General features: G+C 35.9%; 6 protein-coding genes across 7 annotated transcripts; 3 read left to right on the forward strand and 3 right to left on the reverse strand.

The window, feature by feature from the left end:
• Positions 1 to 6,322: 6,322 nt before the first annotated feature.
• On the forward strand, positions 6,323 to 9,722 carry LOC133817055 (protein NUCLEAR FUSION DEFECTIVE 4). Its single transcript, XM_062249441.1, has 3 exons — positions 6,323 to 7,229; positions 7,878 to 8,809; positions 8,910 to 9,722. Exons 1-3 carry the CDS (start codon positions 6,894 to 6,896, stop codon positions 9,427 to 9,429), a joined length of 1,788 nt encoding a protein of 595 aa, XP_062105425.1. The 5' UTR covers positions 6,323 to 6,893; the 3' UTR covers positions 9,430 to 9,722.
• Positions 9,723 to 10,650: 928 nt separating this feature from the next.
• On the reverse strand, positions 10,651 to 12,546 carry LOC133817056 (peroxidase 55). The gene is made up of 3 exons (XM_062249442.1): positions 12,212 to 12,546; positions 11,539 to 11,730; positions 10,651 to 11,449 (listed from the first exon to the last, which is right to left on the reverse strand). Exons 1-3 carry the CDS (start codon positions 12,425 to 12,427, stop codon positions 10,874 to 10,876), a joined length of 984 nt encoding a protein of 327 aa, XP_062105426.1. The 5' UTR covers positions 12,428 to 12,546; the 3' UTR covers positions 10,651 to 10,873.
• A 3,739-nt stretch (positions 12,547 to 16,285) lies between these two features.
• Positions 16,286 to 18,314, forward strand: LOC133817057 (uncharacterized). Of its 2 annotated transcripts, none has more exons than XM_062249443.1 (4): positions 16,286 to 16,469; positions 16,734 to 16,798; positions 17,230 to 17,428; positions 17,555 to 18,314. In XM_062249443.1, the coding sequence occupies exons 1-4, from the start codon at positions 16,344 to 16,346 to the stop codon at positions 17,921 to 17,923; spliced, it is 759 nt and encodes a 252-aa protein (XP_062105427.1). In that variant the 5' UTR covers positions 16,286 to 16,343; the 3' UTR covers positions 17,924 to 18,314. The 2 variants fall into 2 exon arrangements, with proteins under 2 accessions (XP_062105427.1, XP_062105428.1); XM_062249444.1 differs by having other exon boundaries at positions 17,233 to 17,428.
• Positions 18,315 to 19,506: 1,192 nt separating this feature from the next.
• LOC133817060 (protein transport protein Sec61 subunit gamma-like) lies at positions 19,507 to 20,692 on the forward strand. The gene is made up of 3 exons (XM_062249446.1): positions 19,507 to 19,666; positions 19,753 to 19,868; positions 20,450 to 20,692. The coding sequence occupies exons 1-2, from the start codon at positions 19,573 to 19,575 to the stop codon at positions 19,866 to 19,868; spliced, it is 210 nt and encodes a 69-aa protein (XP_062105430.1). The 5' UTR covers positions 19,507 to 19,572; the 3' UTR covers positions 20,450 to 20,692.
• A 299-nt stretch (positions 20,693 to 20,991) lies between these two features.
• On the reverse strand, positions 20,992 to 22,644 carry LOC133817059 (large ribosomal subunit protein bL27c). Its single transcript, XM_062249445.1, has 3 exons — positions 22,206 to 22,644; positions 21,485 to 21,586; positions 20,992 to 21,381 (listed from the first exon to the last, which is right to left on the reverse strand). The coding sequence occupies exons 1-3, from the start codon at positions 22,497 to 22,499 to the stop codon at positions 21,199 to 21,201; spliced, it is 579 nt and encodes a 192-aa protein (XP_062105429.1). The 5' UTR covers positions 22,500 to 22,644; the 3' UTR covers positions 20,992 to 21,198.
• Positions 22,645 to 34,059: 11,415 nt separating this feature from the next.
• On the reverse strand, positions 34,060 to 35,431 carry LOC133817061 (large ribosomal subunit protein eL27). Its single transcript, XM_062249447.1, has 2 exons — positions 35,276 to 35,431; positions 34,060 to 34,690 (listed from the first exon to the last, which is right to left on the reverse strand). The coding sequence occupies exon 2, from the start codon at positions 34,664 to 34,666 to the stop codon at positions 34,259 to 34,261; it is 408 nt and encodes a 135-aa protein (XP_062105431.1). The 5' UTR covers positions 34,667 to 34,690; positions 35,276 to 35,431; the 3' UTR covers positions 34,060 to 34,258.
• Positions 35,432 to 63,796: the final 28,365 nt, after the last annotated feature.

Here is a 63,796-nt window from a genome sequence, read left to right on the forward strand (position 1 = left end):
TGAGTCCCATGAGATGTAGAGTCAAGGGCCTCTTGAATGTACAGTTGAGGAAGGTCAGAAAGGGCCTCACAACGATTCGACATGAGAAGATACGGAATGAGCCTACAGACCAAGAAGAGTTAGAGTACGGATACGGTGTCCACGCCAGACAGGTAGTGGCAGTACAAGAATGGTACATGGTCAGAACTCCCTCAGAACGCTTATGAGGTCCGTACCTGACAAGTAGTGGAAGCATAATATGGTGCCAAGACAGGAGTACTTTTACAAATCCCTGACACGTACTAGAGCAAACCACCACTCTTCCAACACCACTACCTCCTGCGCTACTACCCTGACAGTGTACTCGTGTACTATTTTGTCCCGAGGGACCACCATGTATAAGGGACCATTAAAGCCCAGCTATGAATAGACCTTGACCCCTCAGAATAAGGGGTTGGAAAATTCATTGTACACTCAAGCTATTAAGCAATATACAAAGGTTCACTCCATTATTGATATGTGTTTACCTTTCCTTAAGTTTATTCTGAGTTCTTATCTAAATATCTCCATACTTACCTTTGAGTTTTCCGATCTAATTTCTTTGACGAGATATCATTGTCAACAGTTTGGCACTGTCTGTGGGAAGAACAAGCATCAAGCCAATGTTATTTCATCACTTCCAAAAAAGAAAGATGCCAAGGCGTTCACAACGTTTGCGGCAACTACAAGGTGTTAAGGTTCACCTGGACGGAGAACGAATGAGGGCTTCCAGGAAAGACCCTCCTCTGCCTAGGCATGGAGATATGCCGAAGGAATGTCCTCCCCCGAGGGAGGAGAAGGAAGCATTGTCCCTGGCAGTCCGGCCTGACGGAGGTCACTCAGAGCCACTAGTGTACCCGCATCCCCAGTCCCCGGTGGCACCATGCTCAGGCTGCCAAGACCCAAGTCCCTCAATGCACAGGCCAGGCAAGAGTCCCCGAGTACACTCGGTGGGTTCCAGCTCAAGGGCTTGCTTCTACAAGGTGAGATTCGCAAGTTACATAAAAAGACTCGAAGGCTGGAAACCACGCTAGGGAACATGTAGGAGGTTTAAACGACCTCCTGCAAGGAAGGTCGAGCATACCCCTTCCTAAACGTAAAGAGAAGGAGCGTGAAAAAGGAGAAAACACTGTCCTCATAGACGATGGGATAACCCGACTTTCTGCCAGTAAAACTCCCCAGACAAAGTACCATGAGGGACTTAGGCTGACGAGATACCCCCAGGAGCAAAGGCAGAGGGACGACGATGGTCGTAAGAATGAAGCAGAAGTCACCTCAAAAGGGGTGCCCCCTGGCCTAAGATAAAAGCTCCATGGGAAGAGATCAGAAGTAAGAAACACACCCCCTGCGGCTCCCCCGAGGGACGCAACCAAGGCAAGGGATTAGTCTGAGAACCCGCAAGACTCCTTAATCAAAAAGAGGAGGGGACTAGACATCAAAAGGCAACACCCTCAAGGCAAGATTATCACCGCACCTGGGGGGCACAGAGATAATGAAGAATTCGACCATGATTCACCCTTCACAAGGGAGATCCAGGCTGAGCAAATCCCCGCCAACCTCAGAGAGCCTCGCATGACTCCATACGAGGGCACTACAGACCCAAAGTATCACTTAGACTATTTCAATAACTTGATGAGGTTAAGAGGGGTCAACAACAGAGCAAAATTCCATTTATTTGTTGTTGCACTTAAAGGTGTTGCGTACAAGTGGTTCAAGAGGTTAAGACCAGGAACAATCAAATCATGGTAGTAATTCTCTGGCGAATTTCTTCAGCAACACCATGCGGTCTGTGATTACGTTATGCCAATTACTAGCCTCGCTAACATAAAGCAAGGCGAAAATGAAATTCTGAAGAACTATATCCATAGGTTCAATATGGAAGCAACAAAGGTGGGAAGTTTGACCAAAGTGGAATTCAAGATGACTATTACAGCCTGAGTTCGTCCAGGAAGCAAGTTATGGGGTAACATGCTCAAAAGAGAAGTTTCGAATTTAGATGATTTATTCAAAAGAGCATAGAAGTACATACGTGTGGAAGAGGGCCATAAGAACTCTCATGTTGAGGGAAGCAAACCTTCCTCTAGTCGCCCTACTACCAATACGTCTGAAGATTCCCTATAGAAGAGAACACCATGCTAGAGGGTTGCTGACCAAGTTTAAAATTCGACGAGGACCATCTAGCCATAAAGGTCTCGACCCGAGGGGAGATCACCTCAAAAATCGTAAAAGGGTCTCAAAGTAGACGCTTGCAAAAATTGTCTCAAAGAAGGCGCTTGCAAAAAGGGTCTCAAAGTAGATGCTTGCAAAAAGGGTCTCAAAGAAGGCGCTTGCAAAAAGGGTCTCAAAGTAGACGCTTGCCAAAAAGGGTCTCAAAGAAGACGCTTGCAAAAAGGGTCTCAAAGAAGACACTTGCAAAAAGGGTCTCAAAGAAGACACTTGCAAAAATAGTACTATGCCTAATGACGAGAAAGACGCTTCTCGCAAGAAATAATAAGCGCGCGCAAAAGTATATAAAAGGATAACTAGAACCCAAGGAGTCAACATATCCTCATAGATACAATCAAGGTGCACCAAAGAGAGACCTATCAAACCCCTCTTCGCATGGGCTCAAAAGGACCTCGAGCATAATAATAATAATAAAAATGAAAAATAAAAAGAAAGAGAAAAGTCTACAAGAACACCGAAAGGCCTCTTTATAGACTGGGGGGCAAGTGTGGATACCAAAAATCCACCAAGAAAAAAAAAAGTTTCTAGTCCCTTATTGAAGTGAGCGGCTAAGGGGCACTGAAGGCGCCAAGTACGCTATAGAGTCAGAAGCTCATCACGTGCCACCAAGAGGCCACATATTTGCAAGACCCTAGGCCTCACAAAGTCACTTCATGCCAAATGAGGGACGAGGATTCCACACCGGTAAAAAGTCCCAAGCAATCAAGTCCAAACTCCCGTAAGGCTCACTCGCATTGCAAGACCCTCACACAAGGCATCAAGCAACTCGCGCCTAGGTCTGGTGAAGGTGCCTCGGCCATGCCCAGTGCCTCGCGCCCTGGGACTCGTGAAGGTGCCTCGGCCTCGCGCACCTAGTAGGCCCTCGTCAGGAGCCTCACGTTCCAGCACCTCGGGCGCCTAGTAGGTAAGCCTCACGCGCTTTGCCTCACGACACCACTATGAGACAAGCGTCTCACGGCCCCCAAGACACCCCAAGACGTCTCGCGCACCAGCCACGCCAAGGCTATCGCGGCCTTGCCCCGTGCACCAGCCGCGCCGTGGGCCTCGTGGTGGCCTCGTCTCGCGCACCAGCCACATCCTTAGGGGTCTCGTGATAGACGACCTCACCACAACCCATCATCTGGCACGCCTACTCCAGATGGCCTCGCGCCTCGCGAGAGGAGGCTTCTCGCGTGCCTGTCCCAGATGGCCTCGCGCCTCGCGAGAGGAGGCATCTTGTGCGCCTGCCTCAGATGACCTCGCGCCTTGCGAGAGGAGGCATCTCGCGCGCCTGCCCCAGATGGCCTCTCGCGCCCAGGAGGGGTGCGCCCTGCATAGCCTTGTGCCAAGAGCCCCATCTCGCACTTCACCACGCCTTGCCATGCCCCTCACCCACAAGCGTCTCGCGTCAAGGGTCCAAGAGCCCCATCTCGTGCCAACGCACCACGAGGCTTGCGACATGGATCTCGCGCCAAGCACCCCTTGGCCTTGCACCAAAGGCCTTGCGGCATGGGTCTTGCGCCAAGCATCCCTTGCCCTCTCACCAAAGGCCTCACGACATGGGTCTCGCACCAAGCATTCCTTGCCCATGCACGAAGAGCCTCACGACATGGGCCTCGCACATGAAGGCTGCAAAGCGATGGTCTCACAAGATGAGATCCTAATCTCATACGAAGGCATCATGCCTCACCGCACACGTAGTAGGCCTCGTTGAAGAGGCCTTGCCTCTCATCCTGAGGTAAGTGCCACCAACGGGGCACCACTTTCCCTGTGAGTCCCATGAGACGTAGAGTTAAGGGCCTCTTTATCGTATAGTTAAGGAAGGTTAGAAAGGGCCTCACAACGATTCGACATGAAAAGGGATACGGAATGAGCCTACAGACCAAGAAGAGTTAGAGTACGGATACGGTGTCCACGCCAGACAGGTAGTGGCAGTACAAGACTGGTACATGGTCATAACTCCCTCAGCACGCTTATGAGGTCCGTACCCAACAAGTAGTGGAGGCATAATATGGTGCCAAGACAGGAGTACTTTTATAGACCCCTGACACGTACTAGAGCAGACCACCACTCTTCCAACACCACTACCTCCTGCGCTACTACCCTGACAGTGTACTCATGTACTATTTTGTCCCGAGGGACCACCATATATAAGAGGCCATTAAAGCCCAATTATAAATAGACCTTGATCCCTCAGAATAAAGGGTTGAAAAATTCATTGTACGCTCAAGCTATTAAGCAATATACAAATGCTCACTCCATTGTTAATCTGTGTTTACCTTTCCTTAAGTTTATTCTGAGTTCTTATCTAAATATCTCCACACTTACCTTTGAGTTTTCCGATCTAATTTCGTTGACGAGATTTCATCGTCAACAATAGTATATATGTATAAACTATTTTTAGTTTCTAATGTATCTAGCAATGTCCGTTGATGAATTTAAGGAAGAAAAATAGTTATAAAAAATGATAGGCGTGACTTTATTATTTTTAAATAAATATGATTTAATTATTTAAATTATTATAAAATATCTTAAAAATATCATATTTTAATTAATTAATTTTTTTTAATAAGTTTATGTTTGTTATAGTTTTTGAATTTGGCAATAACAAGAAGAGATTATATATTATATGTTTAATATAATATTAATATTATACAAGGATTTTAAATATAAGTTTGTTGCTAGTTTTTTTTAAAAAGAAGTTTGTTTCTAGTTGATAGTAGATTATATTATGTTATATGTTTAATATAATATTATTTTAATACATGAAGTTTAAGTTTAATTAAATTTTATTTAAGTTATAAAAAACATAGTTTTATTATTTTTAAATAATTATTATTGTAAAATATCTCAAAAATATTTTGTTTTAATTTATTTAGTTATTTATTTTTTTAATTTGATTTAAGTTTAAATCATATTTATAATCTACCCTTATATATAAAAATATTTTGTTATATATACAAATTTTCCTTGTCTACAATTTATTATATAAAAGAGATAATGCTTATTGGTTTAACCGTTTTTCATTTTTCCTTAGCTTTGACACTTTTAATTAACTTTAAAGGTTTGTTGATTTTTTTATTATTTAAATTAGCTTAAAAAATATCTCATTTAAAACAAAATTGTAATTAATTAGAATTTATATAATAACTAAATATGTATACAATTTGGTTTTTTTATATTATTTTTTGAATTATCTTATTTAAAACAGAATTTTATCAATTAGAATTTATACAATAACTAAATATTACGAGATGCAATATAAATAAATAAAAACATATTACTAAATGTTATTATTTGCTTATTTACTAAATTTTGGCATCAATAATGTTTAACATTATGAATTTGGTGCACAGTTTAATCCTTAGTAGTCAACTCTGATTAGAGATCAACATATAGCCATGTAACATCAATTGATTGCCCCCAATCATTTTTATTTTAATAAAATATTAAAAAATTTAGTAGCTATTAATTAAATTATAAAACGTGTACTTTTATAACTATTTTAATTAACAAATGAAATACAGTTAGTCAATATATTTGGTGGGTTTTGGGTGTTCACTTTTTTTCCTTCAAACAAATAAAAATCCAAGAGATAATTTACCGAATTGAACGGGAACGACCTTAGAGATATGATATAAGATATTTTATAATTATTTATTATAATTATTATTATTTTAAATGGGATATTTTATATTTATTATTAGTATTAATAATAGTAGTACAAAAGTAATAATTTCCAACACAAGAAAATATGATGATGATGTGATTTGTCAGCTCACATTTTTAGTATGCCAAAAAACAATATATGAAAAGCTGAGGTGGAACCATAATCTCCTCACATTTTTTTTGACGAATAATAGTCCATCTTTTATCTTTATCTTTATATATTAATATTATACTAAATATAAAAAAAATGAAAAATTTAATCAGGTCCAACTTGACCCAATTGTGATATAATTTTACGTGGAAACGCCTAAGCTAAATTCATCAAAACAGGGTGTCACAACAACTCACGACCACACCACACCTATCATCATCAGCATCATCTTTTATCTCTCTTACTTTTTTACCAAACAAAATCCCATTTTTTTTATTAAAAACAGAAGACATGTTCATAATAACTCATTATTTGTCTCAGCTAAGGTGGAAGTAGTGTACTGATTTGTTACGTTGTTGTTGTTGTTGTTGTTTCACTGTTCTTCTTTCGTCGTCCTCTTCTTCCATTAGATTTGGGGTAACCTAATCAATCACTCAACAGTAATCTCAGACAACATATATATATACTATGATATTTTTATAATATATTATATAAAGCATCAAGCTTTTGCTCGCATGTGGCTTAACTCGATCTGGGAAAGTGGCAATTTCCGTAAATTTATCCATTGGCAGTTGCTTTCTTTATAGAGTGTTTTTGTTTTTAATCGGTTATATATTATTATATATTGCCAAAGAAAAAACCGGCCATCGGTGGCCTGAACCAGAACATATTCATTAGCGTCATCATCAAGTTCGCAACTTGACCTCATATACTCTCTTCTTCATTAAAAAAAGAGAAGAAAAAAAGAACCCATTTAAGGGTATACTATCACGAGAAAGTAGACAACAACATATTCCCAGAAGCCAAACAGAGGAATTGGAGAGAAAAGTTTTTATTTTTGGTGTTTTTGATGGGTCAGTTACAGGAGAAGTTGAGAGGTTTTGTGAACAACAGATGGCTCGTTTTTGTGGCCGCAATGTGGTTGCAGTCCACGGCTGGGATTGGATATTTGTTCGGCAGCATATCTCCGGTCATAAAAAGCTCTTTGAATTATAATCAAAGACAGCTAGCGAGGCTCGGTGTGGCTAAAGATCTTGGAGATTGTGTTGGGTTCTTTGCTGGAAGCTTGAGCGAGATTTTGCCCATGTGGGCTGCTCTGCTGGTCGGGGCTCTCAAGAATTTTTTTGGGTACGGTTGGGTTTGGCTGATTGTTACTGGAAGAGCTCCCGTTTTGCCTTTGTGGGCTGTAAGTATATCTATCAACTTGTCAATCTCTCTCTTTTGGGTTTTTCTTTTCATATTTGATTTTCTGTTACAATAGGGATCTAGTTTTCTCATGTTTACTTTCTGGGCATCTCTCTTTCTCACTCAGGATTCTTTTTGGATATAATAAGAATCATCCAAGAAGAATCTATTTCATCTTTTTTCTCAAAGTTTCCATCTTTTAATGCTCTTGGGTTTTTTCATAGGTTAAGGACCATCTAGATTTCCACGTGTAATTAGTATCCACTAGTGTTGATACAAGGAAGTTTGTAAAACCAGGTGGTTTTGCTTCTTCGTTATATGCCCACTTTAGTTTTAGTTGGAAGAATAGTCTCTCAGATCCAAACATAGTCTAAAGGTGTTTGGAAGTGAAATATGGGAATTGGATTTTGTTGTTTATTTATGTTTGGGAAATTTTGTCTTTGTAGCTTCTAGGGAAAGTATGAACGTTTTTCGTAGTTGTCTCAAAATTCTAATTAATACGAAGGAGTTATTTCAAGTCTATGTATACCACTCGTTTGCTTGGTTAAGCATCAATGTCTTATTAAGTATGGCAAAACAGTGGAAATAACTGATCTTATTAGGTTCTTGAACTTTGTCTAAACAATTGACACAAAACATCAATTTGCAGATCTGCGTTCTTATATTCGTGGGGACAAATGGTGAGACCTACTTCAATACAGCCTCTCTGGTTTCCTGTGTTCAAAACTTTCCAAAAAGTAGGGGTCCTGTGGTCGGTATTTTGAAGGGCTTTGCAGGCTTAAGTGGTGCGATTTTGACACAGATATACACAATGATCCACTCACCAGACAAAGCATCTATTGTTTTCATGGTTGCGGTTGCTCCAACCATGGTGACTATTGCTTTAATGTTTATTGTTAGACCTGTTGGAGGTCATAAACAGGTCCGATCATCGGATGGCATGAGCTTCACATTAATCTACAGTGTGTGCATACTATTGGCTGCTTATTTGTTGGGGGTCATGCTCGTTCAAGATTTAGTTGAAGTGAGCCATGATGTGATCGTAATCTTTACAGTGATCTTGTTCATCATTCTCCTAGCTCCTATTGTCATTCCTGTGTGGTTGAGTTTCTCTCCAGAATCAGGAGTTCCGGAAGAAGAGGCATTCCTAGCTCAGCCTAAGAAAGAGGAAATTGAGTCAGGTGCCTGTAGTGATAGTGAGGTGATATTGAGTGAACTTGAAGATGAGAAGCCTAAGGAAGTGGACTTGCTTCCTAGATCAGAAAGGAAAAAACGAATAGCCCAATTGCAAACAAAATTACTCCAAGCAGCTGCTGAAGGAGCGGTGAGGACCAAGAGGAGGAGAGGTCCACACAGGGGGGAAAACTTTACCTTGATGCAAGCTCTGATCAAAGCAGACTTTTGGCTTATTTTTGTGTCACTTATGTTAGGTTCTGGAACCGGTTTGACAGTGATCGACAACTTGGGTCAGTTGAGCCAGTCTCTTAGATATGATAATACACATATTTTTGTTTCCATGATCAGTATTTGGAACTTTTTAGGCCGTGTTGCGGGTGGTTACTTCTCTGAAATTGTAGTGAGGTACTAACTGATTTTCATGCTCTTAGGATGCTCATTTAATATTACATATCCATATTGGTTTTGTCTTACCATCAGTCACCGTGTGATCTCATTTTCACAGGGATTATGCTTATCCAAGACCAATCGTAATGGCTATTGCTCAATTTGCTATGGCATTTGGCCATCTCTATGTTGCTTTTGCATTGCCTGGGGCGCTTTATGTTGGAACTGTCGTGATTGGCACTGGTTATGGTTTTCACTGGGCAATTGTACCAGCTACTGCCTCTGAATTGTTTGGCTTGAAAAGCTTTGGAGCGTTGTACAATTTTCTCACAATGGCAAACCCTGCTGGATGTCTAATCTTCTCTAGCCTAATTGCTGGCCCTCTATATGACCGTGAAGCAGAGAAGCAAGCTCAAGGACGCCACCTCCAGCCGCAGTTTGCAGGATCAATCTTCTCAGGCATGCTTGGACCGAACGATCCACCAGCGTGTGAAGGTTCCATATGTTTCTTCACAACTTTGGTAATAATGTCTGGCTTCTGCATTCTTGGGGTTGTCTTAAGCTTGATTCTTGTGTATAGAACTAAGGCAGTATACACCCACCTCTATGGGAAGTCCCGTTCAGCGCCAGTTTCATAATCAGTGTATTTTTTCATAATTATTTGTCTGCGATTTGTCTAGAGTATGTTTCAATGTGTTTGTTAAGACTATATCAGAAAAATGATGTTCAGGGGAGATATAGTTTTAAAAAGTTTTCCTCTAGAATGGGAGCCAAAAACCAATATAGTTTTTGCACTTTTGTCTATTTTGTTCAGTGATTTTTTTTTTGTATTCTTTCCAGTTCAAATTTGGGCTCTCAAGCTCATATGATAGCTGTATCCACTATATATTTAATGAGTGAATAAAAAGATTGATATTTTCATTGTTTTTCTCATATTTTTTGTCTTTTCATATTTGTAGTTCTCACAGTGAATTAATGCTCATATCTGCTTACCCTTCTGTTAGTGAAATGTTACACTTGACTTAAACCAACAAAAACATGTGCTTGTTGTATATTATTCTAAAAGCATTCTATAATATCATTAAAGCATTCTGTCTGTAAAATTGTACTTTTTAAAGCTTGGACTTTATGTTGAAACATCATACAAATTTTCACTTTATGTTTAAAGCAAAGCGACCTATGTTGAACCAACATCATTAAAGCTTTCACTTTTTTCTCAGTTTTTTAGGGTGAGTGACTGATATTGTGCATTAAAAATTTATGGTAGGAGTATTGGTAGGATTATTATTTCTTAAATGAGTTGAGGGAAATGTTGTTCTTTTAATATTAGCATATCAGTATCAGATCCTCTTTTTCAAACTTTCACTGCAGTGAGGGATCCTATAAAATACACTAGATGACAAAGATGGACATGAGTTGGGTGAAGTTGAAGACTTTAGAAGGTAATTTTAAGTTAACAAGTCTTTTTTATACATATATATACACAACATGTGGAAAATTAAACAATTAAATCACCATCAACCCACTTGAAACAGTGACATCTTCTTCTTATATTTTGCTTAAGACTAGTATTAAACAATTACTCAAAGAACTAATAGTATTCCTTGTGAGACCTTTTCCTCTATAGTTATTGTTTGGTAGAGAGTCATTGTCTTGTCAAACTCAAAGCTGTCACCCCTATTTTGCAACATCCCTTGTTTTGTTGTGTGAATGACTTCAAAACATAATTGAGCTTATCTCTTTCATTAATAATTGACAATTATATCAGCTTAATTCCACACCCTAATTGTCTCAGCCACAGATTAAGTTCATTAATTTGTAATTTAATACATTATAGGCTACAAAAAAACAAAAGCAAAGGCAAACAAAACGCTGTTTATTGTTATTCATAGTTTAATGTAAACAGAATCTGACACCTGTATTTGTAAACTATTTTCACATGGAAAGTATACATTTACATTGAATTGGAAAAAGAAAGAAAAAAACAATCATATTTGCAGGTGTTCTTGCTTGCATCCATTATTATATTTTATTAATCTTTTTAAAATGGTTTGTTAAAACTGTTACTGAATTATTTGATATTTATGAATTGAAGGCAGTGCAGTCTCTCCTGATCTCACCAGCACTACCAGTCTTGACACCAACTCGACCGAGCTTTCTCATGGCGTTGCCAAAGGCTGCATTAAACGCGCCAGGGTTGTTGGCGAAATCAAGAACCGTGGGCTGGGATTGAGAGTCTGTGAAAAGATCCTGATCCGAAGTAAAAAGCCCCTTATTGGCAACCAAGTTCTGGTAGTACACATTGTCGAAGGTCTTAGGAGTTGTGGGGTCCATGTCGATGGCTATGGAGGGATCAACGTCTCGAGGGCAAGAAGCCATCAACTGCTGGGCGTATGCAGAGTCCAAAGTAGGGTCAACTGGGTTCGAAGGTGTGAATGAGTAGATGCGGTTGGCCACACGGTTGCAGTGTGAGAACCCAACTGTGTGAGCACCAGAGAGTGCTATCATGTCCAATTGAGTCAGGTTGTTTCTGCTAAACATGGAGTTGAGTTCGTCTAGATGAGCTGTTGGTTCTGGCAGGTTTCCTTTGACTCGTGATGCTTGTGATATCAGTCCATCACGACGCCCCATCTCCACGTTGAATGCTGAGCCTCCCGCCTACACATTGAGTCAGACAATGAATAACAATATAGAGTTCGACTTAGAAACAAACAATATGGTATCAGAGTCGGGTTAAATTTTGTTACCAAAACAACGACATCTCTGGCAGCAAGAGCCAAAATGTCAGCACAGGAGACAATGCCAGGGCATTGAGCTTCGACCGCTTGCTTGGCCTTGATGACAGTGTCAAAGCCATCTCCGGCTAAGGAGATGTTGTCGTCGGCGTCTTTCTCTGCGTCCCCATTTGGTGATGCAATCAGTACTGAGGCATCGCAACCCTGCCACACAACACAAACAGATTAGGCTGCTAGAAAAAGTTGAAAATCAAACGAAAAGTACTCATGTAACGGTCGTGGGAGCATAGTGTAGGAATTTTCGTTTGTTTGCCAAGTTACTTTATATTATGGTGCGCATATTATATCATTTTATTGTTGTAGTGGCTCATCTCATCATGATGTGTATGTATATTTCCTAGGTTGGCTGCTGACTAAACTTCCAAATACAACAGCCTCCACTTGCGACTCCGTCTACTTTTTAACAGAAAAAGTAAAAACCATCGTATTGAACAAATGAAAAGAAGATAGCCATAATTTGACACCAATTAATTTTTTGCTAAACTTGATGAAAACTCTCACTTTCTCTATTCAAACCTCAGACTAAGATATAGCTAATCAACAAACACACTCATTAGTCATTACAGAATTTCAACCAAAATTGAAACATATTTGTATGTGTTTAAGTAAATATATGTTGTCTTACCTCAACGAAACAATCATGGAAAAACAAACGAAGAGTAGCCGGAACAGTGACAAAGGTCTGAGCAAACTTAGTAGACACAACCTGCTGAACTATGGATTCAACATTAGGACAAGTGCCACTATAGAAGTTTTCTACCAACTGGGCCTCTCCCCTTCCCATATTCACACCAATCAAAACCATTAATACCAACAATCCCTTCATATTTCCCATCTCCATCTCTTCTCTCTCTCTCTCTCTTACAAAAAAACCAGTAGAGAATAATATACGGAAGAGAATGGTGGTAACCCTTTTATACAAATATATAGTAGCTTCTTTGTATATATTTATTTATTTATTTATATGAACTTGGTCTAAGAGCGTTTGTTCTAGTAACATATATAGGTCATTTTCGTGGAAACCCGTTTCATATATATTGGTGTACTGTACACTAAATCCCAGTTGTGACCAAGAAATTTGTATCAATATGGTCTAGGTGAGCTGCCTTATAAGGCTCATGTTATTGTACCACTTATAATCTTATTCGACGGCTGAGATAACACAAATATTAATTTGTTGATGATCAAACTTCGCAATAGTCAAACACATAGAAAAATAATTGTAACTACTGCTACTATATCTATATATATTTATGGGTTATGCGTATAGGTCTTAACTTGGTGGGTTTTTAATATTAAAATATATATATATAGACATATACATACCTATATATGATTGAATTGGTATATATGATAATGTTTCTACATGTATTAGTTGTGTAATATAAGCGTGCATGAACGGGTCATGCACTGCAAATGAAAATGAAAATGAAATGAAAATAAATTAGTTGCAAGTGTTGGATGAAAATGATAAACCAACAAATCCGAGAGTATATACGCGCTGTTTACGTACCAAAGTTTCCACAAGTCTCTAATGGAGGCCCTTTCATTTACCAGTCAGACTTTGAAATTTATACCCATGACGTATCAGAACAAAATACTAGTATTATAAGTATAGAAAGATATGATATGATATGAATTGTTTGTGTGTGTGTATATATATATTTATATTTATGTTTCACATGAGGGGTGGTATATAGATAGAGTAGACAATGCATTAATATATATATGTATATCTTTTTAAAATTAGTATATAGTAGGGTTTATATTGTGTGATGTCGAATTTTAATAAATTATTTTTTAGATGTATTTTGTAAAATAATTCTAAATAACAAAAAATTAAATATAATAATATAATTGTTAGGAAGATTGATTGTGATTTTATTCTGAGGGATTAGTTTGGTAAATAAATTGTAATTTTAGTTTATAGAACTTTGATTAAAATCAGATTTAGATGTTTATTTGAACTATTTTATAATATTCAAAGTTTAATAAATAATTTATTAAAAACAAAATTCAAACAAACAAATAATAAGACAAAATAAATTACAAAACAATGTAGTCCCTTTATAGTATCTAATATCTTTGCCACGCTATAGTAAATTAAATCTACACAGAATGATATTATTAAGGCTCATTATATATATATATATATAACAATTAAATATACTTAATTACTACCAGTATAACTATAAACAATTACGATACAAGAGTTTTTTTAATAATTAAATGATGCCACGAAGAGAAAAAGTACTTATTGAAATAACTCTCTAGAAGTCTAATGTTAATTGACTTTTAAACAAAAGGTGGCTACCATAATTAAACAATTTGGAGTAGTTATTTAGTCCTTTCCTCATGTTTTCATCTTCCAATTTTATCAAACACCGTGTTGGCGACTATTTCAATATATATAAATATAATATATATATATAATATATATATACTTAATATTTTTAAAATATTGCACTTTTATATCTAATTTTATTTTATAGTAAATATAATCAATGTCTTCAAAATGTTACATTTTTATACTAAAATTTTTTTAGCGGTAAATATACCTAATATTTTTAAAATATTGTACTTTTATACTTATTTTTTAAAATTATTTTGAGAAATAATAAGAAAGTGAAGGAAAAATATATAATTTTAATTATTTTTAAAATTTAAATTATTTTCACTTTCAAAATAATAAAAAAAAATTAAGATTAGTAAAAATAATCAAAATTAGATTAGTAAATGCAACATTTTGAACACATCAAGTATATTTATTGCAAAAAAAAATAGTATAAAAGTGAAATATACACCCATGCACCCAAAATCAAAATTTGTATAATTTAAGAAGAAATATTTTATGTGTGTGATGTGAGTCTTTTATAAAATGTGCAATTTTTGCTTTATAATAGTTTCTCTTGTATTGTCACTATTTCCATTATAATGATTATATTTTTGGTAACTTAATGTGTATGATTTCAACTACCTGGCCCCAAAGTAAGTGTTTTTGAATTAGAGTAGAGCTATTTTTAGTCATAATGATTTCAAATTGTCCATGCATAAATGCAACAAGGAAATTGTACACCTTCATTTGTAAACTATTAATTTAGTTTTAGAAGTAATTGTTAAAAAAAGAAAAAGAGCATAGATGCTAATTGAAAAAATTCATCTAATTAATTGAAACAATTGTACTTAAGTTTGTTGCCAAACTCATCTAATTAATTGAAAAAAAAAACTCAAACTCTCCATGGAAGAGATATCTCTCTCACTAAAAAACCCTCAAAATTAAAATATATATTTATAATATCATTTTATATAAACTAAAAAAATATCATATGTCATATTGAGGAGGTTGACGTTGACCCTATGTAGCTCTCATTTATGTGTAAATTATGAATTTTATTCTATATGTGATTTTAAATTTCAAATTTTTTGTTTTTTCTTTATAGATTGGTGACCTCTTTCATAGGGTGATTATTGTGTTTCTTTATTGGTTGAGTACACTATATTCCAAGGATGGTGTGGATATGATTTGGGCTCTTTATTTTGCGTTTCCTATAAAGGTAAGATGAAATTTTTTTATTTTATTTGGATTTTTTTTTAATAATAGAATTTTTATGTAATTTTTTTTTTTTGCTACTTGTCATATTTTATTATTTTTTTCTTGCAGATAAAATATGGAAGTCCTCTTGTTGTGGTTAGTTCAAGAAATTTAAGTTTATTTTCACAATTTCATTTGAAGCAAAGATAAATCAAGGACAAAGTAAAAGAAATTACATTTAGAGTTTATATAATTTTGGACCATGTGTTTTGACAAATTATTTTTTAGACTATGCGTTTTGTAAAATGGTTCAAGTAGACCCATAAACTCGATTTTGATGAACAAAAAATTAAATATAACAACACAATTGTTAGGCATATTGTGTTTTATTTTGAGTTGTTAGGTTGGTGAATTATTGCGATTTTAGTTCAATAAACTTTGATCAAAATTGAGTTTAAATATATATTTGAACCATTTTACAAAGAGATTTTTTGAAAACTACCCACTTTTATCCTTTATTAACTATAAATAGCCACATATTTTATTTTTATGATTAATAACCACACTTAGAAAGAGAATGACTAAAATACTATTGGATTACATTTTAGACTTGTGATTTAAATTTATGAATGTGTGATCTACATTTTTGGCCTATAGTTTACATTTCAAAGCCTAGAAATGATAAAATAGGTATTGTGATTAGAAAAGTGGGTATTAATTAACAATTTTAAAATTTTGGGTAAAAATAGTTAATTTGGGTACTATATGTAATTTCTTCTTTTACAAAGTACATGATCCAAAAAGGAAAGTAACAAAACACAAAATCCAAAAAAATATAAACCATTACATTTATTATATCTTTGGTATAAATATGTGATATAAATATTTAAATACATATTTTATATGCATGCTTATTGTTAGATCTAGAAACTGTATTTTTAAAAAATTCATTGCCATAAAGTGATTAAAACAATTTCAAGTTAATACATATGGAAAATTGATAAGGAAAATTAAATGTTGTTACTTTTGAAAAACTCCTTAAAAATTGGTATTAAACCTTATTCATGGACCACTAACAATCATTTGCCTCATGGGCCCAAGACTAGCCCAACTTTGCTCAATGTACTAAGCCCAACTATGCCAATTTTTCTTCCCGTTCCTTCTTCTGCTTCTTCGAAATTGACTGTAATTCAAATTCTCTACTCTAGCAAGCAACATTCAGGCCATGGCCATGGAAGTGGAACAATCACCGCTAGGCTTTCCCTACTGGAAACCTCTTCTTAGAAGATTCGATCCCGATTCTCCTTTCTTCGCCTCTGGGAACATCGAAAGGGAACTTCTCGCCAAACAGGTATTTCTCTCTCAATTCCAGTATTTTCGAACCCTAAAGATGTGATTTTTTTATACCTCATTTATTTGTGTTTTTTAAGGTTGATTTGAACCAAAATTTAAGATTTCTGTTTTGGGTGTTGTTTCATTTCCATGGTGGAACCAAATCAAGCTATAAGTTGTGTTTAGCTGAAGTTGTAGCTGACTTGTTTGTTTGTTTAACTTTTGTAATGGGTAGAGTTCATAATGCCATTCAATTGTTATGCTTACCATTCTAGTTTTGCAGGTTGCCGTCGATTTAACTGAAGATGAAAAGCATTACCTTCGGAATTGGATAGATGAAGATATCAGGTAAGAGCTTAGTATGTGAGTCTAATATTTGTGCATTGACAGAAAGACTCTTGTATGTTGAGTTTAATATGAATATGTTGATGAGGGTTGATTGAGGAGTAGATTTCTTGATCGAAGCAGCATTAGAAAGCTTAATCTTGGATGGTATTTGTGGAATTGAATCTTCGGATTCTTTCAAGTCTTTAGTGGTTGTTTACACTAAGAAATTGTTGTTGATTTTCTTTGCAACTTGGCAAGAATTTAGGAATCGAGACAAAATGTAAAATGTGCAAGTTCTTCGGTTGTGTTGGCTGCTGATACGTGTTTGATAAGACAATAGAATCTCTAAATGGCTACTTTTTTCGGTTTCTCTTGTTAATGTTTTTAGGAGCTTTCTATATGTTTGTATTGGCTTTTCCTAACTATAGAAGTCAAATCTAATGGATGCACAGTAGAGTTTCCTGTCCCATTGCTGGTTGTGGTGCACATCTGACCTCATTGGAGGATTTTGAAGATCATTATAATGCGCGGCATACTGCATCATGTTCAGTGTGCTCTAGAGTCTACCCAACATCACGACTTCTCAGCATACACATATCTGAAGCACATGACTCTTTCTTTCAGGCCAAAGTTGCACGAGGCTATGCCATGGTATATTTGTTTACGTTATCATGCTCTTTTGTTTGTGCTATTATTTGCTACAATTTCAAATGCGAAATGATCCACCACTTTGTGATCACATGCACTTGATTCTAAAGCTTTTTTTACTGGTGGTAGTATGAATGCCTGGTTGAAGGCTGCACTCTAAAGTTTAAAAACTACAAAAGTCGGCATCAGCATCTGGTGGACAAGCACAAGTTCCCCACCTCATTTGAGTTTTTCAAAAAGGCTCATGCATCCAAAAAGCTGAGGCAGAAACAGCAACGTAAACAAGTTATTCATAAGAAGGCAGACACTTCAAACATGGAAGTAGAAAGCGAAATGATTGATGGTCTTGTTTCTGCTGTCTCCAAATTAAGCACTTCAGATTCATCTCCTTCATCCATCAGTTTTGGCCGCCGCAATACTCGTGGTTTAACTTTTGTCCCTCGGGCTGTTCAACGAGACAAGAGACCAGACTCATCGTCAGCTGAAACAAAGACATAGCAGCCAGAAAGCATACATACTATTCCATTAATTTTGTATCCATTAGTGTCTTCTCCAAATCATCTCTGTTGACTGATCTTGGGTCTGTAGTTCATGATATTGTCCTCTGCTCTGTAGAAATCTTCAGATGAAGCAACTAAAGTAGAAAAGCTCGTTCTGGTATCAGCATTCTCATTCCATGCGCATAATATCTGTAGGATTAGCTGTGTATGACCTTGTAAAACAGTTTTTATGAGAAATTGAACTTGTTATACTTGAGTCAAAAAACATGGCTGGTTTTTTTTTCTTTTCTGCCTTGCAAGTACAGCATACTCGAAAGCATATTAGGTTGCTTTAATTGTATTATGGCATTTGATTTATTGAGACCGGAATTCATTTTGCCCTGACTAAACTTTACTCTGCAGATTTGACCCTGTTGTTAATCTACCATTTGTGTTGAAAGTTAAAAGAAAAAGGTACATTGAAGAACTATGAGAAGCCTTTTTTTTTGTTTTTTAAATGAACTATGAGAATGATTTTTCATTGTAAATGAAATTTATATTGGCACTCCTTGAAACCCTTTAAATTACACAAATAGTCATTTTTTATAGTTAGATTTTATTTTTGTCAATCAAATTCTATTTTATCTTAATTATTTTCTATTGAAACAATATTTCATCACTAAGTGCATCTCCAACTCATAACAGTATATATATGGTGTTATACCAATACCAAAACTAAAAAATTTTAGCACCATATATTTTTTTCTATTCCAACCATAATACCAAAATTTACACAAAAAATTATATTTTTTATTATTATATTATTTTATAAAAACATATAATTATAATATATATACATTTAACAAGTTTTATTAGTATTTTATTTAAACAGTAAAAAAATATATTAAATAATTTTTTGTCGTCATCTGCAGTACCACTTCAAATTTGAGGGGCTACTGTATATATCAGTATATACAGTGTATAATATGCCGTCTGATTGGAATGATATTTGGTGTAAAATTACTTCAAATTTGGTGTTATCAAGTTCGATTGGAGTTGGCCTAAAAAATGACATATAAATATAGATAATTAGTAAAAATTTGATTCTTTTTCCTTTGGCGTAAGAGTTGGTGATATTGGATAGGAATTTTGTATAATACATTACTAATTTAGTCTAGAGAAGTATTTTGAAAACTCCATTACATTTATTTTCAATTTTTTCAAAATATAATTAAAACTAACTTTAGAAATCTCTATTAATAATACAAATTAAAATTCAAAACAATATAATTATATTAAATAGAATAATTAATTTTTTAATTAAATAAATACATAATAATTATTTGAATTTAACTTATTATTTTTTTAAAGGGAAATTTAACTCATATTTATATCTTGTTATTTGTCAAATAAACATTGAATTTGCATAGTTGCTTGTTTAATCCCAATGAATATATTTTCTTCTTAGTTCTATTTTTTCTCTTTTCGGTTAATCCAAAAGAAAAGTCTCCTTTTGGTAAGTGGTCGAAATTGAGAAAAATAAAAAAAAAGCAGGGTCATATTTGTCAACAAAAAAATTTCTCAATATAAATTCGAGTAACTCCAGCTGATTAATCTTCATCTTCATTATTTTCAGAGATCTCATATTTTGTAGAGAGAGAGAGAGAAATGGATGCCATTGACTCAGTGTTCGATCCTCTGAGGGAGTTCTCCAAGGACAGCATCCGTCTAGTGAAGCGTTGCCACAAGCCCGATCGGAAAGGTAAATTCTTTCTCTTTTCGATTCATCATTTTCTCGTTCTGCGATTGTTTTTTCTCGTTTAATTAAATTAATTTTGGGAATTGCAGAATTCTCGAAGGTGGCTCTCCGTACGGCGATTGGGTTTGTGGTTATGGGATTCGTGGGCTTCTTTGTGAAGCTAATCTTCATCCCCATCAACAATATCATCGTCGGATCTGGTTAGGTGAGCTCTGCATGTCATTTTTTCTATCGCTTTTCCCTCTGAATTTCATTTTTATTTCCGCACAATTTTATTTATTTATTGGGGGAGGGTTGTTCACCGATTTTAAGATGGGAGAAACAAGTTACATTCTTTTTACTCGCTAAGCCCTTAAAAAAATGAGCCTGGTTGAATCTATGCTCCCATGATTTTGAAAAATAAGATTATAAGGTAGATTTCAGAATTATTTGTATTTTAGCTAATTAATTCATATTTATACAAACATGGTTAAGTGACTTATTTTTTTTTTTATATATATATATATATAGATATATATTAAAGCAATACATACATGGAGAAGAACTTTTACTTCTAGATTCCTCCTTTGGCATTGTGATACATAAATTTTTCATCTGTTCTTTGGTTCTTTGTGTTAGTGGAGAAGTTTTTATTGATATCAAATTTATATCTTTGAACACGTTATTTTAATTTAGTTTGATTCTTAATGTGTTTGATGCTTCATTCATGGTCGAGTCTTAATTGTTAGCTAGTGGGGTTAGTAACAAAAGCTAAATACTTTTTTTTTTTTTTTTGTTAAATCGCAGGTCATTTTGTTAGGTGCAAGAAAGAAAGGAAATGGTAAAAAAAAACACTACTACAATGGACAAAGATCTAGCCCTAGTACATTTTCGTGTTCACTGGTTAAACTAGTTGTTTTTTGTATGGCAGTCCTTTACTTTCTTTAAGAGAGTACTTGTTTTGTTTGGTGCTTTGTAATGTTAATTTGATTGTAATCCAGACACTAATCATTTGACATTAAACATAGGAGTTATTTTAACTTTGAGAAATCATTTCCTCCTTATTTTAAGTAAATTCGTTTGCAAAGTTGTAATTGGCAGATTCTATTTTGTCTTTTGAAAATCAGAATGATATCCCCTCCAAAGTGACAACAATAATAACAGTCCTGGGTTGGTTTAATCTTTATGTTCTCATGGAATTTGCTTAATTTGTTCAAAATTGGAACGATCAAGAAAATTAGAATGCATTGGATGGAACCTTGTGAATCTTATATATACTTGATTTAAGGGAATTACAATTGACATGCATTTGTTCAACTTACCAAAAAAATCATACCAAATTCCATCTCTAACGATAAGAAAAAGAACATCAGCTTGTGATGAACATAATTTTTGCTAACTTGATCCAGCAAGAGTTGAAAATATCTCAGTTGGGACTATAAGAATAAAAGAAAAACAAAGAAATTGAACCAACTGAACTCGCCCTATCTGCATGTTCTGATTACAATATGACACAAAAAGAGTTGGCAGTACTCAGTAGAATTAACTTCTGAGAATCAGCAGACTGGATTTTTATCTGTAGAATCATCGTTAGCAGAAGCAAGCACCAGCTGGGGTTGAGGAACATAGCCTTCCCTTCTGGCCTTCTTGCGTTCCCGTTGGAGCCTGAAGTTCTCTCTCTTTCTAGCTCTGTAGCTGTTTGGGTTCTCAGGCACCACTTCTCTTGGGTAGACACTCACCTATCGATCACAAAATACACACACACCATTGGCATCAGTTTAGAAATTTAATGCTTTGGCATACCAACTATAAGTAAAGATTCAGCAGTATTAAGATAAGAACCTTCTTCCTGTCAGGTCCAAACTTCTCAAATTTTACAAGCCCGTCAATCAATGAGAATATTGTATGGTCCTTGCCCAGTCCTACATTCTTTCCTGCATGGAACTGAATAACCAGAGCAATTTGGGTTACCATTTCAGACGAAATATAACATAACATAAAATAAGATCCTTATCATAAAAAATTTAGAATAAAAAACCTCAAGCAATGGCCTTCTTTTACAAATCATTATCATATGAGCATGTGAATTCCAACCATCAAGTTTCAAACTACAATGTCAGTGATGTTGTTGGCTGACCCCAACATTTCATTTCTAAATTGATTAAGATAAAAAAAGACACATGTAAATGAGTGGGAAAGAGCAAGAAAGGTGCATTATACTGGTTTTATATATTAATGATAATATGTGCCAAATTGAATTGAAAAGGCTTTGATATCTCCTTCACAGTGAATTATGAAATTCCATCAATTTGTTTCAAATCCCGTAAGGATAAACAATCCCTGTCACAACTTTTCACCTCAATTTTCTTCAACTTATCCAAAGTGGTACTAGTAGTAGCACATTCAAACTATTGAATAAGCAGTTATATAATCATTCTCAAATTCAGTACAAGTTCACTGATTAGCTTCTAAATTCTACTACAAACAAGTTGTACATTACATAATTGAATAAGTTCAAATACTAAAAACCCACAATTTAATCCGCAATTAAACTCGAACATACCTTGGTACCCCGCTGGCGAATTATAATGGCGCCTGGTTTGGCAACCTGATCGCCGTAAATCTTGACACCGAGCCTCTGGCCCTTGGAATCACGGCCGTTCTTGGTACTCCCGGCTCCCTTCTTGTGAGCATTTTCGATCGTCAAGGGGAACTTTTGCGGACAGGAGAACGATAGCTTGGGACCCACTTTAATGGAACCCAAATCCCCTTTGAAGAAAGACGACGAAGAGCTTGAGGTCATGGAGAGTCCTCTGAACGCTCCGACTAGGTTGAAACTCATAGATGCAGCTGCCATCTTTCTGAAATTGGAATGAAAACAGACTTGAATTTCAGATTTCTTCAAAGGTTGTGAGCATGAAGACGATGATTTCGGAAAATAGCAATTAGGGTTTTGAGATTATGTACTGTGTGTGTAGATAAAAAGAGCTGTGAGCTCGGTCTGTGTCTGGATAAGGAAGAAGATAACCAGAGGGGGCCAGAGCGCGTGTACTAAACGACGTCTTTCGGGTTGTGAATGAGGCCATGCCACGTTGCATTTGGGTGGTCCATGTCAGCACCATGTCCACATAATTGGTGTACGGCCCATTCGATGGCTTTCAATTTGGGCTTTTCATGGGCCGATTTGATTCCACTACTATTAGCTCCCTCATTTTCCGGTTTATAATTGAGGTGATTATTTAAATTACTATATATATTTTTAATTTAATTTTTTTTAATTTAGGGTTTTAGAATGATAATCCTATGACTTATACATGATTTAATCACGTATAATGGTCACAAATTCGTTAAATAGTAATGTACGCCTTAAAATTAAAATTTGTCTAATTGTAGGCGAAATTGATGATGTGGAGGTGCAAAAATATAAAATTTATCATCTCAATAAATTAAGAGTTCTATTATTTTTGCCCTAGGAGAGAAAAAAAAAAAGAATTTTCCTCTATAATTAGGCGCAACAATAAATTATATTCACACTTTATATTATAGATACAAGCGACGTGTAATATATTATCATATAAATTTTAATAAATAAATAATATTATATATAAAAGAATGACATAATCATATTAAATGAAAATTTAAACTAAACTATTGTTTATGATTTAAAAAAAATATATGTAATATATTGATAATTTTTTTAATAAAAGTTAAGATTACATATTATATACTATTATTATAATGATATTTTATAATATTTAAATTTATATTGATATAAGTATTATAAAATTTATTTTTGTATTAAATATTATTATAATAATAATATTTTATAATATTTGAATTCATATTAATATAATTAGAAAAAAAAGACTATATATTATTATCATAATAATATTTTATAACATTTAAATTTATATTAATATAATTATTTAATATCTAGTCTTCTAGTATATATTATTATAATAACGATATCTTATAATATTTGAATTTGAATTTATATTAATATAATTAATAAACAGGGTCGGCCCTGGGCATAGGCGAGCTAGGCCCGTGTCTAGGGCCCACCCTTACACAGGGCCCAAAAATATCATGTAAACTCTTAAGTGTGTTCAAAGAAAAAAAAAATTTAAATAAGGCTCGCCCAGCAGCCTTTCCCCTTCCCAGCTGGTGTTCAAGAAAAAAAAAAATTAAATAAGGCTCAGCAGCCTTTCCTTCCCAGCCAGCCCAATTAGTTTAAATAAATATAAATGTAGTGGTCCAACTGGACCAAAACGTGTGAGGCAATTCAAAGAAAAAAAAAGGAAAGCTGAAAAGTCTCTTTGGCTCTCTCTCTCTCTCGTCCTTCTCTCTCACAATCTCACTCTCAATTCACATCCTTTCAAAAAAAAAAAAAAAACTCAAACTCCCATTTCAATTTTTCCCACCTACCTTCCCTAACCCTAAGAGTTCTCTCTCCTCTTTATACTCTAGTCTCTCCAAAACCACCATTATAATTTACAATTTTACCAACTATCCTCTTCAATTCTCATCACTCATCAATCATCATATTAAGTGGTTTAAATCTTATCTCCGTTCAACCATGTCTTAAGAAAGATTAAGTGGTTTAGCTATGTTATCCATTGAAAAGGATATAGTTGCAAAACTTGATTATGCAAATTTAATTAATACTTTTGCATCTAAAGATGCAAGACGTATAATATTTAAGTAATATATTGAAATTTATAAGTTTATGTAATGAATTATTGGTTTGGAATGTATTTATATTACTAAATATTAGTTTAATTTTATTTAAAATTACATATACAAAAGGGTCCATTTTTTTCAAATTTATTAAAACCGTCTTAGGCCCACTTTTTTTCAGGGCCGGCCCTATTAATAAATATCTATTTTTTAATTAGTTTTAAAAATATATTCCATTAAATATTTGGAATGTTCTGTTAAAGTTAAAAAAAAAAAACCGTTAAAACCAATAATTTATGTTATCTACACATTTTTTATATAGAAGAGATGACAACACTATTTTATATATTTAGCCTACAATTAAATAAACTTAATTGTTATACTTTATAGTTAATGGAACATTTTTGCTAAGTAAGGTATAATTAATGAAACTATCATATTAATTTTTTTTAATCATAAATATGTTTATACATACTTTTTTTAAAAAAATTATTGTTATAAATATAAGATATTTTTTTAATCTATAACTTTCATCTTTTTCACTTATTTTTTTTCCTTACCTTTTGTAGTTTTTTTATGTGAATCAACTCATCCGGTACCATTGTTTTTGCAAAGTATCATTTTAGTATATATTTTTTTTCAATAATACTCACACGGTACCCTATATTTCAAAATCATATATATTAGGTACCCGAGACTCAGATTTGTTATATGTAATTAAATAATTAAATTTGAATTTGGAACTCATATAATTAAGAGTAGTTTGATTAAATTGGTAAAATTTTATTAATCAAATTTGAGTTTAGGGTACCAAATATGTACGATTTTAAAATACAAAGTATCGGATATGTACGATTTTAAAATACAATGTACTAAATGAGCATTATTGTAAACACAGGTTACCAAAACGATACTTTACAAAAACACATGGTACTAAATTGTTATATACCCTTCTTTTATAAAACTTCCATCAACAAAGAAAAATGGATGCGAGAAGAAGTCGAGATTAGAATGTTATTTCATCAAAATAAAAATGGTTATTTACTGCATAAATAACTAATGTTTCACACTTGTTATAGTTAAATATTTAATATTTTATTTCTACGACAAAAATACTAAATATTCAATATATGTTAAAAATAAATATATAACATTTTTTCTATGCGGCAAAAATATATAAAATTGCTAAAACATTAATTTAATAATTAAAACCGAGTACCGTTAACCAATTGTGAAGAGCCACCTCATGTGATCCCAGACACTTTAAGGCGTAAAATATCAATAGTGATAATATTGGTACATTACACCACCAAATCAAAACTACATATATTGATAAAATAGACACTTTTTCTCTTTTTCTCAATCAAAGTGTTTTAATGATAAACATGCACTATCAAAGTGTTACACCCAGATTTCGAGACTTGAGGTTGTAACCTCGAAAGCTGGATCCGTCAGGGGTGAGTTCGTGATAGTTAAAATACATGCTCGTAATCTAGACACCGAACCTTCAAAGAAGGTGGCAACCTCGAGGATGGGCAGCCTCGACGTCCCTACAAGCTCGAAAGACAGAACATCGGAGTACGTCCATTTTCGGCTGGCCTCGGATCAAGTGGCCCAAGCTTGGCATGAGTGTGAGCTCGGGGTAAGGCGGCCTGGGTGGTATTTACCCTTTCCGAACTGATTTTGGGAAAATAAGGCCACTTATACTTCTCAGAGACTTACAGGCATGATACTAATCGCTGGTCTCGAACGGCTTAATAGGTCACTTGAAGAGACACAGTCCATGCATTCAAGAAATATTATTGTTGTAACTTCCCTACAATAAAAGGATATTAAATAGTCAGTTATACGCCCCCTGGTATTCAGGGGACGTCTCCTTGTATATAGGAGTTACAGGCTTTAAAGCTATTAAATTTGTTAATATATAGAATAACTTCCCTGAACGTGTGGGATAGTATTCTGAACTCTCCTCTATAAATAGATGATTCATGTATCATTGTGAAGGACCAAAATTTTGTGATCCTGGGAGAAACTCTGGAGAATTCATCTTTGAAGGATTTCCAGAAAATTTCCCAAGTCTTAATAAAAATGACTCGTAGACTAGGCAGAGTTAATTGCTGAACCACATAAAATCTCTTGTTGTTTTATTGTGTTATTCTTGCTATAATTTTCGCTGTTTACGTGCTCTACATTTTAAGTTGACGAAAAACGGCATCAACACAAAGACACAAGAAATTCGGAGGCTCAAGCCCCTCTAATTTTTTTTGTTTTTTTATATATAGATGCAATTAGCCCATAAGAAAATTTTCTAGCTTTAGAAATATGTATATTCTTAATAGTCAACTACATAAATAGATAACTTCTATGGTAGAAACTCTTTTTTGGACCTATTAATATGGTTTTTTTTTTTTTATATATATATTTTGGACCTATAGATAAGTTGGTATCCCATTTTTTTTATTTTGTGAAAGTGTACGTCGTAGTTATAGAAGTCTTCAAACAACATCTTTCACAATAAAATTAAGTGAATTGGTATATGTGATAGCACTTTTCAATGCTTTTGTAGATAAGCCAAAAATAAAAAATAAATAAAAAACTTTATTTAATTTGTTATGTCCAATAAAATAAAATACCTTACAATGTTATTAATAACAATTAATATAAAAAAAATACTTAGAAAGAAAATAAAACATAAACTATATATATTTAAAATAATTCATGCTAAGACTTAATTTGTTCAAATTAGGTTCAATATAATATAGTATATTAACATTTAGTTTAAACAAAGTGTACATATATCATATGAGGTTAATAGTGTATTTAAATAAATGATAAATATATATATATATATATTTCATTTTTATTTTTTTTAATAGCGAAATGGGACCATTGAAAATTATAATCAAAATTCTACTTTTTATTTTTTGGAGTTACGATGATTTGTTTTGAATATTTTCAACAATATTTCTTCCTTTTTGTTTATGATCTAATAAATGTTTCCAGCCTTTTGAGGTTATAGGAAATTTTTAATTTTTTTTATGAGAATTTTTAAAAAATATGACTTTTATCGCAAAAATATGAGAATTATATTTTTCTTAATTTATATAGGAAAATTTATTAAAGAAAAAATTAAAATATGAGAAACACTATTAGTAACTAACTAAAATATGAAAATGTCATATTTTTTATCCTTGTTGTGTTTTCTTTAATTTTGAAGGTAATTTTATTTTTTAATTTTATTTTCTTTTTTTTCCTTACTTATTTTTTATTCAATTTTTCCTTTTTCTTTTTCTTTCTACCAATTTATACCTTTGTTACACCCAGATTTCGAGCTATGTTAAATATGACCTCGAAATTTGGATTCGCAAACAAGTGGACTCACAAGGTTGGAAATATGTTCTAGGATTAAATACCGAGCCTGCAGGACATAGACGACCTCGAATATGGTGACCTCGGGAGCGTTTCATGATCTCGAAAGGCAGCTCCGGGGAAGCACTTGTCTTCAGGGATGACCTCGGATCAAGGGTCCCGAGCTCGACGCACATACGATCTCGAAAGCCATGTGACCTCGGGAGATATCTCTAACTCGAAAGATGACGGGAAACCTGAGAGGCTAAAACCTTAGAGATACGTGATAACCACCTTGAATATCTATAAGCGTTGTAAATATGAGATGTAATCCTCATTTATTACTGTAAATCCCCTAGAATTGTGAGATATTATTTGGTCTCTTATACGTCCTCTGGTCTTCAGGGGCGTTTCCTTTTATATCTGATTATAGGCATTTAAAGCCATTAATTTTATTCACAAAAAGAGTAACTACCCAAAATATGTGGGATAGTACTCTGCAGCCTTCTCTATAAATAGAGAGGCGATCCACCATTGTAAAGGACCGAAATTCTGAACCTTGAGAGAAAACTCTGAAGAATTCATTCCTTTAGAATTTTCAGAGATAATCTTGAGTTTAATAACAGAGACTCGTGGACTAGACAGATTTAACTGCTGAACCACGTAAAAATCGTGTGTTTGTATTGTCTTATTTCAATTGGTCATTATCAGTTATCGTTTATGTGCTATTCTTTCACTGTTTGACGAAAAACGGCGTCAACAACCTTCATCTTTTTTTTCTTTCAATTTTTTCATTATTCTTCTTTTCATTTTTATTCATTAATCTATTTTTGTTTCATTTGTTTTTTTTCCATATTTTTTTCAGTTTTCTTTCTTTCTTTTTTTTCTTCCTTTTTTTTTTCCTTCTATTTTTTCTTCATTTTTGAATTTATTATTTCTCCTTCTATTTTTTTTCTTTTTTCACACACATGAACTTTTTTCTTTTTTTCTTCTTCCATTTTTCAATTTTTTTTCAAAATTTTCATTCATATTTTTCTTTCTTTCTATTTTTCCATTTTTTTCTTATTCTTATTCTTCTTTTCATTTTTATTCATTTATCTATTTTTTTCCTTCATTATCATTTCTTTTGTTTTTTTTTCATATTTTTTTAGTTTTATTTTCTAAGTTTTTTTCCTTCTTTTTTCTTCATTTTTCGTACTCATTCCATTTTTTTCACACATATTTTAACATTACATAATTATTTTACAATTTTTATTGTAATTTTTTTTTTATAGTTTTTTCCACTATATGTAAAAAAAATCAAATTAATTTTTTCAGTATTTTTTTTACTGTAAACCTTATAGGAACACCAAAATTTGGAAAGAAAACTAATAAAAATATGAAAGCGTGAATGGGCAACCAGTTACCCTAATTGTAACATTCAAATCTAGAAAATAAATTATATGAAGAAGATGGGAGAGAAGGGAAAGGGGGTGGATCTGATTTTTTTTTCTATCTTTAGATCTGTGGTAACTGGTTACCTTCTCGTTCTTTGTGTGTATATTTCTGGGGATAGCTGGTTACATTCATGTTCTTTGTGTGTATATTTCTAAGGATAATTGATTAACTTCACGTTCTGATGTGTGTGTATATTTCTGGGTTCTTTATGATAATTGGTTACCTATGTTACTAAAATCATAGTTACTTCTTTTTCATTTTTTAATGAAGTGTTCTTTCTATTTTTCCTTAAAATTTGATGTTTCTTTTCATAATAATCAAATTACAAACATACCCTTCCAAATTAATAAAACTTAATTAAGAGTAAAATTATGACATAAACCAACTTTTATAAAAAAAATATATTAGAAAATAAACTCCTAAAAGTGAAAATTCTTAAAAAAAAGTCATAGATTAACTTTTTTTTAAAAAAAACTATATTTTTGTATACTCTATTAAAAATCTCAAATAAAATGTAATTTATTTTTTATTAATACAGTTAAAGATTTGGTAGGGCAAATATTTAACCATAATTTATTTCAAATATATGGTGAAGTACGTTATCAGGTGAAGTACGTTCCCAGCCATCACAGATATAATCATCTCAAGAAAATTAATATGCCAAAAACTTTTTTCTTTTAATAAAATGTGATATATATTATTAGGGTTTTTGTGTGGTAAGGGCATAAAAAGAGGGCACTGATGCACTTTTTTTGTGTTCTCGATTCATGAGTAGTTTTCGGTGTAACTTTTTTTTATGACCTTGTATATTAATTATTTAAAACATTGACAAATTTTCATAAAATTTGAAATAATTTACAGTACTAAAAACAAAATTAAAATATATTGTTGTAAACGTAACTATTTTTATTTGGAATTCATCAAAACTTTCATTTGCAATATCTTTTGAATATTTTTAACTTATTAGATATCTCAAATCTATTGTTTAGAGTTTGTACTTGTAGGAATGAAATTCCCTCGTGGAGTTGTCCATGCTGCATAGAGCATAAAGACATCTCCAATCATAACTTCATTTAAAATAGTTTTTATTTTTAATTTTTCACATTTTTCACTTTAAATTATTATTTCATCTCCAATCACTATTTTATATTTTACTTCAAAAAATAAAAACAAAAAAAATTCTTTTTAATCATTAATAAATAATTTAACTAATTAATAAATATTAGTTTTATACATTAATATTAACATATATAATTAAGTAATAATAATTTTAACACTAAAAAAATATTAATGGACTTAACTTAAATTGCTACATTATGAAAAATAAACATTGCATCTAAATTAAAAAAGGCGAGAAGTACAATAATAATTATACACTAATTTTGTAAATTAGCATATTCGTCGTACAAATAATCAATTAGTGCATCTCAAAGTGTGAAGTACCAAGCATCACTAATAGTATGTGTTGACGCCGTTTTTCGTCAACAGATAAAAGAAGAGAGCACGTAAACAATTAAATACAATGGCCAAAAGAAACAAACGAATCAAACACACGGTTTTTTACGTGGTTCAGCAGTTAAATCTGCCTAGTCCACGAGTCACTGTTATTAACCTCAAGATTATCTCTGAACAATTCTTTAGCATGAATTCTACAGAGTTTTCTCTCAAGGATCAGAACTCCGGTCCTTTACAATGATGCATGACCTCTCTATTTATAGAGAAGGTTGCCGAATACTATCCCACATATATTGGGTAGTTACTCTTTTGTGAATAAAAATAAATGGCTTTAAATGCCAATAATCAGATAAAAAAGGAAACGTCCCCGATGACCAGGGAACGCATAACTGACTAAATAATATCCCACAATTCTTGGGGATTTACATCAATTAATGAGGGCTACATCTCATAGTTATAATACTTGTAGATATTCAAGGTGGTCATAGCGTATCTTCAAGGCTCCAGCATTTCTGGTCTCATGTCATTGTGCGAGCCACTGACATCTCTCGAGCTAACGTTTCTTTCGAGATGGGATATCGAGCTCAAGAACCATGCTCTGAAGTTCCTGAAGATGAAGGTGTTCTCAGAGCTACCTTTCGAGATCGAGGTCATTTCGAGATCACCGCATTCGAGATCATACATCACACCTTGCAGGCTCAACTTACAATCCTAGATCACTCTAATCCTCACGAGACCATTTGTTGCGAACTCAGCTTTCGAGGTCATATTTACTATGGCTCGAAATCTGGGTATAACAGTATGAGTCATTATTTTAATGATATTGGAGGATCTAACTATTTTAAGTAGTAGAACTATTTTGTTGTTATTGTTTTTTTTATTAAAAAAAATTGTTGTTGTTGTTGTTTAATTATATTTAATTTAATTTTGTATTTTAAATTTGATAAGTTATTGGTTTTTAATTTTTGTTATTTATTCATGTTATGTATACTTCTATTTATTTAATTTATTAGTATAATATAAATCTTAAAATAAAATAAAATTATAAAAATAAATAATTAAAACATATAATATATATAAGGATATAAATGTATTTAAATAGAATTATTAAGGGTATTTTCGGTAGGATTTTTTTGTCTTCACATGAATAGTATTGCCTTCAATATTGAAGGTGCATAGTGTTATCTTCGTAATAAAGATAAAATTATAGCTTGATAGGAGTGAGAATTTTCATTTTTCTTGTTTTTAAAATAAAAGAAAGAAGGTATAGGTTGGAGATACTCTAACGATAATCATAGTAAAGAATAACTAAGAAAATAAAGTTAGAAAAGAAAAGATAAGGTTCTTCATCACTGTTTATGATAAATGTGATAATGAAATATAAAAATGCACAAAAGTGGATTTAAAATTATTGGTTATCTTTGAGACATTCATCTAAGATTATTTAATTGGCTAAAGGAGTTCTAAATAGATGTTCATCAAGACTTTGGAGCTTTGCTACTTATTACACCTCAACTAGTTGATGCTATGAAGATAGATACGCTGGACTTGGGATATGATCTGTGTCTTGTGTTCTTTTTGGGTTGAAGATGGGAAGATTTTGCATTAATCTGCATTATTGTTCTGGATTAATTGTTACTTTAGGTTATTCTTTGGTATTAATTAGCATGAATGTTTTGATTTGTTCATCCAATATATGGATAATGAGAAACATATATTGGTTGTTTTGTGTCTACTGTTCACAGCAATGTGTGTTCAGTGGTAAACAAACATAGTGGTCAACTATCATTTGAATTCACAGATTGACAACTTTAGTGGAATGATTTTATATCTATAAAGCAAGGACATGCTACGAAAGTTGCTTAACAATATCTCAGCAAGTCAAATTGTCATCATCAAGGATTACACAGCAATGGCACAGATGCTTTTAATTTTGTGAAACATTGCTCTCTCATGCATTTCCTTTCAAAATCGATAAACCATAAGCTCAATTTTTCATAGTAAAATCCTCTACTGCGATACTTATTCCACCCAAAATGCAATCAATATCACTACAAGAACCAATGATACCTTGTCCCGAATCCTCGATGAGAAACCAATTGATTGAATCCAATCAAACTAAGCCACTTACTCTTATCCCCCATAGTTATCAAGCAAACCAACTTCTAAACCTGCTTCGCATTCAAACCTTTTGCCATACCATAACACTTCTCCTTTGCCACCGCCAAACAACCCTTCATCTCTCGCTCGCTCTTCACATTGCTCCCTCTCCTTCAAATCCGAAGCCCTAATTCCAGCCATAGTCCACCATCACAGCCGCTTACACTTGCTTGAGGCACCCAATCCTCAGGCACGCAATGGTCGATAATCTATGACTCACAAGCTTTGTGTGTTCGTCCAAACTCTAAGGTCTCACAATGCAATAATGAAACAAGATGACCAATACATCCTCATGCAAATGTGTACCGACCTGAACGGGACCACGGAGCAGGGGATGTGGGCGATCAAACCCAACAAGTGTCGATGATGGTTCCTAATCTTCGAGATCCTCCGATGGTGAGGGTTCCACATTAGGGTTTTGGATTTTGCATCTACGTGAAGCCAAATTGTTGATCTGATAGTTTTATAAGGAAAAGGAAATTTAAGTGGAAGGTGAGTTAGGTTTGTTTCCTCATGAAATGGTCGCTCAAGCTTCAGCCAAATTTCCATGGCTATGTAATGACATTTTTTTTTCTGGATGACTAGCTCATTCTGTACATTTATAGAAATAGAACAAGGAGAGGATACGTGTTTTAAATATATTTAGACTAGTATGGCCATATAAGATCAATAATATATGTGCATTGTAAACACTAATATATATATATATTTGGATAAAGAACTTGTGACTTGTCAATATTCACCAAGGCATGTCATTATCAATTTAATATAAATATATAATACATGTACAATCCAGAACACTCATCACATTTTTTTTTTCATTTATACATTTGATCACACTCTTTAACTACAAGGGGGTTCAATATACATTACAGTTTACTTACACACATAATTATGCAGTTTTTTCTCCTAAAAATGATAGGAAACAAATATATATAGTTCAATATCCTAACATCAATCAATCAATATATGATAGAAGAAAAAAAATGAAACAATTAAAGATATGAGTTGAGTTATTGCAAGTTTGTTATCAAATTTTTCCAAAGTTTTCTAAATCCATTGTTACTCTATTCATGGTTCTTAGAGTGTGGATGAAAAACTTGTATTACTAAAATAATTTCTTTATTTTACTTACAATGTAATTATTTTCTAAGTATTCATTGCTGCCAAAAAAAATGAGTTGAGTTACTACCATGATTTTTTTTTCTCTGCAATTATTTGTACCTTTCTCCAATATAAACCAGGTCAAGGTCATGGCCAATGTAAAAAAATTAGATTCAGTAAAAGAGAAAGAAAACAACAACAACAACTAAGTTATTTCTACAAAAAAAAAGAAGCAATAGAACAAACATCGCTATCTTTCTAGTTTCAACTGCCAAGACAAACAACAAAAGACAAAACCTTTTAGTTTTTAAACCTAAATCAGTTCAAGATAGATAAAAAAAATAACTCAAAAATATCCATAAAAGCAGGAAACAAAAACCAGAAACATTTTTCTGAAAAATACCCAAAATGTAAAGCATTTGGTGTGGCACTGACTCAAAACCTGAGCTTGGTGAAGAACCATCTGTTCTTTCCGGTCTTGAACCTCTCCTCGAAACGCTTCTTGGTCTCCTTCAATGCTGTGACCTTCTTGTCCTTGGACTGGAGAACATCAACATTGACAACATCCTTGAGATCAACATCGAGGGTGTAGCGAGTAGGCATCAGGTGCTGGTAGTTAACAAGCTTCACAAAGGCCTTAACTCGAGACTTCTTGGCCGTCTTCTTGGCGGAGTCCTTGCGGATAACCTTGCTGGGGTACTTGTTGATCCCGGCAACCAAACAGTGGCCATATGCGCGATCACGGGTACCATCATCGAAGTTCCGAACAATGACCGCCTTACGTCCGGCGTAACGGCCTTGTAGGACAATTACGGCCTTGTTCTGCTTCAAGAACTTCACCATTTTCGCAAGTCTCTCACTTTAGGCCTAAATTATAATAATAAATCCATATACCATAGTTACAACTTACAATCCAATCCAATCCATTGAGTGTCCAAAACTAATAAACTCATAGTTACAGGTCCAGTCCATTGAACCAAACTAACAAAAAGAAAAGCATAATCCAGATTCCAGTACATATTCAGTCCATAAGCAAAAATCACTATTTAGAAATCATTGTTCCAGTTTATATGCACAATGTAAACAAATAGAATATGTATTTTATTTTTATGATCAGTGACTGAATAAGTTAAAGATTAAAAAAAAAAGTCATTATTCAGCAAAAAATCACACGAAATAAAACTATTCAGATCTGAATTCTTAGAAAAAATGAAACTGAACGCAGAGGTCCAACTATGCATAAGAATCCATATTTTTGTTAAAAAATTACGCACAAAACAGAAATAATCTTGAAACTAAAACAATAGAGATAAAATTACAACATAAAAACCCCCAATCTCATACCCATTAAGCATAAGAAAAAAAAAACAAATCAAACTCAGATTTGTACAAAAATGAACACACTATCGAAACAGAAAAAGAAAATCATAACAAAGAGAAGAAAAAACTCACCTAGAGACCGGAGGCGGAGTGAGGGAGATTGAGAATGAGAGATGAGATGATATGCGAGAAAGAGAGAGCGGCTGTGTGGACAAGGGAAGCAACGAGAGAAGAGTGATTTAAGGGCTTTGCTTACTCTAGGGTTTCTATTGTTCTAAAAATATATATTTTATATATTATTAAAATCGGATAAATTAAAGATTTTGTCCAATAAAACTATCTTACTGCCAAATTTTGGTGGCAAAATGACATAAAATAGTTAAATAATAATGACATAAAATATAATTAGGTACTTGATGCGTGTCGTCGTATCAAATTTAAATATATATATTATTTTTTATTTACTCCAATTACTTCAGTATAGTGGTAAATAATGGTCGAACCCACAAGAACTATGATCAAATTATTATTCAAAATAATATTAGACTGAAATTAAAAAAGGGTTTTAGTTTTAATGGCTGAAAACATAAACTGAAATAAATATCAACGATTGAATAACTAAGGATATAACTATATTAAAGAAATAGTCAAGAATTACTCTTCACCTTCAACAATCAATCTATCAACAATGATGAATAATATTCCCTATTCCCAATTAAATTATTAACCCTGCAGATAACACTTAAGCAGTCAATTATCCTAGTTTTCCTAATATAAGTAATTAAAGCTAAGCGCTCTTAATTAACCCTTTTTACCCAGCAATAAACTCATTAAGCATGCAATCTATTTAACCTAGTAATAGCATTACACTTTGTGGAAACATGTTAATCTAGGCAACAAATTCATTAAGCATGCAATTCATTTAACCTAGGTTATATTTCTCATCAAAATTAAAATACCTGTCACAATACCTTAATTGCAATTTATCACTTTACTTAGAATCCTAAACTATTAGGTGAATAGAAATCCTAAGATGATAGTAGAACAATGCAAAACCTTAATTAGTGGCCATCTAAACAAGATTTTACAAGATCCATGACATTCAAATCAAAAAATAGAAGCAATTTAATATAAGGGAATAAAAGAAATAAAATTCATCAATGCATTCAAGATATCATGTCTAGGGTTTTGAAATAACCCTTAACTATAAAAAAAAACTACTCCATAATCATATTCATAAACATAAATATTCAATGAAAATAAAAGAGTTTTGAGAAGAAAGAAAAACTAGATTGAAGAATATAGATGATGATGTTTTTTCCTCCTCCTCTGCTGCTCTAGCCTCTAAAAATTGCAATCCAAAATTATAATAAAAGTTAACCCTAATCCCTTTTATAGCCCCCAAAAATTACATTTAAAATTTGAAATTTAAGAAAAAATCGATTTCCGGCTGCGGGCAGTGATTCTTGGTGGTCGCAGCCACTAGAAAAATGTATTTTCCAGAAAATCGGGCTCCGGCTGCGGCCTAGGACATTTCTGGCTGCGGCCACTACGTTCTGTCCCCCAGGCCGCGGCCTGGAATAAGGCTGGCCGCGGCCATAGCAAGTTTTCCCGTTTTTCGGTTTTCTTTTGCTGCAGTGACCGAAAGTATTTTAAGCATAACTTCCTCGATATAACTCGGAATTGGACTATTGAAAAAGTTATAGAAAGCTAAGAAAAATATCTAAAAAATTTATTTCTAGGTATATTTCCAAAAAAGTATTGGAAGGTTATAAAAATCAAGTGTGAAGTTTCAGACTTGTAATTCCGAGCTTAACCATTGCTTGTAAAACATCCCAAATTCATTCACTTTCACCCAAATGTCTTGAAAATCCTAAAAACACAAAATAAATTAATTAAACATATATAAATAAATAATCAAGTGCATAATAATAGAAGAATAATGAATTAAAAATAGACAAATTCGGTACTTATCAAATTCCCCAACACTTGACATTTGCTCGTCCTCGAGCAAACAAGATAAAATCTAAACACATAAGCAAATAAAAACATAAACAATAGTTTTGTCAAAAACGTTTGTTGTCACAAAGATTGATCAACCAAATAAGTTATAAGAAAATTTTGAATTCCACATTCCTCAGAATTTCAACTCAATGTCTAGTAACCACTTAAACTTGACCTATTTATGATTATGCACAATTAAACCTACCAAAACACAATCATTTGAATCAATTTATACGTGTCATAATATGTTTTAAAGTCTCTTCTATAATAATATTTTGATGAAAAACATCCACTCCATAGATATTAACCAATTGTTTTCCACTAATGTAAACACACATAATCAAGAATCAAAAGGTCTTTAAAAGCTTGTAATGTGAGGCTAAGGTTAGAGGTAGATGAAAAATGAATATTTAAGCTTAAATCACACTATAGCCTATAATTTTCTTTTTTCAATACTCTAGATCTTCCCACAAATTTCTCATACAATTCAAGAAAATACATAATCTTTCCATCTTTTCTTTCCACATTGATCTTACTACTTCCCCCATACTTATACTTTTGCAATACTTTTTTTTTCATATTTCTCAATGCAGATTTTTTTCTGTTTTTTTTTCTTTTTCAATTCAACGCATTGGAAGAAATAGTAGATCATATACTTTCATACTATAATCCAACAAACCAATATAACTTCACATTCTTACAATCCATAATCCAACCCACCAAGTCAAACAATCATATAAAACTATGGTGTAATGGGTCACAAAAATGATAAAAAATTTAAGCTGCAAAAGGTTTAGATATTGGCTTATAAAAGAAAAAGATTAGTCATTACGGCTCAAAAATGGGAAACTAGGATATTCAATTTTATAGGTAAGCTTGAAAGGCTCAAACGATCCAAATAACATGCCTTAATCATCTTCCTAATCATGTGTACTTAGGATTTCGCCTCAAACAATTAATCAATGATTTCTAGAGTAGTCGAGACTATATATATATAGATGATAGCTGTAACGCCTTACTCCCTTAGAGTCGTCACCAAGTGTGTTTAAAATTGTGCCTCAACTCGCTTATCGAGGTTTTAAATAAAAAACGTGTAACTAAGCCATAATTAAAAGAAAGCATTAGAGAAAGTAGGTTTCATTGCTAATCATAAAGGTTTACACTTGGGATCCCAAAACAAAGTTTAGAAAATATTTACAACACAAAACTGATCAGAGTCGACTAGACGACAAAACCTAAGCTCCCTTACAAACATCTCCCAAAATCCCCTAGCTGTGGCAGCCAGACTGGCCGGACATGTACACGCCGCCTCACGCCAGCTGTGCTCATGATTGGTTGATCTTCTCTTTACCCTTACCTGCACCACAGAGCATCTGTGAGCCGAAGCCCAGCAAGAAAACCCAAAACAGATAACATATGCAAAATACAAGTCAAACATATAAACAGGCCACCAATGGCTAAACACATATGGCCTAGCCGCCCAGGCGTTTACCAAGCCCTAGGTTCGCGGACCACGCCGTGAGGATATCCCAGGTATCCTTTTAGGGACTCGCCCTGGCAACTCGCACCCCTCGTGCTCAACGCTGCTCCCGGCCCTTTGCCGTTCTCGGCCTTGCACTCAACGTGTCTGACGCCGTTCCTGGCCCCACGCCGTTCCCGGTCTACACCGTTCCCGGCTCTTGCCGATCACACATATAATATCAAACACCATATAGCCACAAGCACATAATTCAAACATAAACAAATAAAGAGCCATGCTCTGCAATACCAACATATATATATAGGGCTCGGCCCTGCATATCACTTCCGTTCAATACAATGGGCTCAGCCCTGCACACGAGCTCTATGGAAACAGGGGTTTCCTTACCTGAGTTCCGAGCTTCCTGAGCACCGATGCCCCGAGCACAGTCCGCTAACGTGAGCCTTGCCGAAACCCTAGTCACAACACATAACAATATCCGATCATCAAATTCCAACCCAACAAATAACCTCGAACCGTAACCCTAACCTCCGGGATCTTGAATTATATCACTCCGAGTGATAAAATCCATCCCGAGCCTTCCCCTTAAAGTTCCCAAGTCAAAAATATCATTAAATTCCTCACTGACACTAAGGGCCGCGGCCCCACCCCTTAGAGCCGCGGCTAGCCTCAAAACAGAGGCTAGCTCTCCACTGACCAACACGCGGGCCGCGGCGCGCCCGAATTCCTTCAGCCTCCCACGGTTGTGCGCGCATGCGGGCCGCGGCACTAACAGCAAACCCAGAATTTTCATCAACTTTTCATCCCTTCTTCAAGCCAATTATCACCAAAACCAAACTAAGACTCCTAAATATTCAACACAGTTACTCCAGCACAGAAACAACATCAAAACCTCATCAAAGCATGCTCCAAAACTTAGCTAAAACACCCAAAGATTAAGCAAGCTTAACTACATGCAAACCTCTAAACCAGCAGAAAATTAAAGACTAGACCTTAGTGTTTAAAGCTTACCTTGCTGAGCTTAATCCCAGAATTTTGATCCTCAATCCCAAAGCTTCAAGCCCCTAGAGTTTCCCAGCAGAACCCCTTCAATTTTCCAAGCAATTCCTTTAAGTTTCTTCAAGTTTAGCCTTAGAGAGAGTGAAAGAGAGAGACAAAAAGCTATTTCTCAGTTCCAAGGAAGATATGAGTCGGTTTCCCTCAGTTTCTGTACAGTTCCATTTCATTTATTTGTTTTATATGACTTAATTCTAAAGGTTACCTCAAGGCTCGGGGTACCAAAACGTCCCCGAGGGCAAAAATGGTAAATTCCCCAAATATTCCCGCCTAGACACTCTATCCTCAAATATATCTCCAAATACTTATTTCTATGTCCCGATAATCCCATAACTCAGGTAATACAAGAATTACCCCTCGACTCGCCCCGAGTCCGAATCTCAACCCCGTTGTGACTCCCTGGCTAACTGCTCCCCAGGACTGTCTCGGATCGTGCTGTACAGACATATCACACATATACAACATATATTTCATTTATCACATTTAACTCAATTAACATGCATCATAATCATATATACACATAGATTCACATATAAGCATATCTAAACCACTTATTGCCCTCCAGGCACACTAATCAAGGCCCTAAGCCTGATTAGCAAATTCGGGTCGTTACAATAGCATGCATAAATATCTCCAAACAATAGTGAAAAAGTAAATCTAATTGAACACATTATGTTTAAAAGTTAAAGATCAAGCTTAAGTAACAACTAGACAAGAGTTAAGCACACAATTCATGCAGAATTCATCAATTTCCTAAACATATTCTTATCTCAATCAAAAGTTTTATCATTGACCGAAAACTTTCAACATAACCATGCTTATAACAACCTATTTTTTTTTTTAAATGACACTATAAACAACACAAACACAAAAAACAACTAAACAACACAAACACAAATAACAACTAAAGAAATGACAAATAAAAATTGAACAGACAGTTTTCCCTTCCCCTACACTTAATTTATGCATTGTCCTCAAGGCATATACTAAATAAAAAAATCAATGCAAAATAAAAAGATAAAGGTAAGAAAAACTCCCGCAAGTTTGCTTTGTTTAATGTCGTTAGCTCGACTAAATGATGTGGTCATGATTGTCATGGTGGGTCATTTAACAGAACCTTCTTCTTCTTGTACTTCTCAATAGAATTCAACATATCAAACTGTATAACTTCACCATTAAATTTCATTGTAAGTGCCTTTACTTTGACATCCAGCTTTGTACTTCTAATAAGTCGGAATAGCCTATCAAATTGAACCTGTACCAAAACATCTTCAACTACCCTTAGGGGATAAGCATTAGTGTGATCAGCTAACTGAATAATAACGCTAGTTTCTTTTACCAACCCTAGATTTAAATAAGCAAAAATAGAATAAGATATAACATCAATACGTGCTCCTAAATCTATCATACAATGATCAAACCTGCTTTTATTGATAGTATATGGATTTATAAACATCTCAAGGTCTTGACACTTGGGTAGCAACTTCCTTTGAAGAATAACAGAAACATTCTCCGTCACACTCATCTTTTTATCACCTTTCAACTTCCTTTTATTTGTGGACAACTCCTTAGGAAGCTTAGCATGTGGTGGTACTTAATGGTTGTATGGAGCGAAATATTGATTTTAAGGATCACCTTATTTTCCTCCTCATTCTTAAATTTTGTCAATCTGCTCAGAAAATGAGGAATAGGGACATAAGATCTGACAGTTGGTTTGTGTAGCATGTTCTGTGATAATGGACCAGCTGACGTGAAAGTTTCGATCTCCGGTGGAGAAGATGCATCTGGGGTTGAATTGTTGACTTCTTGAGTTGGAATTAGATCAAATGTTATGTTTGGATAAGGTGGCATGTCAAGTTGTGGACCACTTTGAAGAGTTAGGGTACTATCATTCTCTATTGGATTACTCTCTAATTCTGTGGGTAATTCTCCAATATTTTTAACCTCATGATTATTCAATGATGTAACAATTTGTCCCATAATACTCTCCAAATTCTTGAGGGACGCTTCTATACTCTGAAGAATAACTTGGGTTAACATAGTTGAAGCCACCAAGGTTTTTAGCATATCTGAAATTGATGGTTCCTGATCTTGTGACATTCCTGTAGGAGGTTGTTGAGGAAAAGGCCCATAAGCCTGCTCTGACATCTGTTGAAGTTGGAGAGTGCTGGCATTCAATGCATTGATGAGATCTCCAATTGATGGATCTGAATATTGTGGGGTGAGCTCATTATATTCTGATTGAGAGTAGTAATTTGGCTCAACATATTGATTTCCACCATAGAAAGTATTAGAATACTCCTCCCATTGTGAATTGTAATTGCTTGAATAAGGGTCATATCTATTAATTTGAGGATCATAACAGTGTTGATAGTACATTGCCATGTCTCAAATCAAGTTTTATGCAAGCCCTGAAAACATCAACCACAACTAATAGACCAAGTTAGTAAAAAGAGAAAAAAAAAAGAATAACAAATTAAATAAAATAGTCCCCGGCTATGGCGCCAAAAATTTGATGCGTGTCGTATGCTGTATCAAATTTAAATATATATATTATTTTTCACTTACACCAGCTACTTCAGTATAGCGGTAAATAAGGGTCGAACCGATGAGGACTATGATCAAATTATTATTCAAATTAATATTAGACTGAAATTAAAAAGGGGTTTTAGTTTTATTGGCTGAAAACATAAAATGAAATAAATATCAACGATTGAATAACTAAGGATATAACGATATTAAAGAAATAGTCAAGAATTACTCTCCACCTTCAACAATCAATCTATCAACAATGATGAATAATATTATCTATTCCCAATTAAACTATTAACCCTGCAGATAACACTTAAGCAGTCAATTATCTCAGTTTCCCTAATATAAGTAATTAAAGCTAAGCGCTCTTAATTAACCCTTTTTACCCAGCAATAAACCCATTAAGCATGCAATCTATTTAACCTAGTAATAGCATTACACTTTGTGGAAACATGTTAATCTAGGCAACAAATTCATTAAGCATGCAATTCATTTAACCTAGGTTCTATTTCTCATCACAATTAAAATACCTGTCACAATACCTTAATTGTAATTTATCACTTTACTTAGAATCCTAAACTATTAGGTGAATAGAAATCCTAAGATGATAGTATAACAATGCAAAACCTTAATTAGTGGCCATCTAAACAAGATTTTACAAGATCCATGACATTCAAATCGAAAAATAGAAGCAATTTAATATAAGGGAATAAAAGAAATAAAATTCATCAATGCATTCAAGATATCATGTCTAGGGTTTTGAAATAACCCTTAACTATAAAGAAAACTACTCCATAATCATATTCATAAACATAAATATTCAATGAAAATAAAAGAGTTTTGAGAAGAAAGAAAAACTAGATTGAAGAATATAGATGATGATGTTTTTTCCTCCTCCTCTGCTGCTCTAGCCTCCGAGATCGTCTTACCTCTCAAAGGGGAAACCCAGTAGGAAATGGCAGCCGTGCTCGCCCAAGGGAAGACCTGTCCGAGGTACGCGGCAGCAAGAATGTCCTATATAATCTATCTCAAGATAGGAGGGACAATAACCCACCAAACGTGCACAATGGATCCGGAGTTGTTGAACAGCCCCGGAATAACCAAGGAAATCAGGACAAAACCCTTGAGCGCCTGGCTCAGATGGAGGAGTTAATGAGGAAGCTCCTGTCAGAGAAAGAAAAAGACGAATATGATTCAGGGGACGAACTTGAGCTCTTCGCCCCCAGCATAGCAACAACGACATACCCACCCGGTTTCCGTATGCCGCACCTGTCCAAATTCAACGGAGACGGAGATCCGTCAGATCACCTGGGTATGTTCAATACCCTGATGATGGCCCAAAACATTGGCCCCGAGCTGAGGTGTTTAATATTTCCCTCCACCTTGACTGGGTCGGCCAAGTAGTGGTTCAAACAAAGCAAGAAACAGTTAATCAGCTCGTGGAAAACTTTCTCTACTGACTTCAAGAGAGCATTCCGAGCTTCCCAGGTTGCTTGCGTCAAGGCCGACACCCTGGCCAACGTGAGGCAACAACCCGACAAGCCTTTGAAGGCTTACCTGAGCAGGTTCGCGAACGTCGCTACTCGGGCCAGAGACGCGGATGACAGTTCTAAGCTCATGGCTTTGAGAACTGGAATCCTCGTCGGAGGGAGACTCTGGAATGAGATACAAAGGAAGGGAGTCAGCTCCGTAAATGAATTCCTGAATAGGGCCCAGGGGTGGATCAACTTGGAGGAGGCCCAAGCCTCAGCTGCGGGAACCAGCCAGGTCCCTGAACAGCCCGCTGGAGTGGGAACGGAGGTCGTGACAGCGACCCAGAACGTTACACAGAATAACCAGTTTGGTGGAGGCAAGAGAAAAGGGAACACCGAGGGCAACCAACACGGCCCAAAGAAGAATAAGTCCTTAGACAAATTTAAGCCGGTCTACGCGACTTAAACGGAGCTCACCCACTCTAGGGAGAACATCTTCCTAGCAAACTCTGCTCGCCTCCCCTGGAAGAAGCCGGAGCCGTTAAAACACCAGAAGGGGAAGCGAGACCCCTCCAAGTTTTGTCGTTTCCACAATGACGTTGGCCACAATACCGATGACTGTAGACACCTGAAGGATGAGATCGAGACTCTCATCCGAGCCGGCCCCTTGGCTCAATACGCGCGGAACAGAGTTCCCGCAACCCGTCCAGCTCCGGAAGTCCCGGTCAATTAGCCCGGGTCTCGGATAGATCAGGATGTCCCTCCTCCAGTGATAGGAGGAGAGATCTCCACAATCTCTGGAGGTCCTCATTTGGCTAGCACGAGCAGAGGTGCCCAAAAGAGGTATGTCAACGAACTTAAGGCTCATAATGGAGTGGAGTTCGTCCCCGAGCAGCATCTGCTGAATCAGCAGCGATTGGAAAGGCAACCAATCATTTTTACTGAAGAATATGCCAACCACGTTCAGTTCCCTCATAACGACCCTCTGGTCATAGCAGTGCATCTCGCTAATCGAAGGGTTAGGAGAGTGTTGATCGATAATGGGAGCTGGGTAAACCTTCTATTCTGATCCACGCTGGAGAAGCTGGGTTTATCTGTCGCCGAGCTGAAGGCGACCTCCATGATGCTTTACGGTTTCTCTGGAGAAGGATCAGCGACTATAAGGACGATCGAGTTGGTGATCACCTTAGGAGAGGGACCTCGGACAGTCTCAAAACTCCTTGAGTTCGTGGTCATCGACTGCCCTGCCGCATACAATGCCATTTTGGGTCGACCTACACTTATAGCTTTTGAAGCCATCACCTCCATCCGCCACCTCGCGCTGAAATTCCCTTCTTCCACAGGGATATGCATAGTCTGTGGTGATCAACTTGCTGCCAGGGAATGCTACAACATTTCCATGAAGGGAAAATTAAAACCCGGGCAGATAACGATGACCGTCCAAGGTGGAGAAGAGGAATCTCAGGAACCTTTGCCTAATCTTGAGATTGAAAAACCTCAGAGCGCCGAAGGGGAAAATATCATCCTAAGTGAGGATATTGACCCCCGAATAGGCGACGATAAGTCCGAGCTCCAAGCTATAGAAGAGCTCGAGGAAGTAAATATCGATCCACAGAATCCCTCACGGATGGTTAAGCTCGGGAAAAACCTCTATGGCAAGAGGAAGGTGGAGCTGATCAAGTTCCTGCAGGAGAACCTGGATGTGTTCGCATGGTCACACGAGGACATGGTGGGAATCAGTCCAAGTGTCATCATGCACACCCTTCATTTGGATAAGAGCGTTCCTGCGAAGTCCCAGAAACAGAGGTGCCTGGGAACAACTCGAGCTGAAGCCCTAGAAGAAGAAGTAGCCCGGCTCAAGAAATGCGGCTAAATCCGTGAAGCCAAGTTTCCAATTTGGGTCGCCAATCCTGTGCTGGTCCCGAAGCCCAACGGGAAATGGTGGACCTGCATCGACTTCTCCGATCTGAATAAAGCCTGCCCCAAAGACTGTTTTCCCTTGCTAAGGATCAACCAATTGGTGGACGCCACGGCGGGGCAGGAGCTCATGTCCTTTATGGACGTGTACTCAGGCTATAATCAGATCGCCATGAATCTGGCGGACCAGGAGCACACTAGCTTCATGACCCCAACTAACGTCTATTGTTACAAGGTCATGCAGTTCGGACTGAAGAACGCCAGTGCTACATACCGGAGATTGGTGAACAGGATGTTTGCCAACCAAATCGAGAAAAACATGGAAGTGTACGTTGACGACATGATGGTCAAGTCAAAGACTGTCGATAACCATGTTTCCGACCTGGAGGAATGCTTCAAGATACTAAGAGAATATGGCATGAGGCTTAACCCGCAGAAGTGCACTTTCGGGGTCGCATCTGGAAAGTTCCTGGGTTTCATTGTCAACACCAGAGGAATCGAGGCGAACCCCGATAAGATCAGGTCATTGCTCGAGCTCCCCTCACCTAGGTCGCGAAAGGACGTCCAAAGCCTGACAGGAAGGGTGACATCCCTTAATCGGTTTATTTCTAAATCCACCAACAAGTGGCTGCCATTCTACAACCTGCTCCGGGGAAATAAGAAGTTCGAGTGGACAGAGGAGTGTGAAAGTGCCTTCCTCGACTTGAAACCACATCTGGTCGAGCCGCCCATATTGTCCAAACCAACGGCAGGAGAGCCTCTTTTCCTTTACTTAGCTGTCACAGAAGATGCGGCCAGTGCCGTATTGGTCCGAGAAGAAGACCGGGTTCAAAAACCAGTCTATTACATCAGCAAGAGACTTCTCGGAGCTGAGTCCCGATACCCGTTGATGGAGAAGATGGCATTCTGTCTTATCATGGCCTCCCGAAAGCTCAGGCCGTATTTCCAATCCCACTTAATACACGTCATGACTGATCAACCTTTAAGGCAGGTTTTGCAAAAACCTGAAGCATCGGGACGCCTGTTGAAGTGGGCTATTAAGCTCAGTCAATTCAAGATTTTGTACACCCCACGAACTGCAATAAAAAGCCAGGCCCTGGCCGATTTTGTGGCGGAATGCACAGGATTCAGAGAAGATTCTGTGGAAGATTCACCCAGGTCACCTCGGCCCAGGCGTCATGGAAGATCTTCGTGGACGGTTCATCTAATGAGAACAGCTCCAGGGCTGAAATCATTTTGATATCCCCAGAAGGGCATAGATTCCACTCGGCGCTGAGATTCGGATTTAAGGCATCCAACAACGAGGCCGAATACGAAGCTTTGCTGGCCCGGGCTAAGGGTAGCCCAGGAGCTGAAGACCAGTTCCGTTCAATGCTTCAGCGATTCCCAGGTCGTGGTAAACCAGGTGCTAGGTGAATATCAAGCACGGGGAACCAAGATGGCTGCTTACCTGGCCAAGGTGAAAGTCGAGCTGTCCGCATTTGAACGGGGCTCCATCGAACAGATACCTCGAGAGCAGAACGCTAACGCAGACGCCCTCGCCAAGCTCGCTACCTCCGGGGAGACGGAGGCTTTGGGGTTAGTACCGGTAGAGTTCTTGGAGAAACCAAGTATAGAAGAGGTCGGGGCGGAGGTCGAGATGATCGACGCCAGGCCGACCTGGATGACCCCCATCCTCGAGTATCTCACCGAAGGAAAGTTACCTGAAGGGCGTAATGACGCACGCCGGATACTGTACCAGGATCCAAGGTATACGATGGTAGACGGGGTGCTATACCGGCGTGGATACTCTCTACCCCTCCTACGATGTGTTCTACCAGGCGAAGCAAAGACCAATTTGCAGGAAGTGCACGAGGGTTTTTGCGGAGACCACACTGGGGGGCAAAACTTGGCCCTGAAAGTCTTGAGGCAAGGGTATTACTGGCCTACTCTGTCAAAGGACTCGATCTCCTACGTCAAGAAATGTGACAAGTGACAGCGATTCGCCACAATTTCCCGAGCTCCCCCAGTCGAGCTGAAGATGATCTCGTCCTCGTTGCCATTCGCGGTCTGGGGAATCGACCTGGTCGGCGCCCTCCCTACTGGAAAGGGCAGGGTCCGCTACGCAGTGGTGGCTATCGAATACTTCACAAAGTGGGCTGAGGCAGAACCTTTAGCAACAATCACTTCCAAAAAAGTCCTCGACTTCGTGGTCAAAAGCATTATCTGCTGGTTTGGGCTGCCAAAGAAAATCGTATCCGACAACGGGACTCAATTCCACAGCGACCTCTTCACCGAATTTTGTGAAAGGTATGCATTGTGAAAAGCTTCTCCTCCGTGGCCTATCCCCAGGAAAATGGCCAGGTCGAGGCTATCAATAAGACGCTAAAGGCAAGTCTTAAGAAGAGGCTGGACGAAGCTAAGGGGGTCTGGCCAGAACAGCTTCCCCAGGTACTGTGGGCATACCGGACCTCGCATCGGACTCCTACGGGTCATACTCCTTTCTCCCTGGCTTTTGGGAGTGAGGCAGTCCTTCCTGTCGAGATAAAGGTATCTTCGCATAGAGTCCAGGCATATGACCAGGACCGCAATCACGAACTGCTTTGCGCGTCCCTCGACCTGATTGATGAAAGACGAGAAGATTCGCAGCTTCAGCTCGCGCATTACCAGCAAAAAATCACTCGTTATTTCAACTCAAAGGTCAAAAAATGCACCTTTAGCATTGGCGACCTGGTCCTCAGGAGAGTCTTCTTAGCCGGTAAGGATCCCAAAGATGGAGTAGTGGGACCGAACTGGGAAGGGCCGTATCAAATAATCGAGGTCATAAAAGAAGGAACCTATAAGCTGGCTCGACTAAACGGAGAAGCAGTCCCACAAACTTGGAACGCCATCCATTTAAAGAGATATTATCAGTAATACCCTTGTAAAGCTTACTCAGAAAGGCCATTTTTTGTGTATTAAACAATGAGAATTAAATCTTCTTTCATTATTGTGTATATTTGCGAATGTAATCTCAAGTAACCACGAAAGACCCTTTCCTAATTACTTGGGGGGCATATGGTGCCTGGATATAACCAGGTCGCCTTAAAGGCTTAGAAGTTGATTCAAATCGATTGATCGATGCTTTTTTTAAAAAGCACGAGATATTAATCAAGAATTAACACGAACTAAGTTTTCAAATTAACGTCCTGGATGTAACCAGGTCCTAAAACTTAGAAGTTGATTCAAATCGATTGATCGATGTTTTTCTTAAAAAGCACGAGATATTGATAAAAATTAACGCCAACTAAGTTTTCAAATTAACGTCCTGGATGTAACCAGGTCCTAAAACTTAGAAGTTTATTCAAATTGATTGATCAGTGTTTTTCTTAAAAAGCACAAGATATTAATCAAGAATAAACGCGAACTAAGTTTTCAAATTAACGTCCTGGATGTAACCAGGTCCTAAAACTTAGAAGTTAATTCAAATTGATTGATCGTTGTTTTTCTTAAAAAGCACGAGATATTAATAAAAAATTAACGCGAACAAAGTTTTTAAAGTAATGTCCAGGATGTAACCAGGACTTATCTTAGAAGTTGGGTCAAAAGTGATTATGTTTTTTCCTAGAAAAGCATAAAATGTCAATCGCAGCACCAACAAAAGCTAAGACCATTACCAAAATGCATAAAGGCAGAAGGATATAAATCAATTAGAAAGCAAAAAATTGATAAAGCCAATTGTCTCGAGGTTAGAAAACCTCATACAAAGCTACAAAAAAAAACATATATATGAAGGGTAAAAAGAAAAGAAGTCCTAGGCCCCGCCAGGCTGCTTCGATGAGGTCACCACCTTGCCCTCATGCTCGGCGGCGGCGGAGTTCTCCCCGGTCTCGGAGGGCGCCTCGTGCTGAAGGCGAGCCTTGAATTTCTCCAAGAAGCTCTCCCATGCATCCTCCCCCATGAAGGAGAAGTCACCGTCTGGGTTATAGACCCAACAATGGTACAACATAGCCTCCATGGAGGAGCTGGAGGCTGCCCTCTCCGTCACCAGGGCAGCCTTGGCCTTCGTAGCATCCAGTACGGCCTGAGCGGCCCTAGCCTCCTCGAGCTTAGTCCTCGCAGCAGCTAGCGCGACCTTGGTAGCCTTGGCCTCCTGCAACGTAGGCCGGGACACGTCCAGCTCGGCATGCATGGTTGCCAGGGCATCCTTAGCCTCCTGCGCCTGTTTCTTGGCAGTCTCAAGGGCGGCCAGAGCAGTTTGGTGTTCCCCCCTCATGTCATCGAGCCTGGCCCGAGATAGGGATATGCTCCGGTGGAGAGCCAGGGCACCCTGCAAAAAGCCAAAAAGATAATTATATCAACCACGTGGATACCACGTGGCCGGAGTTGCTGTTGTCAGGTCCTACCTCTTTAGCTCGAGGTAGCCAAAGGTTTATCAAGATTATTTAAGGGCCGAATCAGAAATATGAAGATCGCGGGTCAAGAAGGCATCCAGCTCGAGGCATGAGCTGGAGTTGGAAGCTGTGACCCTTTATAAAGTCAACCACGCAATGTAAACGTGCATATATCAGACATCACGTGTCTGATATATCCCTGAATTCTCGGACACGCAGCATGAACGTGCGTGTTCAGGCACCCACGACTGGGTTGGGCCGTGCGGCCCATTATCCCCCTTTCCTATTGATTAGACCACACTTCAATTGTCAGGTTTTAGGAATTAATCATGAATGTCACAGAAGTGACATGATGGGTAAGAAGGTCGCGGGATGACCCCCCTTGCCAACCCCCAGGTGTCCTCTCCTATAGATATGGAGACCCTGGGAGTTGCAAATGGTTAGATTCTATTGTGTAAAGAAATACCCTGTAAAGAATACCAGGAATATAGCAATAATATTGGCTGGTGGAGTAGAAGGATTTTAACCTTTGAACCACCTAAAAAAGTATTCGGATCATCAGTTCATTTTAAGATCATTCATCTGTTTCGGTTCATTACTTAGCACTAATCCTATTCTCTTATTTTCTTAATTACCTGTTGGCGAAGAACCACGTCAACAAAATGTCTTGCTAGTTTTTTTTTTTAAAAAAAAACAATTTGTTGCTAATTCACTATTACACCCCGATTTCGAGTATGAGATTTGTGACCCCGAAATCTAGGCTCGTTAGGTGTAAGCTCGAAATATACACGGTCATCATATGATCCGTCGGTCGAGCTGCTTTGTTGTAAGTAATGACCTCGAAAAGCTCAAGGATGTGTAGCCTTGAATATTCTTTGAGCTTGAAATGACCATGGTTTGACACTTGTATATATTTTTCCCTAATACATCTCTTGTCTTCAGACAAGATGGCTTGAGCTCGAGAAGTGTAAGCTCGAATGAGATGACTTCATCAATAGTTACTTGTTCCAAGCATATGCAAAGTTAGGAAACGAGCTCGTGATCGACTGTTAGTCTCGGAGATTTGATAAACCGTGTACCTGAGTTAGTCAGTTATATGTGAATGTATTTATTGTTGTACAATCCCATTGTTTAAGGGATATTATTTAATCTGTTATCCTATCCTTCTTTTCATGGGACGTTTATGTGTATGTGAGAAATCATGTATTAAATAACATTATATTAATTTATTCACAGAATATCTTCCCGAGATATGCGGGAATGAATTCTGCAAACATTCCCTATAAATAGAGAAGGAAGCACCATTTGGAAGGGACCGAATTTTGATTTCTAGAGAAAAAACTCTGGGCAACTATTCTCTGAAAAGTTTCCAAAAAACTATCAAGTCTTAATAACATAGACTCGTGGACTAGGCAGATTTAACTTCTGAACCACATAAAAAATGTGCTGTGTTCATCTTTATTCATTTCCTCCAATATTTTCTTATTTAATTGCTCTCCTATTTATGTTGACGAAAAACGGCATCAACAATTTGGTGCTTTCATTGAGAACCATTAAACAGTACGTGCGTGAGTCTGTTCAGTTAGAAAGCCTCTCGGATTAGCAATGGCAGTAAATGATCCAAATATTCCTGAGGAGGAAATTTTAGATGAAGCTGAGTACCCCCGGCGCCCTGGAAAGCAGCCTATGGTGAATTCTGACCCCGATGAGAGGAGTGGTTCATCCGACTCACGGGGACCACCTGCTCCTAGGGACAACAAGGACATGCACTACAATCCTGAACGATACGTCCCAATAGTGCAACTTGAAAATAGTCAATTGAGAAAACAGTTGGCAGAAGCTAAGAAATGCAACGAAGAGCTAGCCAGACTAGCCAATGAAGCACAGGCGGCTCAGGCCCCACCTCCGCAAGATGCTCAGGCTCTGCCTTCGCGGGACATTCACGTTCCACCACGTAGGCCTCGAGGGCGGCCACGCAAAAATGCGACCACCCGAAGCGCGGAGCAACCTCCGCCACCAGCAGAGCAGCCTGTTCCACCAAGATCCCAGAGGGGTAACTGGGCTGAAGGTCCTGCCAACTGTAACGCCCTGCTAATTAGGGTCCATTACCAAGTGTGTTTAAAACCAGTGCTGGACTTGCTAAACAAGTCATTTGGACTAAATGTGTGATTAAGCCACTAAAGGTTTAAGTACTAAAAATCTTTGATAAACTCAAACGTATTTTCATTAAATTAAAACACATGTTCTTTACATGGGATCCCCAAAAACATCAGTTTAAAAGTTAATTACAATACTCAAGTTACACAATAAGCCGACCTAGGCGGCAAAAGCTGAGTTTAACCCTAGTTCCCTTGAGCATCTCGGCCGTGGTGGTCGAGCGGACTGCATATGCACATATCACTACTATTGCCCTCTGACTCATGGCTGGTTGAGCTTCTCTTTACCTTTACCTGCACCACAAAGCACCTGTGAGCCAGAAGACTCAGCAAGAAAACATATTTAACAGTTCACATAATAAAATGCCCATCAAGCAGTAATAACTGAAACTGGTGTGTTCATTAAGCAAACTGGTAACCATGGAGTCACACAAGTGCGTGTCGCACTTTCTTTCAAGTTGTTGGCATCCGAGCCAGTCAAGTGCATGTCACACTCCCAGGGTGGCCCAACTATGGTGGCCTGCACTCCACGTGCACTATGCCAATCTTAGCTTATAAACTAAGTTCTTAAAGCCCTTGACTTATAAGTCAAGCCACCACGTGCCTCCAACTTATAAGTTGAAGCCTTGGGACTCTCGACTTATAAGGCGAGTCTCCCAGAGTCCAATATACTCTTAACTAATAAGTTGATCCACACTTAACATCCTAATAAATCTCTGGTTTATAAACCAAGCTTCACGGTCACGACAGACAATCCCATGTTTCATACAGCATACTTAACAACAATTACAATGCATTATAATACATTCAAACGACAGTGATAGGCATAATCATAATTATGCGCATTAAAGTGTACCTAATCAAATATTCGCAAACATAATTATAATCATGTTCATTAACAAATTCAAAGCTTTATTCATCTCTATATTCACCACATTTACTAAGCTCTAATCATGCATTCACATAATAGATGCAGTTTTCTTACCTTCGGTCTGTATGCGAGTTACTAGCGACGACTCTTTGAGTACGATCCCCGATTCAAGCCCTTAGCGTAAACCTAGTCACAACCGTAATAAGGAAGTTCTATCAACAACAGGTAAATAAAAGCTTCCAGATCAAATCTTAGCCTCCGGGACATCGAATTCCACTTATCAAGGAAGTGGAATCGATCCCGAGCCCAAATGGCTAAGTTCCCAACCTAAAAATCCCATTAAGGCCAAAATTCCCCTTAAGGGCCGCGACCCCTCAAACCCGAGCCGCGGCCCGCCTCTAATTCCAAAGGCTCGACCTCCCTGGAAACCAACGCGCACCGCGGCGCGCCCCTGAGGCGCCGCGGCCCGCCCCTGCCTCCGAGGCCTGCTGGCTCGAATTTTCCTTCGCAGGTCGCGACTCACCAGAAAAGAGCCGTGGCTCAGCCCCATGAACCCAAAATTTTCTAGGTTTTTCTTCAACCGAACCCAACTAAAACTCATCAAAATTCAATTCCCACAATCTATATACTCATTCTCACAAATCAAACCTAGCTAATTATCATAGTAAAACTCATCAAAATTCCCAAACCCAACCTCCCAACTATCAAGCATGCATGAACACCATAGCTCTAAATAATTCGGCATAACTAACCATAGCAACTTTCAGTTCAGAACTCTTACCTCAGCTGAGTTGAACCACTTGAGCTAAACCTCTGATTTCCCCAAGCCTAACACCTTGATTCCTAGGCTTTAATCTTCAATTTCCCAAAAAAAAACCTCAAGCTTCCATGGTGCATAAAGAGAACGTGGGAGAGAGAAAGGGAGAGTTGCTGCTGTGTTTTCCTTTAATTTCCTTAGCCTTCTCAAACATTCCCAGCTCACCTTACATTACACCTGAAGAGAAAATGATCATTTTGCCCCTTGCCCTTAGCTTATTCATCAAGTGTTCACATTTCCTGTTCTCAACAGCAAACAATATGAATTGAGAAAAATGCTCAACTATACAAATAGAGAGGAGCAGAATCATAAATGTCCACACACACCCCTTTCTCCTCCAGTGATTTCCTATTCTCAGCAGAGAAAAATGCTCAACTATACAAATAGAAGAGCAGAATCATAAATGTCCACACCCCTTTCTCCTCTAGTGATTTCCTTATCTCAGCAACAAATAATATGAACTGAGAAAAATGCTCAACTATACAAATAGAGAGGAGCCGAATCATATATGTCCACACACATTCCTTTCTCCTCTAGTGATTTCCTGTTCTCAGCAGCAAATAATAAGGACTGAGAAAAATGCTCAACTATACAAATAGAGGAGCAGAATTATAAATATCCACACCCCTTTCTCCTCTAGTGATTTCCTAATCTTAGCAGCAAATAATATGAACTGAGAAAAATGCTCAACTATACAGAAAACAAATAGAGGAGGAGGAGCATCATAGATAAAGTGTGCATACTCTTATCTTGTCAACATCATCTTCCTTCATGGCATTTACAGTATGAGTTGCACCAAATGTCTTGGCCTTTTGCAGTTTTCCATCTTCAACATCCACTGCTATAATATCAGATGCACCAAATGCTATGGCTATCTACAAACAACTGGATCGTTTGTTCTGGTTATGATGAAAATGAATGCCCAACAAGCTCACGCCTCCGATGGTGAATCAATTGTCCTAATATTTCACACAAGGTAAGCCATCACTCTAATCACACGTGCAAATTGGTTAGCCACTACCATGATGCTTCTATTTGTCAAGTGAGCCTCAATTTCGTAGCCCAATATACACCACTTTTAATTATTTACCTAAAAATCTCTACCCTTGTTGATGTAGGGAGATCAAAAAGGTTCATGGGATTTATTCAAAATATATATGTCACTTTAGGCAAATGGTAAATTATTTTTAATATTAACCTCCTAGAAATGTTACACTTGATTATGTGCTGAACAACGTGATGAGATTACTGTTACTAATAGATGACTTTTATAAAAAAGTTAATGCAACAAATATTGCATCAAATCAAACTACCCGTTAAGCTTACAAAAACATCGGGGTGAAATAGAGGTCAAGCCACAAGGAAAAAATCAAACTCATGGACATAAACCCATTTAAAGTATTGGACGATATCAAAATAGAGATTTCTGCTTATGACCCAACGAGGGCAAGATTCCAACACACCTACGACAACATGTTTCGCTTGCAAAGTGTCACACTGAACCATATGCTCTCCCATTTCCAAGAGGAAGATACTCAATATTTTTCGATCTTACTGGAAGACATGCCATTATTTGTTTGATGAGGGACAATGTGGTATATACGATATTCTCACACATTCTGTAAGTTGAGATTACTAATTTACCTACTAAATTTTTAGACTAATCTACGTTCCCCGTTACACATGCCAGTAGTACATAATTAATTTAATCAATTCTTAAATAATTTTTGTAACGCCCTGGTTACTCCAAGACCGTTACTATGATCTTTGAACCGTGCTTAACTCGTTAATCAAGTTCTTTGGTTATAAACGTGCATCTAGGTGTTGTTAATAGGTTAAGGTGTAAAACCAATCAAAATGAAAGGATGTATTTTATTTAAAACATAAAACTATTCATGGACCCATAGAAGCGTTTACAAGTTATTTACAATCCAAAATGGTCATTACAGTTTTAAATTTACAACCCGTCGACCTAAGCGGAAAAAATAGGGTAAACCCCCTAGTTCCTCAGAGAACTCCTTGGCCGTGGTGGTCAAGCGGCCGCATATATACACATCGCCGCCTAAGCTCTCTACTAAAGGCTGGGTGAGCTTTTCTTTTCCTTTACCTGCACCACATAGCACCCATGAGCCAAAGCCCAGCAAGAAAACTCAATACGACATATATATAATATTAAACAATGATCATGATAATTATCCATGACTTATAGTCCTAAACTGATGAGTGACAAATGTATAAGTCACTAACGTGGGATTCACACCCTTTACAAATGAGTGATCGAGTCACTAGGTTTAACAGGATATGTGACTGATGAGCGAGTCACCAATGTAAACGAAGGGAGTGACCACGGAGCCACTAATATGGGTTCCATACCCTTAGCCATCTGACGATAGGGTCACCTGGGCCTTCTGGCCATAGCTTTGAATAATTAGTCATAGAACTAGGCAAGCGCTTTTAGTATTTCATCGAACTCGGGGTCGGTCCGGCATTAATGCTCATGATGAGTCATTCAATGCAGATATCGATTAGATCTAATCTTTCATTGGATCTGTGTTCATGACGCTTATGCCGCTCCTAACTCTTAGGTCAGTAACTTACGACCAGTGCTCAAAACTACTATCGAACTTGACTAGTAAGTCACAGCTTCAATAATAACCATGCATGTCACATATGGAGTGCAATTTTCTTACCTCTGGTTCGAGCGAGAAATAATAAAAGAACGACCCTTGAGAACGATCGACCTTCGATTCCTTAGCGATTACCTAGCCATAACCAATTATAACCTCCATTAATGAAAATCAACAATAAAAGGGTCTTGACCTAAACCTCACTCCCAGGACCCTGAATTGTACCCAAACGGTGAGTAGATTCGATCCCGAGCCTTAAGGATTGAAACCCCGAGCCAAAAACCCTTAAAAACACTCAAAACGAGAATATTATGGAATAGGGTAGCGCCCCAGCGCTACCCCACTAGCGCCCCAGTGCTCTAAGCAGAGCTAAAACCACCCAAAGCCTCCCTGGGTAGCGCTGTAGCGCCCCCTTGTGGGCGCTATAGCGCTACACCCAGCCTGAAATGCCCCTGAACCTTTCTCCTTCGACTCCTCAATTTCCAACTTGTTTCAAATGCTTCCAAACCTCATTTTAAGTCCCAAATGAACCCAAAAACAATCCCCACATGTCCTAGGCAACACAACCCCAAGAACCCTAGCCAAAAACTCCCATTAGTTTGTTGGTTTTTATTGATCAAATCAGAGATTGTACGCAGCGGAACAACAATCAAATTGTCAGTTTAATCCCAAAAGATTTCTAGATCTACTTCTTCACATGTATATATATATATTGAATCAAGGACATGAACAGAAAAATTATCTCAGGTCCTTCCTAGCTGCTATCTTTTCGTATGGCTAAATTCCTTGAGATCTCATACCAAGATCTTCCAAAATGTTCTCAGGCACAAAAAGAACGAGTGTGGGCTCGCTATACAAATAATAGGCAATAACTATTTATCAGATGTTCTCAACACATGAGATCTGATAAAGTTTTGGACTTAGGTTTCGTGAAGAACAATGACTTTAGTTTTTGTCACTGTTCTCTTTCTCTGAGAGAGATTCCTAGATATTTTTCTATCCCTGAAAAGTTACGTTCTGTGAAAACTGATATCCACTATTTATATATCCAATATATTCAAATATTTGTTATTTTAAACAAATTCAAAATAACTGATCAGTTATCAGATTTTTGTTTAAATAATAATATTTTAATCATATTAAAATATCTCATTATTTATTTAATATTTAAATAACTAAAATTGTGGAATCAAGAGACTGAGTACATCTCTTATGCGTGTAGCACAGTGCTTGTGCACTGTGCCACACGTGTACCACATGCGTGTGATGACATGTGATTTTTCCCAATTTTTATTATTATTTAAATACCAAAAATCCCAAAAATAAATTAATTCAAAATTAATTATATTTTTGTTAAATCAAATAATTAATTAATTCTTAATTAATTAATTACACATAATTAAACAATAATTATGTTTGATACATAGAAAAATATTTTACTTATCACATAAGTCCTTTTTGCCCATTTTTGTATTTGCCTTTGACAGTGTTTGTTTGAGCCATTTCGGGGACCATGGACCTATAACATTAAGCTCCAATAAATAAATTAAATAATTAAACTCTTTGATTATAATAGTTAATTTATTAATTATGATATTACTCCACTATAAATTCAGAATTGCACTCTTTATGTTATAGATTTACTTTTACAGAAATTTTTTTCTTAAGTCGTCCATTGATATAACCATCTTACAATAGTTCAACCCTCTAATTAATTAGTTCATAAATTAGAATGGAAGAATTACCATTTAACCTTTCTAATTTACTTCTTATTCCTTAAGTACCATTAATTCACTAGTGAATAATTAATCTATAATCTAATTATAGATTTGAGCTCAAAATCATTCAGTTCCAGAATTAACCCTTAAGGGAACTAATATACGATCCTTTAGGAAAGATTAGATTCCGTATTGTTGATACATGTTCCCAGCCATCCATGATATTAAATCTCCAAAACAAAAGTCATTAGGCTCATTCTTTGAAGAGACCTTAACGAATGAATCAAAAGATTTAATAAACATGAACAGGAGTTCATGAACACTCAGGATTTAGGTTGATCTATAAATGATCATCAGTTATGATATGAATTACAAGTCTTCATTGTTAAATGGTTTTTGGATAAAGACTTTAATTCATATCGGTCTATGTCATATATAATCATATTATATAAAACACATTTACCGAGATGTCTTATCACATCAATAATCCGAATCTAGATTATTTGTATCATTATGATACTCAGTAAACCGTACTTACAACTCCAATTAAAGAATTCCATAACTTTAATTTGTTGTTGTTGACTATTTTTATTCATTTGTGTGATCTTAATTCTCTCGTACTAATACAAGATCACACACTCAATAATGAATATGGAATTTTTCTGATATTTACAAAATTATTCAAACAATAATTTAACAATCTAACTATAACAATAATAATAAACCATCGTATTTATTTATTCACAGAAAAAACAAATGTCTTTACATGCTTTTAGGACACACTCCTAACACAATTCTCCTCAACCAACCTAGAAATCCCAGCTAAAAACTATAACAAAAACAGAGCAAAGCTAGAGTTTTAATGGCTAGAATTCATTGGTGGAACACAATCCCAAGCCCTCAAGACTTACTTCCCTTGCTTGGTTCCTCAAATCAAGCTCAAAAATCACAAAGAGAAGAAAATAGGTACGGTAGAGGTGTTTTGATACTCTGTTTTTCCTCAAGTTCCACAACCTTCAATGGCTTATATCAATCCTAGGGGTGAAAAGACTAAAATAGCCCTAGGTCAAATAAAGGTTTCTAAGGACTCCCAAGGGTAAAATCGATATTTTCCACCTATTTCGTTAATCATAATTAACGCTATCCAATTCCTGTTATTCTCGAAATTCTCAAACACCAATAATTCATATCCTGTTATCCTTTAATTCCCGGCAACACTCTAATCATTAAAATCACCTCGAGACTCACCTCGTGCCCCGAACTTAATCCCATTATGACTAAACCGCTAATTTGCATTCAAGATCGTCTCATACCGAATGACTCGAACAAATCCACATTGTAATGTGGCCTTATCAATTAATCACAAACATGCACCAAAATACACAATTATGCCATCAACGGGACAAATTACCAAAATACCATTGTAATGAAATGTGGACCCACATGCATGCATTTAACATCATATTATAATATAATTCACATAAACATGCATATATTTATTTAATGGCATAATAAATCAATTATGGCCCTCCCGGCCTACTAATCCAACCATTAAACTTCATTAGGGATTTTGGGCATTACAATTTTACTTTATTAATTTTCATAATTAACACATTGCTTCCCTTACAATGTTTCAAAAAATACAAAAAGCTTTGTAGAAGGTACCACAAGAAAAATTATCCCCTATGGCATTTGGAATCGCGTTGCGATCACCACCACTTGACTCTTTGAAGGTTGTAAAATTATAACTATGTACACAAACGGGTTCAACAAATTTGCTGGATTCGCAAGCTAGACGGACCACCATCCATCCTCCCTATCCACATATATACACAAGCCAAATGCAAACTGTATGGTAACTCAATTGGAAACCTACCACTGCCATGCTCAAACTCGACATTTGTTGCTCTATGGAAACAATGAAGACAACTTCATCAAATTGTTTAACCTCACAAATGAGAATATTGAAATGCATTGCGATGTTGGCCTTCCCCTACAACCAACCCTATTTACCAAACCAATGGGTTGGAGTAGCAATGAAACTGTTATACTACAGTCTAGGGAGGGATTACGACTATGAGACATAGGTTGTGGACAAGCAATTCAAATACACAATCTTTCATCAATGGGAATTACTGTCAAGACATTCACAACAATTAAAGATTTCAATGATAACCAAATTGACTGCAATAATAGGTCTCTTCAACTATCAACATCATCAAACAAATTTTAAAAATAAATTATTTTTTAATTTTTAATTTTTAAAAATAAATTTGGGTTAACTAACTTATTTAAACCTTTGCCCACAGGGTTATGATGGATGGAGTAGATGCTATATACTGCACAAAAGAAAGCTTATACTTATTCGACTCCCAAAGTCCAACCATTAAAGTTATTCACTTACCCAAACAAATTCAAGATGTTTTCAACATCAGCCTTAACAAAGAATTAGTCTTCCTTGGAGTACAAACTTCCGCTACGTCAAAATATTTTCCTCACCAAGACAAAGTTGTCGATATCGACATAATGGGAGGTAGTTTAATGACAACGTACATGCTTCCAGGATCCCCACAACACTTACAGTTAGATACAAGAATCAGACAAGTTTGGTCAAATGGTCAAAGAGTATTAGCACTAAACCAGATGGGCGTCTTCATTTTTAATCACCACAACTTAGATTACACTAGCGTAATATGGGACTTTCTACTGCCCCCAATTCGATACACGCGTAATATCGACACTTCACAATTGGTTGGCCCGATCTTCCACCCAGTCAGTGATAAAATAATAATTTCTTCATCAAATAAACTACCAATATTCTCTCCATTTTAAACCTATGTATCTTACAAGCAATTTCACCTAAAGTTTGAAAAATGTAGTACAAATATTTTATCAATTATGTATCTTCAAATACTAGCATCTTTTACTTTTATTAAAAAATATTTAAAAAAATCCATAAATAAATCAATTAGCAAAATTAATTAATGTTAAACATTCTATCATCTATAGAAAAAATTGTTAAATAAACATCTAGTTAATCTAATTATCACTTATATATTGGCAAAATTAATTAATGCTAAACATTCTACATCTACAAAACATTTTTTTATAAAAAAATATAATTAATCTTATTATTAAATACATTCGTAAATTATTTTTTTTCTTAAAAAAAATCTAATTAACCTTATTAGAAAAATTAATTAATGCTAATCATTCTACTATCTATATAATTTTTTTTAAAAAAACCCACTTAATATGACTCATTCTACCATATAATATTATCCTCAAACCTTCTAAATAATACATATTCTCCAAAATCAAATTAATGGTGATTGAATCATCCCAAAATTAACAAAAATAAAAATAAAAATCTAATTTGTCCAAAAAAATTTAATACAAAACTCACATACTTCAAACATAATATATATAATTTTTTGTTACGTTTTACTCATTTCATGTTACGTAATGTATCATTTTAATTACATAGCTGCAGATAAATTTTTTTATGAGATAATTCTCTTATAGGGGATTCACTTTAAGCCCTACTGGTAGGGCTCTTAGTGTTCTCGACCTTTGAACAGTTTTCAGCGCGATTTTTTTTATGACCATGTATATTGTAGTTATTTAGAGCATCAGCGCGATTTTTAGAAAATTTTGAATAGTTTACAGTACCGAAAACTTGGTTCAAATATGTTGTTGCACGTGTCCTAATTTTTTTTAAGCGCGTGGAAAACAACAAGTTTGAACCTAGTTTTCGGTACTGTAAACTATTTATAATTTTTTGAAAATTTGCAAGATGCTCTAAATAACTACAATATGTATGGCCATAAAAAAAAAATCGTGCCGAAAACTGTTCACGAGTTGAGAATATTGAAGAGCCCTACTAGTAGGGCTTAAAGTGAAGCCTCTATAAGAGAATTCTCCAATTTTTATGTATCTAATATTGTAAATAAGTCTCAACTTCATACTAAAATGACCATACAAGCCCAACTCATCATTTTTTTGGAGTGACATTTAGGGGGTGTGTGGGAATGAGAATCTAAAATCTTTTTTACGTTTGATTCAAATTTTAAGAGAGTAAAATTAATAATTTGTGCGGGCCCCACATGTGTTTTAAGGGTAAAATGAATCTTTTTGTACACAAGAGTTTAATAATACATCAATCCTAAGTTTCTCTACACTTTTCAAGACAGTTCAACTACTCAAAATAAACATTCTTATAGTTATACCCCTTACTTTATTCAATCAAACAAACTACTTTAATTCAATCGGTTATGGCAACCGGATATACCAAATAAAGAAAAAATTCTACCATTTTTTAGAACATGACACTTGAAATAAAAATTGGACCACCTTAGTCCAGAAAGTGACAAAAGAAATTGCCTTATTTTTTTGAGCTTAGACTATAACTTTTTCTTTTATTCTCATAATAAATTTTGGATAACAAGTCCCACATGTAAGAAATAGACAAAAGTGGCGCACAACAGCGAGGGGAAAAAAAAAAACACAAGGCATACTTGTCCTTTAGGCGGTGATGATGCAATCCAACATACTCCAAGTCTATAAATAAAATCCCACACGTATAGATACAAAATATTAATAAATTTGAATTTAAATTTAGTCTATGAATAAAATCCCACACGTATAGATACAAAATATTAATAAAGTTGAATTTAAATTTAGTCTATGAATAAAATCCCCACGTTGGTTAAGTTTATCCTACGGATATGGTTAGGTACCTTGGTTATGTTTTCAGTCAATTTCTCTTAATTCTAAATTTTTTGTAGTCAATTAGTAAGACAGCAAGAGAGGACTTAAAAATCTTTTCAAGTTCTTTAGCTCCCCGAATAAAAATCACGTCTTATTATTTTCTATCACTTTCCTATCCTTTTAATAAATAATTGCCACATTACTTTATTTTAAAAAGCAAACGAAAAAAAGTTAATGCAAAGTTACGGATAAAATTGAATTTATTTTTAAGAATTTTTTCTAAACACATATTTTCTATATATTTGACAGTTGTTATATAGCATACAACTTAGCATTAAGAAACATTATTTTTTATTTTAAATAAAAAAACACATTATTTGGCAGTTATTCAACAATTTTTTTTTCTCAAAAAAATGAATTTGTATCCTTCTATCTAGGAAAAAAAAGTTAACAAAGCAATTTAAAAAAAAAGTAAATAAAAGTTATTGTAAACTTCTCAACACCTACACCATAATAATAAAAAGAAATTGAAAACTATGGTATTCATATGGGTAAGAAAATATAAAATATATATATGTTTCAATATATTTTGATTTGAAAATCTGTAAATTACTTTTATGATATATTTCTTAATTAGCAAGAAAGAAATTATTTGTATGTGTCTCAACTCTGAATTTATTCATATAAGTATTGTTTGAGATGTAGCAAAAAAGTTATTTAATAATTTAATTTAAAAATAGATATATTTCCGTTAACTTCCTTCGGTTTGGTTTTCAAAACAAAATGATGTGGCAATTGTTTATTGGAGGCACACAGGAAATAATCCTAGTTGTGATTTTCTTTTCCTTTGGCTTCTCCATAACACCCACTAACAAACAAAATATTAGGGATTTCATTTCTATGCTGTTGATTTTCATTTCTATGCTGCTGTCATTTTCTTT

This window comes from Humulus lupulus, chromosome 2 (genome assembly GCF_963169125.1).
Source record: "Humulus lupulus chromosome 2, drHumLupu1.1, whole genome shotgun sequence".
NCBI lineage: Eukaryota > Viridiplantae > Streptophyta > Magnoliopsida > Rosales > Cannabaceae > Humulus > Humulus lupulus.

Bases quoted from the DNA above. Each gene is read 5' to 3' on its own strand.
- LOC133817055 (XM_062249441.1), top strand. From the start codon at position 6,894: ATGGGTCAGTTACAGGAGAAGTTGAGAGGTTTTGTGAACAACAGATGG. The intron at 7,230-7,877 runs GTAAGTATATCT...ATCAATTTGCAG, and splicing joins CCGTTTTGCCTTTGTGGGCT to ATCTGCGTTCTTATATTCGT. The intron at 8,810-8,909 runs GTACTAACTGAT...TCATTTTCACAG, and splicing joins TTCTCTGAAATTGTAGTGAG to GGATTATGCTTATCCAAGAC.
- LOC133817056 (XM_062249442.1), bottom strand. From the start codon at position 12,427: ATGGAGATGGGAAATATGAAGGGATTGTTGGTATTAATGGTTTTGATT. The intron at 11,731-12,211 runs GTAAGACAACAT...GTTGTGTGGCAG, and splicing joins TCCATGATTGTTTCGTTGAG to GGTTGCGATGCCTCAGTACT. The intron at 11,450-11,538 runs GTAACAAAATTT...CTCAATGTGTAG, and splicing joins CCAGAGATGTCGTTGTTTTG to GCGGGAGGCTCAGCATTCAA.
- LOC133817059 (XM_062249445.1), bottom strand. From the start codon at position 22,499: ATGGCAGCTGCATCTATGAGTTTCAACCTAGTCGGAGCGTTCAGAGGA. The intron at 21,587-22,205 runs GTATGTTCGAGT...CTGGTTATTCAG, and splicing joins TTCGCCAGCGGGGTACCAAG to TTCCATGCAGGAAAGAATGT. The intron at 21,382-21,484 runs GTTCTTATCTTA...TGTGATCGATAG, and splicing joins TTGGACCTGACAGGAAGAAG to GTGAGTGTCTACCCAAGAGA.
- LOC133817060 (XM_062249446.1), top strand. From the start codon at position 19,573: ATGGATGCCATTGACTCAGTGTTCGATCCTCTGAGGGAGTTCTCCAAG. The intron at 19,667-19,752 runs GTAAATTCTTTC...TGGGAATTGCAG, and splicing joins CCACAAGCCCGATCGGAAAG to AATTCTCGAAGGTGGCTCTC.
- LOC133817061 (XM_062249447.1), bottom strand. From the start codon at position 34,666: ATGGTGAAGTTCTTGAAGCAGAACAAGGCCGTAATTGTCCTACAAGGC.
- LOC133817057 (XM_062249443.1), top strand. From the start codon at position 16,344: ATGGCCATGGAAGTGGAACAATCACCGCTAGGCTTTCCCTACTGGAAA. The intron at 16,470-16,733 runs GTATTTCTCTCT...CTAGTTTTGCAG, and splicing joins GGGAACTTCTCGCCAAACAG to GTTGCCGTCGATTTAACTGA. The intron at 17,429-17,554 runs GTATATTTGTTT...TACTGGTGGTAG, and splicing joins TTGCACGAGGCTATGCCATG to TATGAATGCCTGGTTGAAGG.